The 72,089-nt window shown below is 44.3% G+C and overlaps 3 protein-coding genes and 1 long non-coding RNA gene across 6 annotated transcripts; 2 read left to right on the top strand and 2 right to left on the bottom strand.

Moving 5' to 3' along the window:
• Window positions 1-6,228: 6,228 nt before the first annotated feature.
• On the bottom strand, window positions 6,229-7,449 carry LOC123399574 (geranylgeranyl pyrophosphate synthase, chloroplastic-like). The gene has a single exon (XM_045093977.1). The coding sequence runs from the start codon at window positions 7,423-7,425 to the stop codon at window positions 6,424-6,426; it is 1,002 nt and encodes a 333-aa protein (XP_044949912.1). The 5' UTR covers window positions 7,426-7,449; the 3' UTR covers window positions 6,229-6,423.
• Window positions 7,450-8,865: 1,416 nt separating this feature from the next.
• LOC123395144 (26S proteasome non-ATPase regulatory subunit 12 homolog A-like) lies at window positions 8,866-13,319 on the top strand. 2 transcript variants are annotated; one of them, XM_045090080.1, is made up of 11 exons: window positions 8,866-9,050; window positions 9,181-9,375; window positions 10,726-10,833; window positions 10,914-11,018; window positions 11,140-11,196; window positions 11,284-11,480; window positions 12,045-12,144; window positions 12,230-12,342; window positions 12,431-12,584; window positions 12,674-12,751; window positions 12,868-13,319. In XM_045090080.1, the coding sequence occupies exons 1-11, from the start codon at window positions 9,048-9,050 to the stop codon at window positions 13,084-13,086; spliced, it is 1,329 nt and encodes a 442-aa protein (XP_044946015.1). In that variant the 5' UTR covers window positions 8,866-9,047; the 3' UTR covers window positions 13,087-13,319. The 2 variants fall into 2 exon arrangements, with proteins under 2 accessions (XP_044946015.1, XP_044946014.1); XM_045090079.1 differs by lacking the exon at window positions 8,866-9,050 and having other exon boundaries at window positions 9,175-9,375.
• Window positions 13,320-40,586: 27,267 nt separating this feature from the next.
• Window positions 40,587-49,256, top strand: LOC123399879. Its single transcript, XM_045094263.1, has 2 exons — window positions 40,587-41,243; window positions 49,173-49,256. The coding sequence occupies exons 1-2, from the start codon at window positions 40,822-40,824 to the stop codon at window positions 49,192-49,194; spliced, it is 444 nt and encodes a 147-aa protein (XP_044950198.1). The 5' UTR covers window positions 40,587-40,821; the 3' UTR covers window positions 49,195-49,256.
• Window positions 49,257-60,941: 11,685 nt separating this feature from the next.
• LOC123399573 lies at window positions 60,942-63,404 on the bottom strand. Of its 2 annotated transcripts, none has more exons than XR_006610397.1 (3): window positions 63,128-63,404; window positions 61,714-61,850; window positions 60,942-61,613 (listed from the first exon to the last, which is right to left on the bottom strand). It is a non-coding gene; the product is annotated as an uncharacterized LOC123399573 (long non-coding RNA). The 2 variants fall into 2 exon arrangements; XR_006610396.1 differs by having other exon boundaries at window positions 60,942-61,413.
• Window positions 63,405-72,089: the final 8,685 nt, after the last annotated feature.

Raw genomic sequence — 72,089 nt, 5'->3', positions numbered from 1 at the left:
CACGAAGACCTATCATGGTGATGTCCATCTACGAGAGGGGATGAGTGATCTACGTACCCTTGTAGATCGTACAGCGGAAGCGTTAGTGAACGCGGTTGATGTAGTGGAACGTCCTCACGTCCCTCGATCCGCCCCACGAACAATCCCGCGATCAGTCCCACGATCTAGTACCGAACGGACGGCACCTCCGCGTTCAGCACACGTACAGCTCGATGATGATCTCGGCCTTCTTGATCCAGCAAGAGAGACGGAGAGGTAGAAGAATTCTCCGGCAGCGTGACAGCGCTCCGGAGGTTGGTGATGATCTTGTCTCAGCAGGGCTCCGCCCGAGCTCCGCAGAAACGCGATCTAGAGGAAAAACCGTGGAGGTATGTGGTCGGGCTGCTATGGGAAAGTCGTCTCAAATCAGCCCTAATACCTCCATATATATAGGTGGGAGGGAGGGGAGGCTTGCCTTGGGGCTCAAGGAGCCCCAAGGGCTGCGCCACCAAGGGGGGAGAAGTCCTCCTCCAATCCTAGTCCAACTAGGATTGGAAAGTGGAGTCCTTCTCTCCTTTCCCACCTCCTTTTTTTTTCCTTTTCTCTTTGATTTCTTATCCTTGGCGCATAGGGCCCTTTTGGGCTGTCCCACCAGCCCACTAAGGGCTGGTGCGCCACCCTCATGGCCTATGGGCTTCCCCGGGGTGGGTTGCCCCCCCCGGTGAACTCCCGGAACCCATTCGTCATTCCCGGTACATTCCCGGTAACTCCGAAAACCTTCCGGTAATCAAATGAGGTCATCCTATATATCAATCTTCGTTTCCGGACCATTCCGGAAACTCTCGTGATGTCCGTGATCTCATCCGGGACTCCGAACAACATTCGGTAACCAACCATATAACTCAAATACGCATAAAACAACGTCGAACCTTAAGTGTGCAGACCCTGCGGGTTCGAGAACTATGTAGACATGACCCGAGAGACTCCTCGGTCAATATCCAATTGCGGGACCTGGATGCCCATATTGGATCCTACATATTCTACGAAGATCTTATCGTTTGAACCTCAGTGCCAAGGATTCATATAATCCCGTATGTCATTCCCTTTGTCCTTCGGTATGTTACTTGCCCGAGATTCGATCGTCAGTATCCACATACCTATTTCAATCTCGTTTACCGGCAAGTCTCTTTACTCGTTCCGTAATACAAGATCCCGCAACTTACACTAAGTTACATTGCTTGCAAGGCTTGTGTGTGATGTTGTATTACCGAGTGGGCCCCGAGATACCTCTCCGTCACACAGAGTGACAAATCCCAGTCTTGATCCATACTAACTCAACTAACTCCTTCGGAGATACCTGTAGAGCATCTTTATAGTCACCAGTTACGTTGCGACCTTTGATACACACAAAGCATTCCTCCGGTGTCAGTGAGTTATATGATCTCATGGTCATAGGAATAAATACTTGACACGCAGAAAACAGTAGCAACAAAATGACACGATCAACATGCTACGTCTATTAGTTTGGGTCTAGTCCATCACATGATTCTCCTAATGATGTGATCCCGTTATCAAGTGACAACACTTGCCTATGGCCAGGAAACCTTGACCATCTTTGATCAACGAGCTAGTCAACTAGAGGCTTACTAGGGACAGTGTTTTGTCTATGTATCCACACAAGTATTGTGTTTCCAATCAATACAATTATAGCATGGATAATAAACGATTATCATGAACTAAGAAATATAATAATAACTAATTTATTATTGCCTTTAGGGCATATTTCCAACAGAGTTCTCATTAGGGATCACGTCCCGATCAGCGTTCGGGAGTGGAACAAGCGCAAAGGGGCAGCCGATAGTGACTATGTCGCCGAAAGGTACAAAGATAATCGTTGGAATGATCTCATGTCACATTTCAACCTGCCAGAATGTGAGAACGAAGACGCCGCAAAAAAACTGAGGGCCAAAATCAAGCAGTGGACTCTAAAGAAGATGGCCGAACTATTCCGTAGCTAGAATAAGAAGCTATGGAAAAACTATCGGAAGACAAAGAAAGTGCCAGTATTCGAGGGGTATCTAGCCAAGCAGGCGAATCACTGGAAGGCATTTCAATAGTACAAGGAGTCAGAAGATGACAAGGCATTATCAGAAAAGAACAAAAAAATACCTACAAGAAGAAATATCACCACATGCTGGGGGCAGGGGGCTATGAGACTGTCATCCCACAGTGGGATAAGAAAGAGCAAGATCTGCTAGCTAAAGGCATCATACCTGAACCCATCCGTGATGAGTGGGAATTGAGATCAAGAAATTGGTTCCTTGGGCATGGTGGTTAGTACGACGAAGAAACAGGGGAACCCATCTGCAGTGACGGTCTTAGGATACCCAGGGAGAATTGGAAAAAGATAGTGAAAGAAATTAAGGAGGGGAAAAGACAGTTCACTGCAGATAGAGAGAAAGATTTGTTCACACTGGTCCTCGGCAATGACGAACATGGAGGACAAACGCGAGTCTTTGGTCCTTCTTACCCATGGTGTCTTGGGTTTCCAGAGACCAGGACACTTACAGAAGCCGAGCGAGAGCAAAGAAGCGACAGCAGGATGAGGAGAATGACAAGTTCAACCAGTTGTTTGCCAGGCTTAACGAGCAACAGAAGCAGATTGATGAGCTTAGAGGAGTAGCGCGCCAGGAAGATCCTGCACTCGATATTACCGGCGCCTCATCTAAGCGGAAAAGCAGCGTGGCTGAATCTGAGGCCCCGCTCGACGATGCACGAAGAATGATAGAGGGCGGTTCCGGCTACCCCGTGGATGGAATCAAGGAGTCAACATCATGTGAACTCCATCAGAAATTCAAGAACATATCCATGAAGGTGGCCGTCGGACAAGCTTTACCTTCTGGCCTTGATACACGCTAGCATGGCCGTGAGATTCCAGCTGGCTTTGCTAAAGTCGGGGTGGATGAAATCATGGCGGGGTTTCATGATATGGAGCTCGACATAGCTGGACCCGAAGATGAGAGGACACTCGGAGAAGTACTGGGTGGAGTCATCCTATGGGACAAGAACTACATCAAGCTTCCAGGCTCGGCCCCAAGGACAACACCGCCTCCGAGTCGTCGCAGGTCACCTACACCTCCATCACCTCCAAGCCCTCCACATGACGACGGCCAGCACAACACGAGTCCATCTCGATCACCGTCGCCGGACTTGGGTCGTCCGCCGCCGCCGCCGCCCGCTAAGGATACTAAGCGGAAGCGTGCTAGCAAGAACGCTCCTTCGATGAGTTCTAAGCGACGGAGCTCCCCAAAGCGCAAACTGTCGCCCCTCCCAAAGGTACCTCATGCTAATCTTCCTATCAGACCTTATGATCGTACCGAAGAGGAAAACTCCAGGATAGCAAAGGTACATTATGATGCGTAGATGAAAAAGAAGGAACCCGAGTCCCGCCCGGAATACACCGAGAAGCAAATAGCATATGCAAAATACTTCACGACCCTTCCATTACAGTATGACTTACACCATAAGCCTGATGACTATACACGCACATTGCACAAGGAAGGGAAAAAAAGCAGATCACGTGCAAGTGCAAGTGGGAGCAAATCAAGTTCAACTACAAGCAAAAAAAGATCAGACGTTCCTCAGCTTGGACAACAGACCAAACAGTCGATCCCACCCCTCAGGGTGTTACCCGAGAATGTTCCCTCTCTGGTACAGGGGCAAGATTTGGAATTAGCAAAGAAGTGGGCGGATGAATGGGGTATCCCGGTTGAAGACGTTCTGGCTTCCCAAGACGACAGGTTACCCAAGGCTGTGGTAGCCCCTAAGCCACAGTTTGTCATGGGAGCGCCTTTGCTCAGCAAAGATAAGTTTGATGATCTCCCAACAAATATGCGTTACTTGCATACATGGTACTTAAGTGAACCAAAGAATGGGAGAACGATGATCGTGGCGCGTGTCCCACGGGAGTACTACGGCCGCCCCGAAGAAATCCATATCGACTTTGATGAACTCTTCCAGATGTACAATGCCGACGCCCTCGACAAATCGCTTATGAGTTGCTATTGTCTGTAAGTTTTTCAATTCGTTGTCTACATATAACTTGTTTAGTTATTTCAATTCATTGTCTACATATAACTTGTACTCTATTATGCAGAATGAAGATTCTGGAATGTAAAAGTAGGAACATTCTGAATATTGGGTTTATTGACCCAGATAAAATACATATAGCGACGGTAACTGATAAACCCAAGGAGACGGAGGAAAACCTTCTAAGGTTTCTAACAGATCAAAATTTCTGTGACCACATACTGTTTCCATACAACTTCAAGTGAGGGTCTTTACTCTGTTGTGTCCCTTCACTTATAAGTGTAATTGCTAAGTTACTGACATATATATATATATATATATATATATATATATATATATATATATATATATATATATATATATACATGTGCAGCTACCATTGGATTCTGTTGGACATTTAAATTGATAAGGGAAGAGTTGATGCCTTCGACCCATTATCGAGACCCTTGGAACAGTTCCAAAGCCTGCAGGACATGCTCTAAGGGTAATTTCAATCATTCTTGCGCTCTATCGGTCTCTTTCGATGATTTTCTGATATATCAATTAATGAAAAACTTAGCAAATTATTTTCCTTGTCGGGCAGGATTTGGAAGCGGTTCAAGTACGTGACTCCCGGTATCGAGCATGAGAAGCTGATCTTTAGAGCGTCTCAGGTAAGTAGTAGTATGATATACTTCTATTTTCAATACATTTATGATGCTAGATTATTATTTTGATTATATATATTCTATTCTCGTAAAGTGCGACCAGCAGCCACGGGGGACGCATCTATGCGGATACTATGTTTGCGAGACCATTCGCACGTTTACCTCTGAGTTTAAGGATCACAAATTCGACGTAAGCAATGAACATTCACAGCTCTATTTTTACCCGTCATTCTTTGTTATCATGATTGATATTCATATTCATCTCTTCTTCTTATATAGCACACGGCCATGAGGACGAAGGTCCTACCAGAGCAACGCGCGATTGCTGTTGCAGAGGAGCTTACGGGATTTCTGAGGATGGAAGCTATAGAAGACAAAGGACGATTTAGTGTAGCTAAGGGCCATTACTGATGTTCGTCCATGTAATCGAATAGACGGGCTCTAGTCCCGATAATTCAGATCTTCATATAATTGTATATATATGCTCGCTTGTAAGATAAGTTAATCTTATATATATATGCATAAACATGTATATTTAGAATTATATAAAAACTAATTCCCGAACACCAAACGAGGCATCACGTTAATCTTCCGAACACCTAAACCCTAAAACCCTAAACTAAACAAAATGTACAGAAACTCTTTAGTTCCGGTCCGTGTTAAGATCCGTGACTAAAGGGCCTGCCCCTGAGGACGCTCCGAGGCGCCCACATGGAGCACCTTTGGTCCCGGCTTGGAACAGGGCCGGACTAAAGGTTAGGCCTTTAGTCCCGCCTCTTTGGTCTTGGTTGATGAACCGGGACTAAAGCCCCTTACGTGCCGGGACTATAGGCCCTGTCCTCACTAGTGGGCTTCCCTAATGCATGGCATGTCGCAGCGGATGAGCGACCATGTGTGGACCATCTCCCGAGGCACTGACGATGCTGCCGCCATTAATGGCGCCCTCGGGAGACAGCGAAACGACGGGACACTGACGACGCGGGTCGGTATTAACTGCTCCCCCGAAACTACGGGACGAACTGGCGACGCGGCTGCGCGATTGAAGGCGGCGGCCTCGGGAACCGACGACGCGGCAGGCCTCGGGAACTGACGGACGGACTGGAACCGTCGCGTGACGACGTGGACGTGTCACGTCATGACGGTTGGCGCGCTGACGACACGTCACCCCGGCGCATGTACGTCGCTGACATTTCGAAGGACCATCCTGCCCTTTGTTATGAAGAGGTATCGGTTCATCTCGATCGTCGTTGTGTTAGGGGGTGTACGGAATCAGAAGTGTTCTCTAAAACAAGCAGCGAGAGGTCCTATTCCCAGGTAATGATGATAATTTGCAAGTGGCATTCTGATGATTTCTTTCTCCTCGAGCGCTTTATTTATAAGCGTCTGCGTTGTACATGCCCTCGATGATCCACCTTTTTGTCGTTTCTCTAAAACAAGCACCGAGAGGTCCTATTCCCAGGTAAAAAAAGAAGAAACGAATGAAAAGCACGGGGTGATAGGTAGGCGTGGTGAATGAGAAATGAAATGTGAAGAAAAAATAACATTTATATATAGTCGTCTTTATAGAAGGATACTACTACTTTACATTTGTATTCATCATGTAATACAAATATACGTATGCGACAAATACCGAATTTTGTTCTCCCATTAGTTTTGTTTTTAGAGTTTCTTGAGGGAGTAGTGGTACGTTGTGTGCACCCATCACTTTTCACTTCTGCCTGTAGGCAATGAAGCTCGCGAGATGGTGCAGCGGCACGGCGCGGTTGGCATTGAACCGCTCGAGCTCGCGCTGGGCCTTCACCACGAGCTCCGCCGCGTAAGCCTGCGCTTGGTCAACACCCAGCAGCGTCTGGTACGTGGCCTTGTCGGCTGCCTTCCCGGACCCGGATACGTCGTTGGCCACTTGGAAAAGGACGCCGACAGAGCGCGCGTACCGCCGGACGCTCTCGATCTCGCCCTCCGTACCTCCGCCGACAATGGCGCCGCACACAGCCGCAGCCTCGAATAGCCGCGCGGTCTTGTGTAGGTGGATGTACTCCAGCATGGCGAGGCTCACAGGCGCGCCCTCCGACGCCTTGTCGGCCAACATTCCCGCAGCCACGCCCCCGGCACCCGCAGCGTTCCCGAGCTCAGCCACGGCCCACAGCGCGCGCTCTGCAGGGACAGCACCGAGGTCGGCGCAGCGGACAAGGTGCTCGAACGCAAGCGCGAGGAGCGTGCCGCCGGAGTAGAGTGCGGTGTACTCGCCAAACGCGACGTGGTTAGCAGGCCGGTCGCGGCGAAAGGCGGCGGCGTCGCTCATACACGTCATGTCGCAGCGGATGAGCGACCATGCGTGGACCATCTCCACGGCACAGGCGACGGGGGTGGCCACTGCCCTAGAGCCGCCGACGAGCTCGCACGCAGCGATGGCGAGGACAGGGCGCACCCGCTTCCCGCAACCGCAAGCGAGGACGGAGTAGCGCATGGACTCGCGGAGGCGCTCCGGCTGCCCAACAGGCAGGGCCCGCTCGAGCGCTTCCTGCACGACCTTCACGTTGGCAGACATGTACTGCTCCAAGTCCAAGCTACTGAACCCAGCTCGCAGCTTCGTGTTGCCTCTCTCGGGGATGCGGCGGGTGAAGGAGATGGAACGCCTGCACGGTGGCACTAGCAGTGAGGGCGGTGGCGGTCCTCCATTCTGGAGGCAGCAGCATGCCACTTTGTCCATGCTTGTGAGCACTCGTTTGACCGCTTAAATAGACCCAACTCTACTGTTTTTTTTTCAAGCTACTCCCTTCCATTCCTAAATACTCCCTCCGTCCCAAACTTACTACTTTATACTGAATTGGTACAAAGTTGAGATAGTTATTTTAAAACGAACAAATATAAGTTATTTTAGATATTTTAGTAAAAGACTACATACAAAGCAAAATAAATGAATCTATATTCTAAATTATATAAATTTGTATGTAGTCTTTTAATAAAATCTTTTAAAAAATTTATATTTAAAAACGGAGGGAGTACTTCAAAATTTCAGGTAGAATACAACATTTGGGTACCGAGTGAGTACCCACCACATGGTATGCTCCTCGATCGTGATGAACATAAATAAATATGTAAGGTTCGTGACGAAATCACATATGTAATGCTTCATGTGGAAAAAACAAAAACACTATTTACAAAATAAAAAAAAATTCCCATTTTAGCCATTGATTTTTTCCCCTTCTCATCCGTTCGCCTTTAGATCTGAAAAAACACAGCAGGTAATGGCGGCCGCCCACCATCACCGCATCACGCATCACGACCGCGAGACCCCTCGGTGACCCCGCCCCTCCCTGCCATGGATGAGCTCTCCATGGGCCTTGAAGCACGTGGAGCGGTTGAGAGACGGGATGCAGCTCGCCATGTCGTCGGTTGTAGCAAAATAAAACACGGATTGTACCAAAAAATCACGACGCCATGTGTAATGTAGCAAAATGCGACACCGGTGATAGAAAAATGCGGTGCGAGTTGTAGAAAATTTCGATGTCGGTTGAAGCATGTAGCAAATTACGCTTTCGGCCATGCCCGTTGCAGCTCCGCTCGTCATGAAGCAGTTGAGACAAAGAGAGGGGATGCAGCTCGCCATGTCATCGGTAGTAGCAAAATGAAACGACGACTGTAACAAAAATCGCGACGCCATATACGATGTAGCAAAATGTGACACCGGTAGTAGCAAAATGCGATGCCGGTTGTAACAAATCTCGATGTCGGTTGAAGCATGTAGCAAATTACGCCTTCGTCCATGGTTAGAGAGAGAGGGAGATCTATAGGGGCAATAGGGCCGGTTGTGGAGGCGACCGGTGGTGCGGGTTGGGTGGAGAAGCTGCAACGCCACTGTTGTGCGCGGGTGGCCGGAGCTGGGACAACGTCATGGCGTGCGGCGAGGGGAGGGGGCAGCGCGTGGAGGAGGAAGGAAAGGGATGCACGATGGATGACGATGGATCCCGCGGCCTGCGTGCCTTCGGCTCAAAAGTTTGGCCGGCGGGTAGAAAGTTTTTTGTTTTTTGTTTTTTTGAGAAATACTCTTTGAGACACTCACTTAGCCCAGGTCGTGCAAGAGTAGCGCGAGTTGGGCCTTGCCTCTCCCTGGGCGGGCTGGGCTCCGCTTGAGTCTTCTGGGCTTCATGGTCCTCGCCATCCAAGGCGGCCGGCCCTAGCCCGACCCGGCTCAGCGCCACCACTATACTCCTCTCCCCTCGCTCCATCCCCCCACCAAGCGAGACCTCTCCCCCAAGCAAACCCAAATCGGCCGTCGTCCCCTCTTCTCCTCCGCCGCCGTCGCCGCCGCCTTCTCGCGAGATCCCGACCATGGTGAGCTCCCCATCCCCCCTCCCCTCCCCTCCCGCATCCGGCGTCTCCCCCTCCCCTCCCCCTTTGCTTCCCGGGGTCCCATCCCCACCGGCCTAGGGTTTCCGATCTGATCTGATTCGTGGTGATGCAGGAGGGCAGCAGCGGCCTCGACGCGGCGATCGAGTCGCTCCTCAACACGGAGAAGCAGTGCCGCCTGGCCGGGGATGTGGCCGGCACCAGGAAGGCCGCCGTCGACATCGTCGAGCTCTGCTTCAAGGACGGCGCCTGGAAGACGCTCAACGACCAGATCGTCGTCCTCTCCAAGCGGAGGGGCCAGCTCAAGCAGGTACAGCTCGCTCGCCTCACACCCTCCCTTCTTTGCTTCGTGTTCGATTGTGGCCAACTTGGGCCCGTGGCTGCGATTTAGGGTACTCGACCCTAGATTTATGTCGTGGAAACATGCTCGGAGAAACTGCGCTGAGAGTTGGCTGGATCAACTTGTGAGATTTATTCTCCATGCCTTAAGAATTGAGAAGCTGGATTGTTTGTTTACAGGGACAAACTGGAATTTATGCAGTAGAAATATGTTAGTGGGCTATGTGTGTCAAGGAAGTAGGTCCCAAATAGGTTCTGACCTTGATGCCTTTATGTAATGGGGTGTCTGTTGCATCCATAAAAGGGTCTTGAGGAAGACATGCCATATTGCCTAGTAACGCAACTCTCTTATAGTGTTCATTATTGTTTTATGTGGCAGAAATATGTTCTGAGAAGCTGCTCAGAGAATTGACTGGATTAGCGTGTTCGATTTATTCTCTTATGACGTAGGAATCGGCTGTTCGGAGATGCTAGATTTGTTCGTTTATAGGGAGAAACTGTCTGAAGGAAGTATGGCTCAAATACGTTCTGTTTAGTTTGATGCCATTATGCAATGGGATGTTTGCCGCCCATAAGGGGTCACGAGGACTGACACACTAGCCATATTGCCTAAGAACATTACTCCCTTGCAGTGTTCATTATCGTTGTAAACCTTCATCATGTCTTAATGGGACTCGAGTTATTTACTTATTTCTTCTGTTTCTAATGGACTGTTTTAGTGCCAACTGTTCTGTTCTTTGTTTATTTATACCATATGTAAGAAATCGATCAACAGTCAATGGAGCAAGATCAGCCATGCACCCTAATTATTTTTCTTCTACTGTGAGTGTATAGCAATTGTTTTTATACTGCATAGTTGCAGTCATTGTTTAATGACATTGATGTTAGCATTTACCTGCAGGACCTATTTGTACTTATTGCTGTTTTTATGCCCTTGTCTGCAATATTTTTTTGTTTGAAGCCACTTGCAAACACTCTAGCCACAACTGCGGGTTCAGTAATTATATCATATCACTGCCTTGTTCTGATACTTGCAAAATCACTTCTGGGCTTCTGGCCAATAGTTTATATCACAAAGCACTAAATCAGAATGTGAAGTGATTGCATGGTTTGATTCACTAAATAATTATTTTCCTACATCTCTCTCTCTTTCTATGACAGCAAGACCATCTTTTCCTAGACCCTGTATCTTCCCCTTGATGTTCATCTTTCATCGTATTTGTTTATGTATTGGACAATATGCCATCAGCAGTTAAGCATTCATGTCTTTTGGTTTTGAGTTATGCACATATCTCACCTCCTTGTTCTTTATTATATGCAGGCAATTACTGCTGTGGTGCAGAAAGCGATGGAGTACATTGATGTGGCACCAGACGTGGAGACACGTATTGAGCTTATCAAAACACTGAGCAGTGTCGCTGCTGGAAAAGTGAGAAGAATGGCTGCTTTTTATTGTTTACTTCTGTAATACTTGGCTCTCAGAATCTCATTCTTGAGTATGCACTGTAGATATATGTGGAGATAGAGAGAGCTAGATTGATCAAAAGACTTGCAAAAATCAAAGAGGAGCAGGGAAAGATCGATGAGGCTGCTGAAATCATGCAGGAAGTTGCTGTAAGTTTGTACGCGCACTAGAATTCTGGATAAACTGTTCATCCACTATAATCATGATGTGCTCATTTTGCTGTTGCTCTTTCCGACAACCTTTAATTTTTCTCAACTATTTGATCCTCAGGTTGAAACATTTGGCTCAATGGCGAAGACAGAGAAACTTGCATTCATTCTGGAGCAGGTATGTTGCCAGTTGGCAGTAATAGAACTTTGAAGGGTCACCGAGAAGATTGCATTCATAAGAAACCTTTCAATATCATTGCTGCAGGTTCGGCTGTGCCTGGATCGTCAAGATTATGTGCGCGCACAAATTTTATCCAGGAAAATTAGCCCTAGGGTCTTTGATGCAGATACATCAAAGGATAAAAAGAAACCAAAGGATGGTGATAATATGGTTCAGGAAGCCCCTGCAGATGTACCTTCACTCTTAGAACTGAAGCGCATCTACTATGAACTGATGATTCGGTATGCTGTTCTTCTGCCTAGTGTTACTTAATCATGATAAGTTCAAATATTTTTTCTTGTAATATGTATCAGTTTATTGCAAAAAAATTATTAGACAAAGGAAATATCTTAATGTTTAGTTTACCTGGCCAATAATAACATTAACTACTGAACATAACTTTACTGTATGCCTGGACAATCAAGACAACAGCATTCACAACGACAGATACTTCCAAGTTTTCTACTGACATTTATTTGTCATTGCTGCAACCTATGGTCTGCTTATCGTTGGAAAGCTTGTTCAAGATTTCTATCTTTCCTGTTAGGTGTCCTACATGTATATATTCTATTTGCATGGTCATGTCATTGATACTACTTGAATGCCTACCAGTAGGCTGCAACAATACCTCATTTAGGGCTACAATTGTGAAGTCATGCTATTATTTGCTTTAGTTCCCTATTTAAACTGCTTGATAGGTGAAAAAAGATTCCCAGTTTGAACTGCTTGATAGCTGAATTACTCAAACTGCAAGTCAAGTATTTTACATATCGGTGGTCAATCTTGATTTTACATTCACTTTTCAGATATTACTCACATAACAATGATTACCTGGAAATCTGCCGTTGCTACAAGTCGATCTATGAAATTCCATCAATAAAGGAGGATCCAGCGAAGTGGACACCGGTAATCTCTCAATCACTTCTCTATGACTCTGCACGTGTGCCTTGTGCATGCCTAACTTGATCTAATTTCCTGTCTCCGTTTGTAGATTCTTAGGAAGATCTGTTGGTACTTGGTACTGGCACCTCATGATCCTATGCAGTCAAGCCTTCTCAATGCTACACTCGAGGATAAAAATCTGTCTGAGATCCCAAATTTCAGGTACCATTGCGTGCCTTTTAGGTTAAAAAATTCTGCTTTACGCGAGATGGCCTTTACTTAATTCCCACTTATGTTTGAGTGGAAACAGATTACTACTGAAGCAAGTTGTTACCATGGAGGTGATCCAGTGGACAAAGTTGTGGGAATTCTTCAAGGATGAATATGAGAACGAGAAGAATCTCCTTGGAGGAGCTTTAGGCACAAAAGCTGCGGAGGATTTGAAGCTGAGGATCATTGAACATGTATTGCTTTCTTGGCTTTCACTATATGCTTATTTAGTTGTCCTTTCTTGTTGCTTGTCAATTGATTGTCGGGTTCATGGTCTGTCTAGAATATCTTGGTTGTTTCGAAGTACTATTCGAGGATTTCTCTGAAGAGGCTGGCGGATCTTCTTTGCCTGAGCTTGCAGGTCTGCATTACCTACCTTCAGATAGCACAACTGCATCTTGTTTTCATTAATCCTCAGTTAAGGTATATATGGTGTATGCAGTATCTAATAACTTGTTCCAAGTTGTCCTTGTACAGGAGGCAGAGAAGCATATCTCGGACATGGTGAACTCAAAGGCCCTGATTGCAAAGATTGACAGACCAATGGGGATCGTGTCCTTCCGGACAGCCCAGGACAGCAACGGGGTGCTCAACTCGTGGGCATCTAACCTGGAGAAGCTCCTGGACCTGGTGGAGAAGAGCTGCCACCAAATACACAAGGAGACGATGATCCACAAGGCGGTGTTGAAAGCCTGAAAACCATTTTGAACTGAATGGCCTTGTGTAGGTTGTGTGCGTAGTAGACTCTCTATGGATCTGAATTCACTATCGCTGGATGGGTAAAACAATTCTCCGCTCAAGTGAGAGCATCGCCTGTTTGCTTTGGGAACTCGTGTGTGCGAACCGGTCTTGAGATACTGTAACCACAGGGAATGACGAATACTATTTGCTGTATTTTTCTGAACATTATTTGTATTCTTTGGTATCCACTCTTGCGAACCTGGACTTATCTGCTCATCAGAGCTTAGACCCAGTTTATCGATGATTTGCTTGCTGGGAGACGTGCTTGTTCTGTTTTGATTGGTACCGATTTGTACTGAGCCCTTGGAAATATTTACTTGCTTTGTTCATGTATAATAAAGTTTACACGGCTGGGAGCTGTACAAACTCAAACATGTCTCCTTCCACTCCAGAGTATCAAGAAACAGAACCTATCTATTGCAAAAATAGCTAAGGAGATAACCACTGACATCACCAACGAATTTTGACAGAGTACAAATGAACCGCCGACGAATGGAGTGAAGATCAGGTCTTAAAGGGGACGAAACCACCCACAGAGATGACGACGAGGAGCAGCATGTAGGCGCAGGGCAAGAGGCCCTTGGCGAAGGCGATGAGGCGGCAGTCGTCGCTGCGGCAGGCGGAAGGCGGTGGCCAGCTCCACCGGCACGGCGATGAAGAGGACAAAGGCGAGGATGGTATAATATACTGCCTTGTAGTGGACGAAGACAGGTCCGGCGGCCGGCAGGTGGAGCACGGTGGTGAGGGCTAGGACAAGCGTGAGTGATCCCAGCCCCGACAGCGCGCGCCCGAGTTGCGCTACCGCCGGTGGCGACGCGCATGGTATCATGGACGACATCATGTTGATTATGGTGGATTGACCAGTCTCCAGGTCGGACATGGCGTTGACGTCGACGCCGTTGCCGTCGGATTGGGATGAGGGAGTCCCCATGGATGGATGGATGGATGTGGAGTCTCGCTTAGTCGTCGTGTGTGGGGACGGAGATCTGAGGCAGAAAGAAAGGAGGGGATCTTCATGTTAGCAACAGCAAGCTTATGGAGCACACATACATTTGATAAGTCGTGTGCAATGAAAATAGTTATAGAAACAACCAAGCGGTGAAGCCGGCATCAAACAAGTTCAATCGATAAATTGATATACCTTTTCTAGTTGGGTTTATAAAAACCGTACGTGAACGGTTTTTTTAGGTCCTCAAACATGTACTTACTCTGTACCTAAATAATTTTAATTGAAGAGAAGTAGTTTAGTTTTCTTCAACTACAATTATTTAGATGCAGAAGGGTATGTTTTATTTGATAAGAAGTTCATCTTAGATTCGTTGTCAAGTGTACTTCCTTTGTGTCATAATATAAGGATGATCTTTTACACTGAGAAAACAGCTTCTAACCATATACTAATTGTTATCATATTACAAATGTTTTATATATTATAGTCAAATCAAAGTTGTAAAATATTGGGGAACGTCGCATGGGAAACAAAAAATTTCCTACGCGCACGAAGACCTATCATGGTGATGTCCATCTACGAGAGGGGATGAGTGATCTACGTATCCTTGTAGATTGTACAGCAGAAGCGTTAGTGAACGCGGTTGATGTAGTGGAACGTCCTCACGTCCCTCGATCCGCCCCGCGAACAATCCCGCGATCAGTCCCACGATTTAGTACCGAACGGACGGCACCTCCGCGTTCAGCACACGTACAGCTCGACGATGATCTCGGCCTTCTTGATCCAGCAAGAGAGACGGAGAGGTAGAAGAGTTCTCCGGCAGCGTGACGGAGCTCCGGAGGTTGGTGATGACCTTGTCTCAGCAGGGCTTCGGCCGAGCTCCGCAGAAACGCGATCTAGAGGAAAAACCGTGGAGGTATGTGGTCGGGCTGCCGTGGAAAAAGTCGTCTAAAATCAGCCCTAAAACCTCCGTATATATAGGTGGGAGAGGGGTGGACCTTGCCTTGGGGCTAAAGGAGCCCCAAGGGGGTCGGCCGAGTCCAAGGGGGGAGGACTCCCCCCCCAAACCGAGTTGGACTTGGTTTGGTGGGAGGGAGTCCCCCTTCCTTCCCACCTCCTCCTTTTTTTTTCTTTTCTCTTGATTTTCTCTTCTTGGCGCATAGAGCCCTTTTGGGCTGTCCCACCAGCCCACTAAGGGCTGGTGTGCCACCCTCAAGGCCTATGGGCTTCCCCGGGGTGGGTTGCCCCCCCTGGTGAACTCCCGGAACCCATTCGTCATTCCCGGTACATTCCCGGTAACTCCGAAAACCTTCCGGTAATCAAATGAGGTCATCCTATATATCAATCTTCGTTTCCGGACTATTCCGGAAACCCTCGTGACGTCCGTGATCTCACCCGGGACTCCGAACAACATTCGGTAACCAACCATATAACTCAAATACGCATAAAACAACGTTGAACCTTAAGTGTGCAGACCCTGCGGGTTCGAGAACTATGTAGACATGACCCGAGAGACTCCTCGGTCAATATCCAATAGCGGGACCTGGATGCCCATATTGGATCCTACATATTCTACGAAGATCTTATCGTTTGAACCTCAGTGCCAAGGATTCATATAATCCCGTATGTCATTCCCTTTGTCCTTCGGTATGTTACTTGCCCGAGATTCGATCGTCAGTATCCGTATACCTATTTCAATCTCGTTTACCGGCAAGTCTCTTTACTCGTTCCGTAATACAAGATCCCGCAACTTACACTAAGTTACATTGCTTGCAAGGCTTGTGTGTGATGTTGTATTACCGAGTGGGCCCCGAGATACCTCTCCGTTCACACGGAGTGACAAATCCCAGTCTTGATCCATACTAACTCAACTAACACCTTCGGAGATACCTGTAGAGCATCTTTATAGTCACCCAGTTGCGTTGCGACGTTTGATACACACAAAGCATTCCTCCGGTGTCAGTGAGTTATATGATCTCATGGTCATAGGAATAAATACTTGACACGCAGAAAACAGTAGCAACAAAATGAGACGATCAACATGCTACGTCTATTAGTTTGGGTCTAGTCCATCACGTGATTCTCCTAATGACGTGATCCAGTTATCAAGCAACAACACCTTGTTCATAATCAGAAGACACTGACTATCTTTGATCAACTGGCTAACCAACTAGAGGCTTGCTAGGGACGGTGTTTTGTCTATGTATCCACACATGTAAATGAGTCTTCATTCAATACAATTATAGCATGGATAATAAACGATTATCTTGATACAGGAATTATAATAATAACTATATTTATTATTGCCTCTAGGGCATAATTCCAACAGTCTCCCACTTGCACTAGAGTCAATAATCTAGCCCTCACATCACCATGTGAATTACATTGTAATAAATCTAACACCCATACAGTTCTGGTGTTGATCATGTTTTGGCCGTGGAAGAGGTTTTGTCAGCGGGTCCGCTACATTCAGATCCGTGTGCACTTTGCATATATTCACGTCCTCTCCCTCGACGTAGTCGCGGATGAGGTTGAAGCGTCGTTTGATGTGTCTGATCTTCTTGTGAAACCGTGGTTCCTTTGCTAAGGCAATGGCACCAGTGTTGTCACAGAACAAGGTTATTGGATTCAGTGCGCTTGGCACCACTCCAAGATCCGTCATGAACTGCTTCATCCAGACACCCTCCTTAGCCGCCTCCGAGGCAGCCATGTACTCCGCTTCACATGTAGAATCTGCTACGACGCTTTGCTTGGAACTGCACCAGCTTACTGCACCCCCATTAAGAATAAATACGTATCCGGTTTGCGACTTAGAGTCGTCCGGATCTGTGTCAAAGCTTGCATCGACGTAACCTTTTATGGCGAGCTCTTCATCGCCTCCATACACGAGAAACATCTCCTTAGTCCTTTTCAGGTACTTCAGGATATTCTTGACCGCTGTCCAGTGATCCACTCCTGGATTACTCTGGAACCTACCTGCCATACTTATGGCCAGGCTAACATCCGGTCTAGTGCACAGCATTGCATACATGATAGAACCTATGGCTGAAGCATAGGGGACGGAGCGCATATGCTCTCTATCTTCATCAGTTGCTGGGCACTGAGTCTTACGCAATCTCGTACCTTGTAGAACTGGCAAGAACCCTTTCTTGGACTGTTCCATTTTGAACCTCTTCAAAACTTTATCAAGGTATGTGCTTTGTGAAAGTCCTATCACGCGTTTTGATCTATCCCTATAGATCTTAATGCCTAGAATGTAAGCAGCTTCTCCTAGGTCCTTCATAGAGAAACTTTTATTCAAGTAATCCTTTATGCTCTCTAAAAACTCTACGTTGTTTCCAATCAGTAATATGTCATCCACATATAATATTAGAAACGCCACAGAGCTCCCACTCACTTTCTTGTAAATACAAGATTCTCCAACCACTTGTATAAACCCAAATGCTTTGATCACCTCATCAAAGCGTTTGTTCCAACTCCGAGATGCTTGCACCAGTCCATAAATGGATCGCTGGAGCTTGCACACCTTGTTAGCATTCTTAGGATCGACAAAACCTTCGGGTTGTATCATATACAACTCTTCCTTAAGGAAGCCGTTAAGGAAAGCCGTTTTGACATCCATCTGCCAGATTTCATAATCGAAAAATGCAGCTATTGCTAACATGATTCTGACGGACTTAAGCATCACTACAGGTGAGAAAGTCTCATCGTAGTCAACTCCTTGAACTTGTGAAAAACCCTTTGCCACAAGTCGAGCTTTATAAACGGCCACATTACCGTCAGTGTCAGTCTTCCTCTTAAAGATCCATTTGTTCTGAATGGCCTTGCGGCCCTCAGGCAGTACCTCCAAAGTCCACACTTTGTTCTCATACATGGATCCTATCTCGGACTTCATGGCTTCCAGCCATTTGTTGGAATCTGGGCCCACCATTGCTTCTTCATAATTCGCAGGTTCATTGTTGTCTAACAACATGATTGATAAGACGGGATTACCGTACCACTCTGGAGCAGCACGTGGTCTCGTCGACCTGCGTGGTTCGACAGAAACTTGAACTGGAGTTTCATGATCATCATCATTAACTTCATCCTCAACCGGCGTCGCAATGACAGAGGTTTCCCCTTGCCCTGCGCCACCATCCAGAGGGATGAAAGGTTCGACAACCTCGTCAAGTTCTATCTTCCTCCCACTCAATTCTCTCGAGAGAAACTCCTTCTCGAGAAAAGCTCCGTTTTTAGCAACAAACACTTTGCCCTCGGATTTGAGATAGAAGGTGTACCCAACTGTCTCTTTTGGGTAACCTATGAAGACGCACTTTTCCGCTTTGGGTTCCAGCTTTTCAGGCTGAAGCTTTTTGACATAAGCATCACATCCCCAAACTTTAAGAAATGACAACTTTGGCCTTTTGCCATACCACAGTTCGTATGGTGTCGTCTCAACGGATTTTGATGGTGCCCTATTTAAAGTGAATGCAACTGTTTCTAATGCATAGCCCCAAAATAATAACGGTAAATCTGTAAGAGACATCATAGATCGCACCATCTCTAATAGAGTACGATTACGACGTTCGGACATACATTACGCTGTGGTGTTCCAGGCGGTGTTAACTGTGAAACAATTCCACATTGTCTTAAGTGAGCACCAAACTCAAAACTCAGATATTCACCCCCACGATCAGACCGTAGGAACTTGATCTTCTTGTTACGATGATTTTCCACTTCACTCTGAAATTGCTTGAACTTTTCAAATGTTTCAGACTTGTGCTTCATCAAGTAGACATAACCATATCTACTTAAATCGTCAGTGAAGGTGAGAAAATAACGATATCCGCCGCGTGCCTCCACGCTCATCGGACCACACACATCGGTATGTATGATTTCCAACAAGTCACTTGCACGCTCCATTGTTCCTGAGAACGGAGTCTTAGTCATCTTGCCCATGAGGCATTGTTCACACGTGTCAAGTGAATCAAAGTCAAGTGACTCCAAAAGTCCATCAGTATGGAGTTTCTTCATGCGCTTTACACCAATATGTCCTAAGCGGCAGTGCCACAAAAATATGGCGCTATCATTGTTAACTCTAACTCTTTTGGTCTCAATGTTATGTATATGCGCATCGCTATCAAGATTCAATATGAACAATCCTCTCACATTCGGTGCATGACCATAAAAGATGTTACTCATAGAAATAGAACAACCAATATTCTCTGACTTAAAAGAGTAACCGTCTCGCAATAAACAAGATCCAGATATAATGTTCATGCTCAACGCAGGCACTAAATAACAATGATTTAAGTTCATCACTAATCCTGACGGTAACTGAAGTGACACTGTGCCGACGGCGATTGCATCAACTTTGGAACCATTTCCTACGCGCATCGTCACTTCATCTTTCGCCAGCCTTCGCCTATTCCGCAGTTCCTGTTTCGAGTTGCAAATATGAGCAACAGAACCGGTATCGAATACCCAGGCACTACTACGAGAGCCGGTTAAGTACACATCAATAACATGTATATCAAATATACCTGATTTTTCTTTGGCCGCCTTCTTATCTGCCAGATACTTGGGGCAATTGCGCTTCCAGTGACCCATACCCTTGCAATAGTAACACTCCGTTTCCGGCTTAGGTCCAGCTTTGGGTTTCTTCGTCGGATTGGCAACAGGCTTGCCGCTCTTCTTCGAATTGCCCTTCTTGCCTTTGCCGTTTCTCTTGAAACTAGTGGTCTTATTCACCATCAACACTTGATGCTCTTTACGGAGTTCAGACTCTGCGACTTTCAGCATCGCAAACAACTCGCCGGGAGACTTGTTCATCCCTTGCATGTTGTAGTTCAACACAAAGCCTTTATAGCTTGGCGGCAGTGATTGAAGGATTCTGTCAGTGATAGCTTCTTGCGGGAGTTCAATCCCCAGCTCAGCTAGACGGTTTGAGTACCCAGACATTTTGAGCACATGTTCACTGACAGATGAGTTTTCCTCCATCTTGCAAGCATAGAATTTATCGGAGGTCTCATACCTCTCGATCCGGGCGTTCTTCTGAAAGATAAACTCCAACTCCTGGAACATCTCAAATGCTCCATGACGCTCAAAGCGACGTTGAAGTCCCGGTTCTAAGCCATACAAGACTGCACATTGAACTATTGAGTAGTCCTCCTTACGTGCTAACCAAGCGTTCTTAACATCCTGATCAGCCGTAGCGGGTGGTTCATCTCCTAACGCAGCATTAAGGACATAATCCTTCTTCCCAGCTTGTAAGATTAGCTTAAGATTACGAGCCCAGTCTACAAAGTTGCTTCCATCATCTTTCAACTTAGCTTTCTCTAGGAACGTATTAAAATTCAGGATGACTGTCGCGTGAGCCATGATCTACAACACAAATATATTCAAAGTGGACTTAGACTATGTTCAAGATAATTAGAGTTTAACTTAATCAAATTATACGCTAAACTCCCACTCAAAAAGTACATCTCTCTAGTCATTCGAGTGGTTCATGATCCACTTACACTAGCTCAAGTCCGATCATCACGTGAGTTGAGTATAGTTTCAGTGGTAAGCATCCCTATGCTAATCATATCATCTATATGATTCATGATCGACCTTTCGGTCTCATGTGTTCCGAGGCCATGTCTGCACATGCTAGGCTCGTCAAGCTTAACCCGAGTGTTCCGCGTGCGCAACTGTTTTGCACCCGTTGTATGTGAACGTTGAGTCTATCACACCCGATCATCACGTGGTGTCTCGAAACGACGAACTGTAGCAATGGTGCACAGTCGGGGAGAACACAATTTCATCTTGAAAATTTAGTGAGAGTCACCTCATAATGCTACCGTCGTTCTAAGCAAAATAAGGTGCATAAAAGGATTAACATCACATGCAATTCATAAGTGACATGATATGACCATCATCACGTGCTTCTTGATCTCCATCACCAAAGCACCGGCACGATCTTCTTGTCACCGGCGCCACACCATGATCTCCATCAATGTGTTGCCATCGGGGTTGTCATGCTACTCATGCTATTACTACTAAAGCTACATCCTAGCAAAATAGTAAACGCATCTGCAAGCACACACGTTAGTATAAAGACAACCCTATGGCTCCTGCCGGTTGCCGTACCATCGACGTGCAAGTCGATATTTCTATTACAACATGATCATCTCATACATCCAATATATCACATCACATCATTGGCCATATCACATCACAAGCATACCCTGCAAAAACAAGTTAGACGTCCTCTAATTTTGTTGTTGCATGTTTTACGTGGTGACCAAGGGTATCTAGTAGGATCGCATCTTACTTACGCAAACACCACAACGGAGATATATGAGTTGCTATTTAACCTCATCCAAGGACCTCCTCGGTCAAATCCGATTCAACTAAAGTTGGAGAAACCGACACTTGCCAGTCATCTTTGAGCAACGGAGTTACTCGTAACGATGAAACCAGTCTCTCGTAAGCGTACGAGTAATGTCGGTCCAAGCCGCTTCAATCCAACAATACCGCGGAATCAAGAAAAGACTAAGGAGGGCAGCAAAACGCACATCACCGCCCACAAAAACTTTTGTGTTCTACTCGAGAAGACATCTACGCATGAACCTAGCTCTGATACCACAGTTGGGGAACGTCGCATGGGAAACAAAATTTTTCCTACGCGCACGAAGACCTATCATGGTGATGTCCATCTACGAGAGGGGATGAGTGATCTACGTACCCTTGTAGATCGTACAGCAGAAGCGTTAGTGAACGCGGTTGATGTAGTGGAACGTCCTCATGTCCCTCGATCCGCCCCGCGAACAATCCCGCGATCAGTCCCACGATCTAGTACCGAACGGACGGCACCTCCGCGTTCAGCACACGTACATCTCGACGATGATCTCGGCCTTCTTGATCTAGCAAGAGAGACAGAGAGGTAGAAGAGTTCTCCGGCAGCGTGACGGCGCTCCGGAGGTTGGTGATGACCTTGTCTTAGTAGGGCTCCGCCCGAGCTCCGCAGAAACGCGATCTAGAGGAAAAACCGTGGAGGTATGTGGTCGGGCTGCCGTGGAAAAAGTCGTCTGAAATCAGCCCTAAAACCTCCGTATATATAGGTGGGAGAGGGGGGACCTTGCCTTGGGGCTCAAGGAGCCCCAAGGGGGTCGGCCGAGTCCAAGGGGGGAGGACTCCCCCCCCCAAACCGAGTTGGACTTGGTTTGGTGGGAGGGAGTCCCCCTTCCTTCCCACCTCCTCCTTTTTTTTTCTTTTCTCTTGATTTTCTCTTCTTGGCGCATAGAGCCCTTTTGGGCTGTCCCACCAGCCCACAAAGGGCTGGTGTGCCACCCTCAAGGCCTATGGGCTTCCCCGGGGTGGGTTGCCCCCCCCCCCCCGATGAACTCCCGGAACCCATTCGTCATTCCCGGTACATTCCCGGTAACTCCGAAAACCTTCCGGTAATCAAATGAGGTCATCCTATATATCAATCTTCGTTTCCGGACTATTCCGGAAACCCTCGTAACGTTCGTGATCTCATCCGGGACTCCGAACAACATTCGGTAACCGACCATATAACTCAAATACGCATAAAACAACGTTGAACCTTAAGTGTGCAGACCCTACGGGTTCGAGAACTATGTAGACATGACCCGAGAGACTCCTCGGTCAATATCCAATAGCGGGACCTGGATGCCCATATTGGATCCTACATATTCTACAAAGATCTTATCGTTTGAACCTCAGTGCCAAGGATTCATATAATCCCGTATGTCATTCCCTTTGTCCTTCGGTATGTTACTTGCCCGAGATTCGATCGTCAGTATCCGTATACCTATTTCAATCTCGTTTACCGGCAAGTCTCTTTACTCGTTCCGTAATACAAGATCCCGCAACTTACACTAAGTTACATTGCTTGCAAGGCTTGTGTGTGATGTTGTATTACCGAGTGGGCCCCGAGATACCTCTCCGTTCACACGGAGTGACAAATCCCAGTCTTGATCCATACTAACTCAACTAACACCTTCGGAGATACCTGTAGAGCATCTTTATAGTCACCCAGTTACGTTGCGACGTTTGATACACACAAAGCATTCCTCCGGTGTCAGTGAGTTATATGATCTCATGGTCATAGGAATAAATACTTGACACGCAGAAAACAGTAGCAACAAAATGACACGATCAACATGCTACGTCTATTAGTTTGGGTCTAGTCCATCACGTGATTCTCCTAATGACGTGATCCAGTTATCAAGCAACAACACCTTGTTCATAATCAGAAGACACTGACTATCTTTGATCAACTGGCTAACCAACTAGAGGCTTGCTAGGGACGGTGTTTTGTCTATGTATCCACAAATGTAAATGAGTCTTCATTCAATACAATTATAGCATGGATAATAAACGATTATCTTGATACAGGAATTATAATAATAACTATATTTATTATTGCCTCTAGGGCATAATTTCAACATAAAAAACCCCATACCAACTAATATATATACCGACATGGACCTGGAGGGAGCGGAAACAATGTTACTCTCCCTCGTTCCCAAAATAAAAATATATAAGACGCTTTTCCTATTATTATGATCTAATCAGTATATCACATATATAACGGACGATAATTTTCACTCATCGTATGTCTACAAATTTAGTATAACAATATAAGAAATAAAATAGTTTTGCAAAAAAAATCCGATCCATTATACCTATAACGTCCGTGTGGGCGTGCTCATTGCTGCTCGCCACGGGTGCGACAGACACAATGCGTGATGGAATGTGCTCTTTGTTTTGCGCTGACGGCGTCGGGCCACGTGGCGCTCGCGGATGGCGTCCGTTTTGTTAAGAATAGATTAATTGCTTATTAATTAAGCTGATTAGGATTAAGTTAATTTTTAGATAGGTTACTTAGTACTCAAGCAACCATGCACTTCCTTGACTCTCAAGGAAACTATGTAATAACTTGGACCTTAAGCAACTTCAAGTTACTTGACTCCCAAGCAACATGTGTACTTCCGCTCGGGTATAAATACCCCATTGCTATCATTAATAAAGACTAATGAATCATCTTTCATTCAACTCTCTCGTTCTTTACTTTCTACTTCAAACACGTTATCAACACGCTCTCCAATGAAGCGATTTCACAACAGGTCTGGATGTCTGGTATTCAAGCAACAATGGCCGAAGGCGAACGACTTCTACGCAAGGCGAAGCAGCGGTAGCGACCGCGGCATACTGGTGCGGTACTGCGCGTACTCCGTCGGCTGAATCAAGGCACGGGGCGGATTCATGATTCGCGGAGTGATTGCAGCAAGGCTGGTTGTGGCAGAACGGCATGCATGTATGCATCAGGAAATCAGTTGCAAATGCAAATCTGTTGTCTCCTTGTAATTAAGAGTGGCCGTCCGATCTGGCAAAGCCATGAACGACTTCATCCTGGGCAAGAGCAGCAACAGGCTAACAATGCAGCGACATGCAGCGGCAACCCATGGTCCATGCATGCATTTAATCGCTTCATCAAATCATCCATGAAGAGGCCGACTGCACTTCATCCACATCGCGAAGGCGTTTCTTCTACTTGCAAAAATGATGTCCAACGTGAGGAGGCCTCGATCCATGCGAGACACCCCGACAACGGAAGGTAACACCGGCCTCGACGAAACGGCGGCCTCCATCCCGGAGCGCACGGCGACCCTCGGCCCCGTCGCTATCCTCCGGCGCGCAACCCCGTCATGGCCATCAGCCGGCTCCAACAGACAAGACACGAGTCACGGTGGTGCGTCCTCAGACGCGATCGTAGTCCAACACGATGACCCGACCTCTCGATCACGCTTGACCGCGGCGCCCTCGCGCCAGCCACGAGGCAACATCCTCCCCGGTGGCGACCCAAACGAATCAGTTTGATTCTTATCCACGCAAAGGAAGACAATCCCTTACATATCCCCACTGAGCCCTCAGGCTTAGAATACTTTGCAGATTAATCGTTATACTCTTTGTGAATGAAATTACATAAATATGTAAATTATTAAGGTTTGCATCCATATGTATTACCACAGTAATACTAAATGCAAAAGAATATTTTGCGTGCCTTTATTCCTTCGGAATTTAAGAGAATATATATGTCTTTGCCACAAACATTTTCTAAGACATGCGTTTTACAAAAACAACTTTTTTTACAATTAATTTTAATTTTTGCAAATCTTATTGTAATTCAAAACAAGGATCACATATTCTCATACTTAATATGATGGCATCCAAGTTTATTTGTGAATTACAAGGTATTTGATGGCATCTACTGCATATTTTTGTAGATATCCATCACTACTGTAATATCTACATTTTGGCATTTTGGCAAGATGACTATCTTCAACGTGCTCTTCTAAATATTAATGTGTACATAGCCCAAATTTTTATTTGTGAATCACAAGGTATTGATGACATCTACTGCACAGTTCGCAGATTATTCATCACTACTATGAGGTCTACATCTTGTCTGTGTTTACAAGATGATTACCTTCAAAGTGTTCTTCCAAAAATTAATATTTGACTACCTCAAGATATCATAAGGTAATACTGATATCTACTGCAAAATCTTGCAGATTATCCAATATTACTATAAGGTCTACATCATGTCATTCTGACATACGACTATCTTCATACCGATTTTCTTAAAAATAACATAACATAAGGTAATAGAATTATGAACATCTACTGACAAAAGTTAGACTATGTTTTCTATTACTGCGAGATCTACACCATATTGGTGATTATCTTCAAAGTGTTATTCTATATCAATTGAGGTTTACACATATAAGACATCAGCCAAACAAGAACTTGCTCCTCTAAAACATTTATTGTTGTTGTTCACTAAAATATTTTACTCTCATAGTAAATATTGTTCTTGCACATTTTGCTTGAATATGTCATAGGAAACTATGAAAATATGTGCATATACCTGTGATTACCTTCTACTACATTCGTAAAATGCATGGCAATGGAGCCTACGTCACTATTTCTAATTATAGTGTCATCCAAGACGGATGCCATAATTTATAGCGAGTGTCTCAAACACTATTGGAAGATCCACATCACATTGTGGTTGTTATTTTCATAGTGACAAAGCAATGTTAAAATTGCAAAGTCTATGTTTTTGGCCCTGACTCTAAAGTCACACTTTTTTTATCACAAATAAAGCCCAAAACATTAGCAACGATTTCATCGCATGTACTATATTGAAGGTTTACACCCCATGTTCACCAAGGATCACCTTGACGGATTGTGCTCAACAAGATCATTTCATCCATATATTTTGTTTTACTCTAAGAAGTAATTTAAACAATGGATGATCATTTCATGTAACACATGGATATTCTATTGATGCACATATGCATTTTATATGTCACCAACTTCACTTGGTTATCAAACTAAGTATATAATGGACGAATATTTATTCACCTTGAATATTTACATTAAAAGAAACATGCTGCCATGAGCACATCGTGAATAATCATTCATTCGTTTCTCAAGACCTCAAGTCTATCGCAGCTCACATTTCTGTCACTCAATCAACTTTATGTTGAGATCTCATGATCAAACATTTTCATCCGATGATCTACTTGAAAAGCTCTCAATACACTTTACATCTTCTTATGATAGTCCTACCATTTTCATGATGAAGAAACATGGAATTTCATAAAATCATCAGATTCACCCAACGAGTGCTATTCCATTATTTTAAATTCTTGCTAGTATTATGAATAATAATCAAGTCATTGGTAAAAAAATAGAACCATGATGTATTCAAAGTAAAGTGGAGGCTAAAATACAACCAAAGATGGAATTATTTCTAAATAGGGAATATATCGTTTTCAAACGATCAACGACAACTCTCAAGTTTGTCAAATGTGTGGTTATTTAAACATCGTACCTATGATTACCAAACCCTCAAACATATGGTCAAAACACACCACAAATTTATTAAAAAGGCAAAGAAGTCAGTAGGATAAATTTGAAAAACTGCAAACTTATAACTGGAAACAATTCTGGTAAATGGTTGTTCTCAAATCTTCCTCAGAAGGAGAACCAAAAATTTAATGCAAGAAAAGGTTGGTCAATTCCTTTGCACCCAAGATATGTTTGCATATATGAAAAAAAATCACTAATATTGGACACTTCATGTAATCTCCTGATTATTCCCAAAATAACATTAGCTTATACTTGTGCTACTACATGTAGTGTGATAGATGTCCAATATCCTATTTCTTAGACATTATATTTGATAAATTTTGAAAGAATGAATCAATTCATACTAAATATTCTTGCGTACATAACGATTTTCTAAGTATTAATAAATTAAATATTAAGCTTAATAGCCTTAGCCATCCTGGTTTGGGGATGATTAGAAAATTATTGACAATTCTATTGGTCACAACTTAACAAGTTGCTAAATTTTTCAAATCATCAAATTTTATGTGCACCACATGTGACATAGGGGAAATTAATTTAAGGCACTCTCACCTTACAATTCTAAATGAGCCACTAATTCTTCCTTGAACACATTCAGAAGATATGTGGATTACTCAACCATTATGTGGTATTATATATATACTTCATGGTACTCATGGAAACATTTATAAAATGATTTCAAGTGTGTCTCTTATCACACAAAATCATGAATTATATAACTAAATTAATTTCTCAAATTCTCAAAGCAAGAGAAAGTTATCCTAAACAAGGGATAAATCCATTCGAATGGACAACTGCGTTGAACTCATTTCACAAGCAATGTCTGATTATACATAATACTTTATGTACATACCTAGAATGGTTTAGTTCAATATCTTATCAAAGATAGTGAAATTAATAAGATGACCAAACTTATAGAATCATAATTTACTAGCCTCATGCTAGACAAATACGGCATTACACACCGTAAGTATGATATAAATCATACCAACTTCATAGCATACTACTTTCCCTTGTAGTAATTACGTGGAAATCAACAAAGTATTTCCTATCTGCGATATTCTGGTTACATACCAATATCACCACTCCAGCATACATCAATGGGCTCTCATAAAAAAATATATTTATTATTAGGGATCTATGTGAGGAATAAAATTTTTATCCGTCAATCAAAATTATTCATAGCCCGTATGCTGATTGCATCAGCAATAAGTACCATAGAGAATGCCAAGAAATAAATTAGAAATGTTATTCACATTCAGTCCTTATATCCACGTACTCAAAGAATCTAAACAAGAAGTTTAGAATCACATATTTGCAACACATTGCAAATCTGCCACATACATTTACTGATGACAAAGGTGTCACTCAAATTTATATTCCTGCAGTAAAGTGTCAGAAAGAGTGGAGGTACCTGATAAACCACTCTTCTCCCCAAATGAGAGCAAGAGGGGGAGAAATCTGACCACATGAGATATAATCTCGCATATGCATCCGCGGAAACAGAGGAAATCAAATCCTCAACCAGTAAATGTAATTCAACATCAAGTTGAAAGACACCTCATTTCTTCTAAAGATTGCTAAAACCTTTTGGACCCTGAACCAAAATCCATGGTAGAGTGCCTCTTGTGCTCATATTGGTTCACATAAAAGGAAGCAAATAATGAAGAATAGCACTCGACAATCAAAGAGTGGTATTTACCACAGTAATACCTACTCCTCATAAGTATCTTCCATATGAAATACTAAAATCTTCTCATTCATAGACAAAGTCAATGAGGTGGTGAAAAAGTGAGGCTTGTAGCAAAAGGGTTCACGCAGAGACCCAACATCGATTACGATGTAACATACCTTCTTGGTATGAGTGGAACTATGTTTCGATAATAAATACCGTTGGCAGTACAAATAATATTATCCATGCAGTTAATGGATGCAGTGACTACATACTCATATGAGTCACTCATTTCGGAAATCTATATTAAAGTCTCTGAAGGGCTTCATTTTCGAATCCAAAAACAAATCGCAACATGTATTGTGTAAAACTCCATAAGTCACTCTATGACTAGAAAGTCGTGAATCATATGGTACTACCGACTACACGAGTTACTTCTTGAGAGGATTACTCAAAGGATGATGATTATTCATGTGTTAATAAAGGAATCCCAAAATTTTATTTCCTTACATCACCTGAGTGTATATCGATGATTTCATCATCAATGTCTCTACAAGACATAAACATACACAAAATCATCTCAAGACGGAAAATTTGGATTTAACCAAATTTAGCTTAAGTTTACAACTTGGGCATTGTATCAAGAATACGTATCAGTCTACATATATCCAAAACATATACGAGAAGTTCAGTGTGGATATAACATAACAACAAAATACATGTATGGTCATACTACCTTTGATAATGTACAAATCCATCCATACCTAGAGGTGATAATGAAGTGATATTAGGACCTGAAGTTCTATATCTCACTAATGCCAAAGCACTCATATACTTGCAAACAACGTCAAGCCTGACACTATATTTGCTATCTTTATTCGTAGTGCAACCTCAAATAAAAGGTATATGGTTGATATAAGTACTACCATCTTATATCTGAAGATTACAGTAAATCTTGAATATTTCCATCAAGAAATAGAAGACATGACCATGATATGATGTAATGATATTGGCTTTTTATTTGATCCCAATGACGCCATATCAATGACTGAATTTGCTGGAACAGCCTTCACATGGAAGTCATATAAATGGATTTTAATGGTTCCAATTATCATTCTAACATAATTGCTTTATCTAAAGGCATTGAAAAATATGCATAACTTAGTAGAATGGTTAACCACACTCCAAATCATGTGGTTGAGATTCATCAGAATCACATAACTTGATTTATCAAGATACTTCCACTTGTGTTACTCAATACCTATAGGTTATATGAAGAGCAATATCATAATTCATATTGCTCAGAAATTACTTATCCTCATGGATTATAGAAAGTTGAGGAAATAATTTGCAAACAAAATATTGTGATAATCCAACAGATTATACACAATCTCATGTTCATGTCAATGGCATTGGTATGAGACATCCTCCATATTTGCAAAGTTCAGGGGGAGTAATCTCCCAGACTATAACCTATTAACAATCATCAGATTGCATATATTGTACTCTTTTTCCCTTGATGAGTTTTTCCCTAATGGTTTCTCATAAAAGGTTTTTAACGAGACAATATAATCACAAGTGTTTGTATATGCCATATCATTTTCTCCTTATATTTTTCCTACTGGGTTTTAAAGGAGTTTTCAATGGCATATCAAATGCACTCTTTTCCCTTATGAGTTTTTCTCTCAAAAGTTTATCATAATGGTTTTTAATGAGGCAATATCTTATCAAAGATCATATTTCATACTTTCTATTTTCCCTATTGGGTTTTTTAAAGGAAGTACTCAAGACATATCAATTGTTCTCTAAACTCACCAATGAGTTTTCTCCTTCTTCAAAGGTTTTTCTCATATGAGTTTCAAGAGACAATAATCATTATATGTTGCATTATTTTCTCCTTATTATTTTTCCCACTGGGTTCAAAGGAGTTTTAGCAACATATCTGCACAATTCTCCTCATATTTTTCCCACAAGGTTTTTGGAGGAGACTTTCAAGAATATTCAAAGAATTTATGAAGATGATGCATATACTCAAGAAGAGGCGTTGTACAAGGGGGAGTGTTAAGAATAGATTAATTGCTTATTAATTAAGCTGAATAGGATTAAGTTAATTCTTTGATAGGTTAGTCCTCAAGCAACCATGCACTTCCTTGACTCTCAAGGAAACTATGTAATAACTTGGACCTTAAGCAACTTCAAGTTACTTGACTCCCAAGCAACATGTGTACTTCCGCTTGGGTATAAATACCCCATTGCTATCATCAATAAACACTAATGAATCATCTTTCATTCAAATCTCTCGTTCTTTACTTTCTACTTCAAACACGTTTCAGCGGGAGATGGAAGAGGGCGGACACTTTATTCAAAAAGAAGAGGGCGGCTGAACCCCGTCTGCTGCTCGCTTCGGCGGCGGCGGCGGCTAATCGGCCCGTTGCCGTCGGATTGGGATAAGGCAGTCCCCATGGATGGATGGATGGATGGATGTGGAGTATCGCTTAGTCGTCGTGTGTGGGGAGGGAGATCTGAGGCAGGAAGACAGCAGGGGATCTCCATGTCAGCAACAACAAGACAAGTCGTGTGCAATCAAAATAGGTACTCCAACATCCATCCGACGTGTCAGCAATAGGAGTGCATCATGTTGATTATGGTGGAGTGATGTATCTCCAGGTCGGGCATGGCGTTGACTTCGACGCCGTTGCCGTCGGATTGGGATAAGGCAGTCCCCATGGATGGATGGATGGATGGATGTGGAGTCTCGCTTAGTCGTCGTGTGTGGGGAGGGAGATCTGAGGCAGGAAGACAGCAGGGGATCTCCATGTAAGCAACAGCAAGACAAGTCGTGTGCAATCAAAATAGGTACTCCAGCATCCATTCGACGTGTCAGCAATAGGAGTGCATCATGTTGATTATGGTGGAGTGATGTATCTCCAGGTCAGGCATGGCGTTGACCTCGATGCCGTTGTCGTCGGATTGGGATAAGGGAGTCGTCATGGATGGATGGGTGTGGAGTCTCGCTTAGTCGTCGTGTGTGGGGAGGGAGATCTGAGGCTGGACGACAGCAGGGGATCTCCATGTCAGCAACAGCAAGACGAGTCGCGTGCAACCAAAAAACAACCAAGCGGTCAAGTTAGCAACAAAAAGTTGCAATCAATAAATAGATATACTTCCTTCAGTTCGGTTTATAAGTCGTGCACGGATTTTTAGGTCATCATATATGTTTATTTCATTTCATAAAGAGTTCATTTTTAGATTCGTTGTCAAACATAGTTTTCAACCATATATGTTTTTAGCATATTACATACAATACATGTTTTATTAGCCAAATCAAAGACCTAAAAAACACGTGACCAACTAATATACACCCAAATGGATTATTAGCCAAATCAAAGACCTAAAAAACACGTGACCAACTAATATATACCCAAATGGACCCGAAGGGATCAGAAACAATGTTACTTTCTCCTTTCCAAAATATAAGATCCTTGACTTTTTATGTTTTCAACCATATATGTTACATACAGTATGTATATGTTTTCAACCATATATGCTTTTTAGCATATTACTTTCTCTAAATCCACTTTTGAAATAAGAAATTTGTACCGCTAGTACTAATTTTCTGTAGATCTAACAACTGTACACGACTGCAAGAATGGATCCGGACGCAACAGTCCAACATATACATACATACTGCCACAGAAGTTGAACTGCACAGAGGGTTAACATTTGGGAAAGCATAGGCTTCGACACACCTTCTTATCTAGCCATCCATTTCTGCATCGCGATTTGTGCAATTTATTTTATCTTTTTTGTTTCTTTCAAATAAAAGAACAGATAAACTTTAAACTTTGCAAGATGAGAAAACATTCTAACTAGAGTATTGGTTAGTACCAACTATCATCAACTCCATTGTCCCTTTCGCGTGCCCCATCAAGATTGATCATGTTTCCCTCGTAAGTGTGGACTACTCCGCCGTCCTTGTCTCTATCAAGTCTTGAAGCCTAACCGATGTGCCTCATACCATTCCTATCCATGGCTTCTCTGGCCTCGGCGCTATCGCCTCTGTCCTCGCAGTTCACTTTCAAGAGCTCCCACCTGATCCTGCTTTCACGGACATGGATACGGATGACAACAGCAATGGCCGTGATGGCGGGGATGGTGGTGACGGGGGTAGCGCTGACTTCCCCAGTGACATGGACACCAACTTCTCGGCTCCACCTCGTCCACCAACCGATGAGGGCCATGACGAGCGAGTGGTGTAGCTGCCCGGCGGCCTCACCATGATGGCTATCCACAAACCATTGGTTTGCATGCTGACGCTCATGGCTCACCCTCAATCAATGCAGGTCAAGCTTTTCAAGGGCTTCTACAACGTGCGTGTCTCGGGCGTGACAGCGAACGGGGGTTCTGCCGCATCCCCATGAGCTTGACGGGATCACCCAAGCTTGTCGTCGCTGTTAACAATCGTATATTGTTATTTAGAGATAGCAACCAATCTGGTACTTATCGGTGTATAGGCTTATCCTCTAGTTAGGATGTTGTATTCAGTTGTAACTACAGATGCGTTCACGCATTGCCTAATACTCCCTCCGTCCCAAAATTCTTGTCTTAGATTTGTTTAGATATGAATGTATCTAGTCACGTTTTAGTATTTAGATACATCCATTTCTAGATAAACTCAAGACAAGAATTTTGGGATGGAGGGAGTATAAATACACGACCAAACTACGGGAAGCTCACGACAAAACAATCTTTTGACTTGGTATACAAACAAAAGATCCGATCTCGCTTCCTGCACCATGACCGGCACCAACCGCGCTTCCCACTCCAGCACCGCCGGGCGCCGGCACACCATCCGTCGGCTCCTCCACTTCTGCTTCGATCTTGGTCACCTCGCTCATTATCGTAATCACTTTGCGCCTTCCGAGCGATAACTTCCTCCTATGGAAGACTCAAGCCATTCCGGCTCTCGGCACCGCCACAACGCCACTTCACACTATCAAGGAAGGAACTGATGATGCGGCCGTTGATGTGGCCAATCCAAACTACCTTCGATGGTACCAGCAGGAAGCCAGGAACAACTCATCATGATCGCACTCCTCGGGTCCATGACCGAGGACATTCTCAGCCAGATGACCTAGCTGACGACCTCCACCGCCGTTTGGATTGCATTGCACGACATGTTCACCTCACATAATCGCGCTCGCATCATGCAACTCAGGTATCATATTTCCAATCTGAAGAAGAAGGACCTCTCTACCTCCGACTACTACCGCAAGATGAAGGGTTTCGCTGATGGCTGATGCGCTCGCTTCCATCGGCAAGCCCCAGTGGTGATGAAGTGCTCGACTACATGCTCTTCGTGCTAGGCTCAGAGCTCGAGCCCCTCGCCGCATCGATCACGGCACGTGATGATCCAGTAAGTCTCAACAGTTTCTATGCGTACCTTCTTAGCGCTGAACTTCTCCTGGAGCAGCAGAACTCGTCAGTTGAAATCCAACCTTCCGCCAACGCTTCTACTCGTGGCAACGACCGCGGCGGCAATGATTGATACTTGTGATTTGCATTGGGTTTTCCATTAAAAGGAACTGGTAATTGCAGCACAATACGGCTAAGTGTTTTCCTGAGTTAAGAAACCAATGTTTACCGAATCAATAGGAATGTCAATCCCCAACCGTCTTCAGTGGATGCATACAAAAGAGAAAACAACTTGGATCCAACACGGACAACAGGGTTGTCAATCCCCTTGATCTCGTTATTTGCAAACAAATGAGTTGTGTAGATAATTATAGAGAACTGTTAATTGCAAAATAAAATAAAAGACAAATAAGAATAGCGAGAAAATTTTATGTTTTGTGAATATAAGTGAATAGACCAGGAGCCATAATGTTCTCTCATGAAAGCAACATATGGTGGATAAACAAATTATTGTTGGACAATTGACAGAAAACGGATAGTTATGTGATTTTCATGGCAATGATCGTGTGTATGTGGGCATCACGTTCGTAAGAAAATAGGTTGACTCCTTCCTGCGCCCACTACTATTACTGCATTTCCAGAGCGCTTCTATGCTTGCCTATTTACGTAGTGAGTTCATGATATGTTTGGAGAACAACGACATTAGTAGACAAAGTAAACTCAACAAATATTAATAAAGCCCATCGTTTTATCCATAGTGGCAACAACACAAAGACGCAACTTATCCCGTTCTCTCACTTGGATATAGAAACTAACCCACTACAAAACAGTCCTCTCACTCAAGAAATACCAAACTACTTGGCAAAGCAATTGAATAGATCGGAGAGAATTATTAAGCTATGATGATCATGCAAATAAGAATCATAATAATTTTAGAGAAGACTCAAGTACTTTTCATGAATAATCTAAAGATAAACCCACAATTTAACGGACCCAACAAACACACCATATAAAAGAATTACGTCAAATAGATAAAAAAAATGCGATGATCGTTGTATTGAAGATCAAGAGAGAGAGAGAGAGATAGCCATCTAGATACTAAGTATGGACCCGTAGGTCTGTGGTGAACGACTCACACATCATCACGAGGACAACAAGGTTGATGAACATGTCCTCCATGATCGATCCTCCCTATGAGAGGATGGCAGAACGGAGCTCTAGATGGGATTGCTGTGGAATCTAGATACTAAGTGTGACAGCCCGATGCCGACGTTCCAGAAGATTACCCTTTATTTCCGTTTCCGTCGTGTGATTAGTTTTATTGGTTGCATCATCATGCAGTTTGCATCATGGCATCATGCATGGCATCATGTCAACTGTGTTATTTGTCGGTGTTGCTTGTTGCTCCTTGTTGTGGGTGTTAGTGCCTTGTGAGTGGCGTTGTTTTGTTGAAGTGATGAGAGTGGGTGCAACAGAGCCATTTCAAAAAAAACCTGTTGCACCGAGGACGTAAAACCCTTCTCCCCTCTCTATTCTATTTTGTGGTTGCGTAAAAGATTCCAGTTTTAACCCCGTTTTAAACAAGTTCGTCTTCTTTTAAAATCCTTTGTTAAATATGGGGGCAACCCTTGGGTTTCCTTTATTTTTTTCCTATTGTTTATTTTCAAAACTAGAGTCTCATTTTATTTATAAATGGGGTTTTATTTTATTCTTTTGTAAAAGGGTTTTATTTTATTCTTCAAAAAGGTTTTATTTTTATTCGTTTAAAAAAATGCTCAATCTATTTTATAGTTGGGGTTTGTTTTAAAAGAGTCAAAAGTATTTTTTTTAAATTTTATTTAATTCTTTTCTTTTCTTTTCTTTGCGTGAGTCTTCTGTTTAAAAAAAAGAAAAGTGCAATAGGAGAGGGAGTGAAAGGGCCAGCCGGCCCAAGTCCCCCCTACCCTAGCACAGCCCGATCCCCTCTCGTCCTTCCCCCGTGCGCCGTCGTCTTCCTCTGCAACCCCCGATCCCCTCTCGTTCCCCCTCGCCCGATCCCCTCACTGCTCCCCTCGCCCTCGGCCTCGCCCCCGCCATGGCCCGCCGCCGCCTGCCGTAAGGAGCGCTCCCTCCCCACCGCCAGCAGCCCCACACCGGCTTCAGCTGCGCGTCTCCCCCGCGCTGCGCATGCCCGCGTGCTCTGCCCCGCGCCCGCCGTGTTGTTGTGCCCCGTCGCCGGCCACAGCCCCTGCCGCCTGTTGTCGCCGTTCCCGGCAGGGACCCGGAGGTCCCCCCTTGCCTCGAGCCGCCGGAGCCCTCCTCCCGCGCCATGGCTTCCCTTGGCTTCGCCTCGCTGCTCGCCGGTGTCGCCCCGCCGCTGTGCCCTCGTCCTCGCCGTCCTAGGTCGCCGCCAGCCCCGAGCCGCAGCAGCTCCCCCCGCGCTGCGCCCCGCCAGCCGCCTCACCATTCTCCCTCAGCCGCCGCCAAGCTCCGTCCAGGACCCCGGCCTCCTCCTGCCGTATGCTAGCCCGATTTGTTGCTGCTGCCTGTAGCTTGCTGCTAGCTGAATCAGCTTGCTGTTGCTGCGCGTGTTGCTGTTGCCGCGTCTTGCTGCCGGATGAAGCTGGTTGCTTAGCTGCTAACTGCTGCATGCTGTTGCTGTTAGTGCATGCTGTAGCTTGCTGCTGCCGCTAGTTGCTAGGTTGCTAGCTGATGCTTGCTGTGCCCGCCGATGCCTGGCTGCTGCTTGCCGTTTGCCTGCTAAGCCGATGCGTTTGCTGATAGTTGCTTGCTGCTAGCTAGTAGCTGCTGATGCATGCTAGTGCTAGTTGCTGTAGGTAGCTTGCTGCGTTGCTAGTTGCTGTAGATGTTGCTTGCTGTTGTGTTGCCTCGCCTATCGCCTTTCGGGACCGTCGCCGAAGACCGTGTGTACCATCCACGCCTCTGTGGCCCGTCGACAAGTTCGCCGAGTCCAAGACGTCCTCGACGACCCCCGGACATCTTCGGAAACGTGTTCGACTACCGAAGCCGAAGACCCGTGTACCGACGCCAAGAGTACGACTACCGTCGACGAGACCAGAGTACCACGACTTCCACTACTTCCACGACTACCACGACGACCTAAGTTCATAACGCAACGATCCGATCCGCCCGAACGCACGCTTCGAAGGTATACCGATGAGACGTGGCCGTGAACCGTATACATGTGATGTATGAGATGTATCGTATGTTTGCGCCATATGTTTGCCCGTTGCACGTTGTCTTCCTTTTTGTCGTGTCCTTGACACATGGGAACCTGGTAACGGGATCACCCCATCTTTATTTAGCGTTCCCGCACGTGCTCCCTATTCGTTGGCATCGATAACTCGTTGAGTATCGGGATAGGAACGTTGTCGTGGCATCGTTTCCGTTTTGCCGCTTTGGTTCCCTCTCGCTCGCCGTGGCGACATATGCTTCTTTCTCTTCTTGCCCGTGTTGTTGTAACTCGCATGCATGACACATTCATGGCATAATTTTCTTGTGTTGCATGCTTCTTGTGACATAGCCCCGATTTATGCTCCGCATGTTAACCGACTAGGATGGCATGTAAAATCACCGCTCCACCCCTTGCCATGTTAACAACAATTTAATATTGCCGCGTAAATAAACGGGAGTGAACTAATAAATAAATGTGGAGTTTCGTCGATATGCAACTCGTTGCATACCGAGCTTCACTTAATGTGTAGAGTTTGCGTGAGGTGAATTGCCATGCCATGCCTTGCATCATTGAACTGATCATGCATCATAGTAGGGTGTGCATCATGTTGTGCATCGTGTGGTGAATATCTGTGTTGATGCTTGTTTTAGGTTTGCTCCGTCTCGATAGAGTTCCGCAAGCGTGTCGGAATGTGAGGACCTGTTCGACTACGTTGGTTCACCGACTTCATGGAGTTGTTCTTCTTCCAAGCGAGATCTCAGGCAAGATGACCATTTCCCCAGATACCATTACTATCATTGCCATGCTAGTTTTTATCGCTTCTCTCGTTTACGTCTCGTTGCCTACCACATTTAAATATCAGCCTCTCAACAATGCCATGAAACCTTTAACTGTTCAACCTAGCAAACCACTGATTGGCTATGTTACCGCTTGCTTAACCATGTTGTTAGCGTTGCTAGTTGCAGGTGCAGTTGCTTCCATGTGATAACATGGGTCCCTTGTCTTATCACCATATTAATTTCTATTTAATTTCATGCACCTATATACTTGGTAAAAGGTGGAAGGCTCGACCTTTCTAGCCTGGTGTTTTGTTCCACCTTTGTCCCCTTAGTTTCGGCTACCGGTGTTATGTTCCATAAATGAGCGCTCCTAACACGGTCGGGGTTGTTATGGGGACCCCCTTGATAATTCGTTTTAGATTAAAGCTGGTCTGGCAAGGCCCAACTTTGGTACTACATTTGCCTAACAACTAATCAACTTTGGTACTTGATGGGATTGCCGTGGAATCTAGATCCCGACACTGGAGGCTAGTTCGGGGGCTACTGTGGGAGTCTGGGACTAAGGGGTCCTCGGGCCACCGGTTTATCTCTTATGGGCCGAATAGGTGGGCCACTGCGTGAATATTACTGCAAGGTCGAGCTATAAGGCGACTCCATGTTCAGGAAGGAAACCTCCGGTGCCTTGGTGTGTCCTCCAAGTCAATATGATAGAATCACCATGTTTATTCCCTGATGGCAACCGACCATGTATAACCCTAGGTTCCTTTGGTGTCTATATAAACCAGAGGGTTTAGTACATAGAGAGGAGGACCATTATCCTACTCATCTAGGGTTTAGTTCATCTAATCTTGTGGTAGATCGACTCTGTAATTGTCATGCACACACCAATATAATCAAGTATGACGTATGGTTTTATCTCTTTGAGAGAGCCCGAATCTAGGTAAGTACCATCTCTGTGTTTCCTATTCCCCATTTATCCAAGATCCACAACTCGGGATCACACCTACCCGAGATCCGCTGGTTTTGTCACCGACACTTTCATCTTAAGATTAATGAGGGGAGACCTGTCCAAATAACCATTTCCAAGAAAAGACGTCACAAAAGAGCAATCAGTTTCAAAAATGAATGATGTATGAAGGATAATAGCTATATAAAGGCCGGCAAGTGTTGCTCTCGGTTTTGCTTCATGCATACTATTGCAAACCCCAATATTGTCCGAAGAAGAATTGATGACTTCACGAGTATGATTCCTGGCAACCACTCCCACACTGACAACACTAATGGCCTCGACAAAACTTGCGTCAACATTGATATTAATGAAATCTGGATCGGGGGCTGCCAGATCACACATTTTCCATCCACCTCATTGGTATAACTTACGCCGTCCACCCTCTCCTTACCCATGTTGGTGATCTTCATCTTCATGTTGGTATGATGGGACGAGAAGGAGTCCCAATTGATTTAAATAAAACTCACATAGGTAGAGATAGTTTACTAAAGATCAAATCATTCCTCAAGCATCATGCACTCCAAAACACGAATATAATTTGCTCAAGCATATGCGGCCTTAATTGATTGTAAGATAAGTAACCAATCCGGTCCAGAGAATTTGAAAACCTCGTCATCCGGTAGATTCCAAACTTCCCCTAACGTCATACAAGGCATATGGGCTTTGGGGCTGTTCACCCGGTCATTATAAAGACATTCATGTTCCACACCGCGGGTCGAGCACAATCCAATGATAGTCAAAATGTATACCATTTTGATTAAGGTGTCTTGAAGATGCTCACGAGGATAAAATGTGTAGGTGTGTGCATATACTTTGCTAAAATAATACTCGTGCGGGTAAAGTATTACCACCGGCAAGTGACACGATGCTCACCGCGATTCCTCCTCTCCCGCACACACTTATACCCACTTCGCTAAAATAAGTGTGTGCATGTCACCGACTTTTTTGGTGATGGAATAAACAATTCAAACGGAGAAAAATAAAGAATTCTTGCCGACTCGACCAAACGGCCTGGCAGGATAGATGGAACTAAAGAAACGGCGTTGCCGAACCGTCTGACCACTCTATAGGAGTATTTTTATTAACCAACGAAGGAATGAGGTGTGTTCGTCGTTGCCGCGCCCATGTAAACAACTCTTGGCGATTGATCTGCCGATCTGTGCCGTGTCATAAATGCAGAGGAATTAGTTACTACCTCGGAAAGAAGTCGCACACTTTGGACCTCTCCTGATCCCATCTGCCTATAATACAGCACCCCGGGCCCCCATATCCTTGTCAGGCGCTCCTCGATCTTGTCAACTCTCACTGCTGTGCCGCGGGGAAGAACAGCCCGCCCTGCTACCTCCCGCGTGGTAAGCCATATGCCTCATCGCTCATCGGTGCAGTTGATCTTATGTTGCAGTATATATATATATGCTGGAATGTTGTGTCCGGAATGGATCCTGTCTTTCCGTAGCATACGCCTCTTAGATCTGTAAAAACCTTCCTTAACTATTTCAGAAACCAATTTACAGATTATGGCAGAACTTAGCCAACAAAGAGAGTTAGACTAGAATTCAGTTCTAGCAGCATTATTTCTGTATCTATTTGGACTGCGTTGCAGACAAAACTTGCCCAATGTGTGTTGTGGTAAGCTTGTCTTGGCTGCTGCGGCTGCTGGTGCTGACATGAACATCCCCTAATCTTACTCTCCTTCATTTCCTGCCTCAGATCTCCCTCCCCACAGACGACGACTCAGCGAGACTCCACATCCATCCATCCATGGGGTCCGTCTTGTCCTCCCAGCCCAAAGTCAACGGCGTCCAGGACAACACTATGCCCCCCGACCTGGAGATGGGTCAATCCACCATGGAGATCGATCAATGCAACATAATCAACATACTGCATTACATGCTACCCTGTGCATCGCCGCTGGGGCGCGTGCTGTGGGGGTTGGGCTCCCTCACCCTTGTCCTGGCCCTTACCACCGCGCTCCACCTGCCGGCCGCGGGACCTGTCTTCGCCCACTACAAGGCAGCATATTATACGATCCTTGCATTTGTTCTCTTTGTTGCAGTGCCGGTGGAGCTGGGGACCGCCTTCTACCTCTTGCGCTGCAGCGGTGGGTGCTGCCTCCTCGCCTTTGCCAGGGGCCTCCTGCCCTGCGCCTACGTGTTGCTCCTCGTCGTCATAGCTGTGGGTGGGTTTTGTTTGAAGTAAAAAGTAAAGAACGAGAGAGATGAATGAAAGATAATTCATTAGTCTTTATTGACGATAGCAATGGGATATTTATACCCGGGCGGAAGTACACATGTTGTTTGGGAAGTAAACTTGAAGTTACTTAAGGGCCAAGTTATTACATAGTTTCCTTGAGAGTCAAGGAAGTGCATGGTTGCTTGAGGACTAAGTAACCTATCTAAGAATTAACTTAATCTATTCTTAACACTCCCCCTTGTACAACGCCTCTTCTTGAGTATATGCATCATCTTGATAAATTCTTTGAATATTCTTGAAAGTCTCCTCCAAAAATCCTGTGGGAAAAATATGAGAAGAATTGTGCAGAATATGTTGCTAAAACTTCCTTAAACCCACTGGGAAAAATAATAAAGAGAAAATGATGCAACATATAATAATTATTGTCTCTTGATAACTCATAGGAGAAAAACCTTTGAAGAACGAGAAAACTCATTGGTGAGTTTAGAGAACAATTAATATGTCTTGAGTACTTCCTTTAAAAACTCGAGTAGGGAAAATATAAAGTATGACATATGATCTTTGATAAGACATTGCCTCATTAAAAACCATTATGAGAAACTACGGGAGAAAACTCATAAGGGAAAAGAGTGCATCTGACGTGCCATTGAAAACTCCTTTAAAACCCAGTGGGAAAAATAATAAGGAGAAAATGATGCAACATATAATGATTATTGTCTCTTGATAACTCATAGGAGAAAAACCTTTGAAGAAGGAGAAAACTCATTGGTGAGTTTAGAGAATAATTAATATGTCTTGAGTACTTCCTTTAAAAACTCGAGTAGGGAAAATATAAAGTATGACACATGATCTTTGATAAGACATTGCCTCATTAAAAACCATTATGAGAAACTACGGGAGAAAACTCATAAGGGAAAAGAGTGCATCTGACATGCCATTGAAAACTCCTTTAAAACCCAGTGGGAAAAATATAAGGAGAAAATGATATGACATACACAAACATTTGTTTTATATTGTCTCGTTAAAAACCTTTTATGAGAAACCATTAGGAAAAAACTCATCAAGGGGAAAAGAGTACAATATATGCAATCTGATGATTGTTAATAGGTTATAGTTTGGGAGATTACTCCCCCTGAACTTAGAAATATGGAGGATGTCTCATACCAATTTCATTGATATGAACATAAGATTGTGTATAATCTGTTGGATTTTCACATGATTTTGTTTGCAAATTATTTTCTCACTTTTCTATAATCCATGAGGATAAGTAGTTTCCGAGCAATGTGATTTATGATATTGCTCTTCATATAACCTGTAGGTATTGAGTAACACAAGTGGAAGTATCTTGATAAATCAAGTTATGTGATTCTGATGAATCTCAACCACATGATTTTGAGTGTGGTTTATCATTTTGCCAAGCCATGCATATTTTGCAATGCTTTTAGATAAAGCAATTATGTCAGAATGATAAGTGGGAATAACCATTAAAGTCCATTTAGATGACTTCCATACGGAGGCTATTCCAACAAATTCAGTCATTGATATGACGTCATTGGGATCAAATAAAGAGCCAATATCATCATATCACATCATGGTCATATCTTGTATTTCCTGATGGAATTGTCCAATATTTATTGTGAGCTTAAGATATAAGATGATATTCCATATATCAAGCATGTAACTTTTGTTGGGGGTTGCACTCTGAACAAACATAGCAAATATGATGTCAGGCCTGACATAGTTTGCAATCATATGAGTGCTTTGACATTAGTGAGATATAGAACTTCAGGTCTTTATGTCACGTCATTATCAACCCTAGGTATGTACCTTATCAAAGGTAGTATGACCATACATGTCTTATATTGTTATGATATATCCACACTGAACTTCTCGTATATGTTTTGGATATATGTAGACTGATATGTATTCTTGAGAGAATGCTCAAGTTGTAAGCTTAAGCTAAATTTGGTTGAATCCAAATTTTCCGTCTTGAGATGATTTTGTGTATGTTTATTTCTTGCAGAGACATTGATGATAAAATCATCGATATACATTGAGGTGATGTAAGGGAATCAAATTTTGGGATTCCTTTATTAACACATGAACAATCATCATCCTTTGAGTAATCCTCTGAAGAAGGAACTCGTCTAGTCGGTAGTACCATATGATTCACGACTATTTCTAGTCATAGAGTGACTTAGGAAGTTTTACACAATACATGTTGCGATTTGTTTTTGGATTCGAAAATGAAGCCCTTCAGAGACTTTAATATAGATTTCTGAAATGAGTGACTCATATGAGTATGTAGTCACTGCATCCTTTAACTGCATGAATAATATTATTTGTACTGCCAACAGTATTTATTATCGAAACATAGTTCCACTCATACCAAGAAGGTATGTTACATCGTAATGGATGTTGGGTCTCTGCGTGAACCCGTTTGCTACAAGCCTCGCTTTTTCACCACCTCATTGACTTTGTCTATGAATGAGAAGTTTTTAGTATTCCATATGAAACATAATTATGAGGAGTAGGTATTACTGTGGTAAATACCACTCTTTGATTGGCGAGTGCTATTCTTCATTACTTGCTTCCTTTTATGTGAACCAATATGAGTACAAGAGGCACTCTACCATGGATTTTGGTTTAGGGCCCAAAAGGTTTTAGCAATCTTTAGAAGAAATATATGTCGACAAATGTAGACTTATGTTATATGATTCTAGAGGAATCGATGAAATTTGTGGAAATGTATTTATTCCTTTTAACTCCTTGTGATTTCCTACAACAATGGAGTCAAGGTGTTTCGATGTCCCGACACCAAAACATTTGTGCACATTTATGTCGGGCTTTGGATGATGACCATCCAGTGAGGTGTCTCTCAACTTGATGAATTATATTTACTAGTTAAGGATTTGATTTCCTCTGTTTCCGCGGAATTATGTGAGATTATATCTCGTGTGGTCATATTTCTCCCCCTATTGCTCTCATTTGGGGACAAGAGTGGTTTATCAGGTACCTCCACTCTTTCTGACACTTTACTGCAGGAATATAAAATTGAGTGACACCTTTGTCATCAGTAAATGTATGTGGTAGATTTGCAATGAGTTGCAAATATGTGATTCTAAACTTCTTGTTCAGATTCTTTGAGTACGTAGATATAAGGACTGAATGTCAATAACATGTCTAATTTATTTCTCGGCATTCTTTGTGGTACTAATCTCCCCCTAATGCTGGAAATGTCCTTATTGCTGATGCAATCAGCATACGGGCTGTGAATAATTTTGATTGAAGGATAAATTGTTATTCCTGACATAGTTCCCTAAATTTCTGTGAGAGCCCATTGATGTATGCTGGAGTGGTGATATCGGTATGTAACCGAATTATCGCAGATAGGAAATACTTTGTTGATTTTCACGTAATTACTACAAGGGGAAAGTAGTATGCTATACAGTTGGTATGATTTAGATCATACTTACGGTGTGGAATGCCGTATTTGTCTAGCATGAGGCTAGTAAATTACGATTCTATAAGTTTGGTCATATTATTAATTTCACTATCTTTGATAAGATATTGAAGTAAACCATTATGTGTATGTACATAAAGTATTAGGTATAATCAGACATTGCTTGTGAAATGAGTTCAACGAAGTTGTCCATTCGAATGGATTTATCCCTTGTTTAGGATAACTAGCTTGCTCTTAATTTGAGAATTTGAGCAATTAATTTAGTTATATCATTCATGATTTGTGTGACAAGAGACACACTGGAAATCATTTTATAAATGTTTCCATGAGTACCATGAAGTATCTATATAATACCACACAATGGTTGAGTAATGCACATATCTTCTGAATGTGTTAAAGGAAGAATGAGTTGACTCATATAGAATTGTAAGGTGAGAGTTCCTTAAATTAATTTCCCCTATGGCACATGTGGTGCACATAAAATCTGATGATTTGGGAAATTTTGCAACTTGTTAAGTTGTGACCAATAGAATTGTCAATAATTTTCTAATCATCCCCAAACTAGGATGGCTAAGGCTATTAAGCTTAATATTTAATTTATTAATACTTAGAAAATTATTGTGTACGCAACAATATTGAGTATGAATTGATTCATACATTCAAAATTTATCAACTATAATGTCCAATAAATGTGATATTGGACATTACACTACATGTAGTAGCACAAGTATAGGCTAATGTTATTTTGGGAATAATTAGGATATTCCATGAGGTCACCCATATTACTGAAAAATTAATTATGCAAACATATCATAGGCATAAAGGAATTGATCATTCTTTTATTACACTATATTTTTGGTTCTCCTTCTGATGAAGATTTGGAAACAATCATTTACGAGGATATTTCCTCATTGTATGTTTGCAAATTTTCAACTGTCCCAATGAACTTATTTGCCTTCTTAATAAATTTATGGTGTGGTTTGATCATATGTTTGACGGTTTGGTATTCATATGTATTATATTTATGTTACCACACATTTGACAAACTTGAGAGTTGTCTTTGTGACCATTTGAAAATGATCAATTACTAATTAAAAGGTAATTATTTCATTGGTTGTCTTTAGCCTCCACTTTACTTTGAATTCCTCATGGTTCTATTTTGTAACCACTGACTTGCATAGTATTCTCAATGCTAGCAAATATTTGAAGCACTCGTTGGGTGAATATGATGACTTTAGGAAATAATATGTTTCTTTACCATGAAAATGGTAATACCATCATAAGAGGATGTAAAAGTGTATTATGGGCTTTTCAATCGGATTCAAATACGAAAAATATCTGATCATAAAATCTCAACTTAAAGTTGATTTTATAACTGCCAAAATTGTAAGTTGAAATAGACTTGAGGCCTTGAAAAATTATTGGGTGATCATTCCAAATGTGCTCATGGCAGCATGTTTCTCTTAAAGGAAATATTCAAGGTGAATAAATATTCATCCATTATGTACTTAGTTTGAGAACTAAGTGAACTTGGTGACACATGAAATACATATGAATATACTTAGCTATTAAGAGAATAGCCATGACACATATTCCGAAGGTGGAGTTATAGTGGCAATAATACCATGGGTGGATACAACGACTGATGTTGTAAATCATCTTACAATAAATAATGTCACCTAAAATGTACTTACTGTATTTGGAAATGTCAGGCATGTGTTACTTGAAAATGCTAATGCATTTATTTAATTTACTTCTAGGAGTAAGTGACGTCTATGAATAAATGATTTGTTTGAGAACAATCATGGCCAAGGTGATCCTTGGTGAACCCGGGTGTATCCTTCAATATAACACATGTGATTAAATTATTGCTAATGTTTTGGACTACATTCTTGAGGAAGTGTGTGACTTTAGATTCACTGCCAAAACGTATAGACTTGCATGCTTAACACTGGTTAGTCACTATGAAATTATAACCATGATGTCAGTGGAACTTGCGAAATGTTGAGACACTTAATCATTGCCATAAATTATGGGATCCATCTTGATGGATGGCTGACACTATAATTAGAAATAGTGACGTAGGCTCCACTGTCATCTATTTTTTCAATGTAATAGAAGATAATCATACGTATATGCAAATATTTCTGTAGTTTCCTATTACATATTCAAGCAAAGTGTGCAAGAACAATATTTACTATGAGAGTAAAATATTTTAGTAAACAACAACAATAAATGCTTCGGAGGAGCAAATTCTAGTATGGCTGATGCCATATAGCCATATGTGTTGACCTCAATTTATATAGGATAACACTTTGAAGATAATCACCAATATGGTGTCGATATCGGAGTAATAGAAAACATAGTCTGACTATTGTCAGGAGATGTTTATAGTTCTATTACCTTATGTTATTCTATTTTTAAGAAAATCACTTGGAAGGTAGTCATTTGTCAGAATGACATGATGTAGACCTCACAGTAATAGTGGATAATCTGCAAAATTATGCAGTAGATGCCAGTATTACCTTATGATATCTTGAGGTAGTCACATCTAATATTAATATTTGGAAGAGCACTTTGAAGGTAATCATCTCGTTAAAATGACAAGATGTAGACCTCACACTAATGATGAATAATCTATGAATTCTGTAGTAGATGTCATCAGTACCTTGTGATTCACAAATAAATTTTGCGCAAGTCATATTAAGTATGACACTTTATAACTCTTATTTTAGTTTGTATCAATGTTTGGAAGAGAATTTAATTTCCATCACAAAGTTATAATTGTTGTCCCAAACACGCATGTCTTAAATTCCGAAGGAATAAATGTACACAAAACATTCTTTTGCATTAGTATCACCGTGGTAATACATATAGATGCAATTTAATAATTTGTATTTTATGTAATATATGAAGACATGAGGCTTCAAATGATATTTCACGATGTAGATGATACATAATTATATTTCATGCAATTTAGGAAGACATAAGAGTCTAGCCTGAGGGCTGGGTATTTCTGTTAATAATAAACTAGGAAATCCCAAACTGCAAACTCTACCGAAGGGATAAGGTTTCCCCAAATGCTTATCTTCTGTGTGAGTGTGTGATGGCGTTGTATGCTTGTTGTGTTTTTGTGCAGCCGCTCCGCGGGAGGGTGCGTTGGGGAAGAGCGCTTCGGGTACGACTCGGAGAACATCGCGCGTCGGGCTACTAGGTGCGCACCGCTATGTCGTGGCCGAGGGCCGCCGCGTGGGCTGGGTGCCACCTCTATGCCAGTGGGCTGAAGAGAAGAGCGTCGCCATGTCCGAGCGTGTGAGACGCGCTGTGCCGTCTTCCTGTGGCTCGACGGGCTGAGCACCTGATGGCGCCTTGCCTTCAGACGGATCATCAGGGACTTGTTATGCCGAGCTACCGGGAACCGTGTATCCCTTTTCTAGTATGCCTTCTTTGACTTTTTTTTCATGATAGGGATTCCTGCAGAGTATCATCATGGACGGTGTCGTGTGTCGTCAAAGAAGAACTACGTCATGGCTGTTCATGCGTTCCCGACGATGTCACCGCCGGGTTGATGTCGCCCAGCACCGGAGCGACGTAGTGGCCGTAGTAGTTGGCTTGTTCTCAATAAATGCATGCGGAAACCACCACAAAATTGATTAGCTTATTTATTTATTTTTAAATTAAAACGAGAACAAACGAACAATACATCTGCATTGATCGATCAAGATCTATCTAGGATGGTTAGCCCTTGCTTCCTCACAGAATAATAAAACTATGTCAAAGTAATAATCCATGTTGCATGCATGCCGATGCATGCCCGACGTTCTGTCGCAGCCAACCTTGCAGCCGTGCACAGCCTGCCGTCGTCGCGCTTACTACGTCCAGTCGTCTCCCCCGACGGCATGCGGAGAGGCCGGTCGGGGCTGGTGCCGCAGTGGTGGCCGTTGTTTCGCCTCCTGCGAAAGTGCTTGTCTATGCCTTCGATTTGCTTATGGACGACTATCTCTTACCGTACTACCATGTCGTAGAAACGTTGTTCTGTCGCCTAGCCACTGGATCACGTTGATTGACGGCCCCATAGAAACGCATCCAGCGACGTCATCAAGGCGCCGCCACGAGCGCTAGATGGAGACGCCACATCCAGTGGTGCCACCAACGCATGCATGGAGACTTCTCACATGCGATTTCTTTCAGGTAGAGTCTATGTGCTGATAACGTGTTTAAAGTAAAAAGTAAAGAACGAGAGAGATGAATGAAAGATGATTCATTAGTCTTTATTAATAATAGCAATGGGGTATTTATATCCGGGCGGAAGTATACATGTTGCTTGGGAGTCAACTAAACTTGAAGTTACTTAAGGACCAAGTTATTACATAGTTTCCTTGAGAGTCAAGGAAGTGAATGGTTGCTTGAGGACTAAGTAACCTATCTAAGAATTAACTTAATCGATTCTTAACAGGTTTGTCCCCTTTAAGCTCTGATCTCACGTGCTACGGTGTTAGTCGATTGGTCTGGCCGATTGATACTTCATTTTGATTCTGGCAAAAAAAAAAGTTGTTGGTGCTGTCAGTGGTTGTCTGCTTACTTATTTGTTTTGAGTGCACTAGATAGGTTCTGCTCCTTGATACTCTGGAAGATATTGTTGTGTTAGTGAATGTGAGTCTGTATGTCATGGTGATGTCCCTTATGTACAAGCAAGTATTTGTTATTTTGTTTGTCCATGTGTGTGATATATGCACTGTTCTTCCTCGCATATGAGGATATGTTCGTCGAGATGAATTTCATGTCTGGCTCACCTTGGATTGGGTGTAATTTTTCTGTGAACTGAACTAAGTACCGTGGATCACACAAAAAAATCCGCAATTCAAGCAGGCTTTAGTCTTCACAAACATGTTTGTTAATGTTTGAATGAGATGTACTCCCTTCATTCCCAAATACAAGTTTTTTTAAAGGTTCCACTAAAAGACTACATACGAATGTATATAGATATATTTTAGAGTGTAGATTCCTTCATTTTGCTTCATATGTAGTTCCTTAGTGAAATGTCTGAAAAGACTTATATTTAAAAACAGAGGGAGTAGATAATTGGCGCCTCACTCTGGAGGCTCCAACTAAACCGTAGCCAAGTCTCCCCCAGCCTGATTCCCCTTAGTGCCATGGCGTACGACGGCACGAGCTACCATGGCGTACGGCGGGGGCAGCAGGCCCGTCCTGGGCCTGATTTGGGCCGATGGGCTACGGCCACGGGCGGAGGGTTGTCGATAAGTCAGGGAGCTTCAGCTGCGCGATGCGGCACAACCGCGCTCAGGAGGCGTTGGCGCTGGCCCTTTTTGGATCTGATTTGGGTCCAGCTGGCGGCGGCTGCCACCCGTGCAGTGTCGAATGACCAGCGCCGTTAGCGCGTTCGTCTTCTCCTCTGCGAACGGCCGGTGGTGTGGGGGCTGCTGGCTATGCAGGAATAAATGTGGTTTAGCCTTGCTGATCTTCGAGCGCCAAGTCTTCGATCTGCGTCATGCTGGTCTTCGATCTGTACGTCGACGAGTTCCGATCTTTCTCTCGAAGATTTCCGATGTTTGATGCATGGCGTCGCTGTATATCTTGATCGAAATCGATCCGGCCGTGAGCTCCGTTATCTTCGGCCAGAGAGGCTTCATGAGGGTGTGACGCGAAGCTTTGCTATATTGCCCATGTCATGGGACATGTCTAAGCATAGATTTCTATGCATTGACAATAGTGAAGAAAGTCATGGCGACTACAATCAAAAACTTGTAATGACGGAGATGAGTTTTGGTTATGATGAAGACTTGTGCATAGGTTTTGGTTACAATGAATACTTGCAGCAGTGGACTTGGCAAGAGAGGACGGCAACACATGTGGAAATCATTTCTGGTGGTGCTCTCGAGTACCGAGCCGTGATAACCAGAGTGAAAACTCGATGTCTAGCCTTCATTGTTTGTACCTCACAATGGCCTTGTTGAAGACATTGTTTTGGGATCTCGTTCTTTCTTTGGGTGAAAACTTAAGATTTTTCTTGGAGGCGACGTTTTTGAAGAACCGCTTTCGCGGTCCGAGTGTTTTCTTTGGTGGTGTCGAGTGTTGTTGTTGCAAGTGTTTCATCACTGCGACGTGTCTTTGTTTGTTTCTCTTTTTTATTTTATTCCTGGCTGTGTGCATCCTGGATGTCATTCAGTATCTGGTTAGTGCAGAGGCTAGGTGTAATTGGTATCTCCGTGATATTAATATATTCTCCTTTAAAAAAAGATAATTGTCAAAAGGTATTCAGTCCGCTTCGTTTTGAGTACATAAGTTTAGATCTGGTATTGGTTTCATGTGGTTTGAGTACAACTTAATTAGCCTAATAATTAGGTCAAGATCTCAGGTGTATGTGTTGACAAATACTACTTATCTAAGGGATAATTGAACGACCAACTCTTGCTCTTTTGTTTGTGAATTTTGACCTATGCTATCATCAATAACTAGAAGGGTTGTGCGCCCTATGCTGCGTGATTGAATTTGTTAGGATTCTTAAATTTCTTTACCCACTGTATTTCAAAATATATGATGTATTATTTTTTTTAAAAGTCAAACCTTTTTAAGTTTGATCAAATTTGTAGACAAATATATTAAAATTCATAATATCAAATACGTGTTATTAGATTCATCATGAAATGATTTTTTATATTTTTTGTTTAATATTGTGGATGTTGATATGTTTAGCTCTAAACTTGGTCAAAATTAAAAAAAAATGGCTTTCCAAAAAACTAATAACCCTTATATTTTTAAATTGATGGAGTATTTAGTTTGACCGGTGTGGAACATGATGGTGTGTGTTTTATGTTTGTTTATACCGCAGTTATTTGGTGTGTCTCTCACGGTGTGATTCTGTGTTGTCTGCTAATCAACCCATGTTTATGTGGAGATATTTTTTCATCATTGGTTGCGTATACTATATTCGTGCTATAGTATCACATGGTGACGCTTTTGTATGTGTGATAGGAGTCTGCAAGGGGTTGATATGTTTATATAGGTCAGTTGTTGTTGATTGATTTGGAAAATTGTTGGCCCGATCAAAATCGTATACCAAATGCCAAATTGAATACCTCAATCGAATGAAAAGCTTTAAAGTTACGGAGCATAGAGAATTAAAATACAAATAGGAGAGATCTTTGAGAAATTGTTGATCCGGTCAAAATCAGGTGATCAAAGTCTAAATTGAAGGGTCAATTAATTGTGAAGATTTAAAAATTAAAAAGCATAGTATATTGTATAAAAAAAGAAGGGTTTGAGAAATTATTGACCCGGTCAAAATCGGATGACCAAATTCCAGTTGGAGACCTCAATTGATTGTGAGGCCTCGAGTCCTAGGAAGATTAGTCATATAGTATGTATAGCTCATACAGATAATAGTTTCTTTGTATTTTTCCTTGTTCTTTTATTTTCGATTCCTGCGAGGATTTTGTTGAAAGCGTGTTACCTTTTAAGTAATAAAGCGCCACTTTTCGAATAAAAAAAGCTCATGCATACTTTTTGTTTCTCTTACTCTTGCATGACAGTTGATTTATTGTCAGAGCATTTTTCATGGAATTGATGTGATTTCACTGTTTACCAATTCAGGAATGTTATTCTCGGAAGTCCGTCTTGTAGCATTCTTACTTCAAGGAAATGAAGCCCGTGGTTATGCTATCTTTGGCACTCAGTCTTACTTTATTGCTACCTTTGAAGCTGTAGCCAATTTTTTTTTTTAAAAAAAAGGAGGATGACCCCCGGCCTCTGCATCTGGAAGATGCATGCGGCCATTTTATTGATTATTCTCGAGGACCTTATAAAGCAGTACAACAATATGCCTGAATCCACCATCTTGGCAACATCTGCCGCTACTCCTATCCATATGATGAAGGGGTGCAAGCTGGACCAAATACCCAGGCCTCTCACCTAAGCCTAACATCTAAAGCTGGAGACCCTAACCGAGCCACATACTGGGTCCGGGGTACAAACCGGTCCGACGCACTCACATGTGTCGTCGCCGCCATCTTCCACTGGTCCATCTTCATATCAGATTGAGGTACCAGCCTTGGCAGGTGTCTCCGCCATCGACGCCATCATGACGCCAAACGACGACCTCCACCTACGCGAGTCCATCTCCAAGCAGGACGGAGATCCATGGTAGGATAGGGTCGCACCACCGCCGTCACCCACCACCCACAAGCGCCACCCAACCCCAAGGTTCCAAAGCGGTGCCGACACCTCCAAGGAGGGGAACGGCGCCCCAGGCGTCGCCGTCGACGCGGCCGACCATGGCCGACCAGGGATTTCGCCCGAGCTAGGTCCCCACCACTAGCAGCACCTCCTGTATAAAACCGGCAATCCAAGGATGCGCGGCCCGACCAGGCTGGCCCGCACGCCGCAGGGAAGGAGGGGAGACGCTAGATCGTGCGCACCGGCCACTGCAAAAGCCGTTGTCGAACGCCAGCGACCACCGGTTCCCGCCGCCCGCGCGGCCGAGACGCCGGATCCACCTCCCGCACGGCTGCTAGCCTGCCGTGCCTCGCCAATGGAGCCGCCGCTCCAGATCCGGGACTCCGCATGCAGAGGCAGGGCAGCCTAGGCCCCGCCGCCACCATCCTTGGCGCCCCGGGCTTGCCCGGCGGCTGCCTCAGGCGGCGGCGAGGAAGGGAGGGGGAGGGGGAGGCGGCTAGAGTTGGGAGGGAGGGAGAGAGGGAGGAAGGGAGAGAGGGAGGAAGGGAGACGTGCGTCAGTGGACTGCAGTCTATGGGAAGCTGTAGACAATGATGATGTATTGCTCAAGGTACGTTAATGCCCAGTCTTTATCTATAGCATAGGTCCAAATTCCCCAATCCAAGCAGGCCATAGTCTTAAGAAACAGTGTTGCTTCGATATGCTTGTTAATGTTTGAATGGGAAGTAGATAATTCTCAATAGGTAAATTTTGACCTGGTATTGGATTCAGATGGTTTGCGTACACACTAATTGGCCTAATAAATTCCAGATCTCAAGTGTATCTGTTGAGTAACACTACCGATGTTAGGGATAATTTAATGAGCAACTCCTGCTCTTATGAGTGTGAATTTTGACCCATGCTATCATCAGTAATGTAGCTCGTGTGTTTTGCTGTAGCATACTGTCTGTTTCTCTTACTCTCGTCTGACAGTTAATTTATTGCTTTAATGGAATCTAGTGGTAGAGGATTCTTATGGAATTGATGTGCTTCCACTATTTACCAATTCAGGAATGATATTCTTGGTAGTCAGTCTTGTAGCATTTCTACTTCAAGGAATGAAGCCCGTGGTCATGATTTCTTTCCCACCCAACCTTAATTTGTTACTAGCTCTGGAGCTGTGGCCAGTGCTGATCCATTGCCCAAGGTATGTTACTGCCCAGTTTTTATGTATGGTGGTATCCAGATGTTTCACCATTGTATGATAAGTCTTTTGTGAATCGGATGTATATAGGCAAGTTTTAATGTGTCTGTTCACTTATTTCAGTTCATATGTAAACCATATTAAAATATTGAAAACATCTTATATTTGTGAAGGGAGGGAGTATATGCTTGGTAATAAATGACTAGTTATCCGATTCATCATGTGTTTTTGTTAGAAGAAAATAGTATACTTGCAAATGTTCCATATTCTGATGACGCTAGATCTTGCAGAATCTTGTCTCTTGAAGTTGCAAAATGAGTTTTGGGCTGAGATAGAAGGAGGAATAATCGTGTTTGTCTAACAAATCTCTGAATTATACCCAAGCCTAATTGTAGGGGCCACCTTTTGTCACCAAGCACCACATGTTACATTCTAAGTGAACTTCGTGCCTCTATCTAAGCTACCGGGCACGCACGCCCTTTACATTTTGTTGTATTGCTGATGCTTCATCAGGAAAAATGCTAATACATTGAGTGAAGCAGGATAAACGGAGTCACGTGTAGGTATGAGCTCGGCTCATACCCGCAACCCGTGTCGCGTCGCGTCCTGACGAGGCGGGCGGCGGAGGAGGAGCGCGCGAGGACCTCTTCTCTTCTCATTCTCCAATAGCATGTAAAAGAGAGACCATTATAAAGGGGTCCAACTTCCTCTCCACTAGCAAGGTGAGACTAAACTTTCCACCATCCCTTGTCGTTCCACCACCTACATGGACCCTAGGAGATTTCTGAAATTGTCTCATGGGCCTAAGGCCCACCACAGATTTCAACAATTCTCCACCATATCTCAAGTGCACATTGTATTCTTTCGTTCCAATCAGTGTTTTGATATACCAGCATTTCAGTGAAGACCTGTTAAGGTTGAGCTTCACCTAGAGCAAGCAGCTACAGTCCTTTACAACTGAACAATGTACTATGCCTTGAATTATCAATTTGGCGTAAAGAAGTTTCACCACAACTCTTACTAGTACTAGGCTGCCAAAGGATGCCCCTCAGGTCGAGCATATTAGTCACACTCCTGGCCTATTCGTGAGTTTACTAGAGATCACCCCAATCTCATAGACTATGAACAACAGTTGGGCTCATATAGGTGTGTTCCTCCAAAGATCGCTCTGTTGAACAACATCTTGTTTACACATACGCTTTAGAACACATTAAGACAATAATCATCCTACCATACAGTATCTGAGAGTAGTGCATCTCCGACGAAGTGGGTTTAGTAAAGTCACTTTCCTCAGTTCACCAATGGCTTGTTTTCCCAGGTCCTACTTCATGGAATCTCCGATCATATAGGTTGAATTACTGCCATGGCAACTCATGTGGGTCTGATACCCATCTCCCTCGATGCACTATCTATCACAACATGTGATAGCCCTTTAGTAAAGGGATCTGCTAGATTCTTAGTTGTTTGGATGTAATCCAACGCTATCACTCTGTAGTTTCTTAAATGTCCGACAAACTTCAATCTCATTATCATATGTTTGTTGGACTTCATGTTGTCCATTGAAGTCCTCACTTTGACAATAACTGTTTGATTATCGCAGTTCATAAGGATAGCCGGAACCGGCTTCTCAACCACAGGCAAGTCCATTAAAAGATCTCGAAGAAATTCTGCTTCGACACCAGATGTGTCTAATGCCGTTAGTTCTGCTTTCATTGTCGATCTCGTTAAGATCGTTTTCTTGCAAGACTTCCAGGAAACAACACCACCTCCAAGAGTAAACATATACCCGGTAGTGGCCTTCATCTCATCAGCATGAGAGATCCAATTCGCAACACTATATCCTTCAAGTACCGACGAATATCCCGTATAGTGAAGTCCGTGGTTGATAGTACCTTTTAGATAGCGCATAATTCTTTCAACAACACGCCAATGAACATCACCCGGATTGGTAACAAACCGGCTCAGTTTGCTCACAACAAACGCGATGTCAGGCCTCGTTGTGCTAGCTAGATACATAAGTGAACCAATAATTTAAGAGAATTTCAATTGATCTATAGTTGAGCCTTTGAACTTTCGAATTAGCACACCAGGATCATATGATGTTTGAGAAATTTTGCAGTCTGAATATCCAAAGCGACTCAAAATCTTCTCAACATAGTGGGATTGCAGAAGTCTAATCCCACCCTCATCATCTCTCAAAAGCTTGATGTTTAAGATAACATCATCAACCCCTACACGACCCCACGCTGGCGTTGCCCCTCCAAGAATGTACCATGCCATACCAAAAAGGCATTCGCCCCGCTTTATAGATAAAGCAAACCACCGAGCCACAACATCCAACAATAGTCACAACAATACACACATGCCGCATTGGAGGTAGCACTAGACCACAAGGTACCAAGGTTACACTGTGGGCACAACACAACAAGCCCAAACAAAGGAAAAAACAACATGACGGCGGGGCATAAAACAGAGGGCCCTCTAATACGGCTCCGGAAGTGGTGGAGGGAGCGGTGGCGCCAAGCGGAGAGCCATTGCACGAAGACGAGAGATGATGGAGTTGATGGAGTCTCGGTCCCACGAGCGGCTAAGTGGCCGCCAGAGCTGCAGGTATCCACACAATTTGAACACCGCATCAGAAGCACGATGAAGAGGAACACGTTGAATAACAAGCTTATTCCGGACAGTCCACAGCTAGCGTCCAGGCGAGGACCCCCACCGTAGACCAGCTAGTGTGGCGGACAGATGGGGGCGTAGCCTGAAGTTTGACGAGCAGGTCAGGTAAGTTTGTGGGGCACCAGGTGCCACCGACTACTTTGCGGAAACAACTCCATAGGAATTGCGCGGACGCGCAAGAAAAGAAGATGTGGTTAGAATCCTCTTTCATCGCACAAAGCGGACAAATACCATCCCCTGGTCCATTCCGCTTAAGGACCTTGACACGAGAGGGAAGGCGTTCATGAAGCCACTGCCAGAGGAATATCGGGATCTTCAGGGGGAGGCGAGTTTCCCAGAGGGCCGTGAAAGGCTCGATGCTCTGGGATGGCGCAATGGCATGGTATAAGGATTTCATAGAGAAGCATCTCGATGGCTCCAATCGCCAGGAGATGCAGTCGTCGGGCCTATCCAAGTCTGGCGCATGAAGGGAGATAGACGCCAGGAGGTCCCGCCAGGCGAGCGTGTCCATCGGCCCGAAAGGACGTCTAAATGCGAGGCGCCCTAGGTCGATGAGGGCCTCCTCCACCGAGATCCGTGGGACGACCGCTATAGAGAATATGGCGGGAACTGAGCATCAAAGGGGGACTCGCCGGTCCAGCGGTCAAAACATAATAGGGTGGATGCACCAGAGCCAACGTCGATAGACGTCCCAGTGCGAAGAACCGGGAGCATCTGGATGAGGGACTGCCAGAACTATGATCCCCTAGACCGCTGGCAGAAGGCCAGAGGTTGGACACACATGTACTTATTCTGAATAATGCGGAGCCAAAGGCCTCCCTCCCCCTTGAAATCCGCCAGAGCCAACGAGTGAGCAGGGCAATATTCATACGCTTGGAGGACATGATCCCCAGGCCACCCTGGTCACGTGGTTTGCATATCTCCGACCACCGAACCATGTGGTACTTCTCCTTATCCCCGTCGCCGGCCCAGGAGAAACGTGCCTGGACCGTGGCGATCTCGTGGTGGAGGGTCTGTGGGAAGCTATAAAAACTCATCAATAAGAGCAACAAGCTGGACAAGGAGGAGTTGATGAGGACTGTCCTAGCAGCCTTCGAAAGCCACCGTCCCTGCCACGGTTCAATACGGTGCTCCAACTTGGCGACTGTAGGTCGCAGCTTTGCCACCGAGAGGCAGGAGTCACATATAGGGATCACCACGTATGCCGTGGGGAAGGATCCCAGCTGGCAATTAAGACGGTCAGCGATGATATGGGCCGTGACACGAGACTAGCCCAGGACCATGACTGCCCTCTTATTGAAGTTTATTTTGAGACCAGACATCTGCTGGAAGCGGAGGAGAAGGAATTTCAGGTTCGAGATGTCATCGTCCGAGCCCTCAACCATGATGATCGTGTCATCCGCATACTGTAGAAGAGATACGCCAAGGTCACCCACCAAGTGTGGGACGATGTCGTGTATGTGCTAGGCCTCCTTGGCCTTGTCAGGGCTGGAGGCAAGCGCAACGACCATCATGTTGAATAAGAATGGGGAAAAAGGATCACCTCGGCGAACGCCACACATGGTGGGGAAGTAGGGTCCGATCTCCCCATTGATGTTAACTGCGGTACGGCCAGAGGATACCATCTGCATCACCCGCGTCACCCACATGTCGTCGAATCCCTTGCGTAGTAGAACTTCCCAAAGGAAATCCCAGCTAACAGTGTCGTAAGCCTTATGAAAGTCCGACTTCAGGAAGACTGCCTTGAGGTTCCTAGAGCAGACCTCGTGGATGGTCTCATGGAGGACGAGCATACCATCGAGGATGAATCGACCGTGAATGAAGGCCGATTGATCAGGATGGGTGATCCTATCAGCGAGAAGGGTCACCCTATTGGCGTACCCCTTTGTGAGGATGTGGAAGATGACGTTGATCACTGTGATCGGCCAGAATTGACTGATCTTAGTTGCACCTGGAACTTTGATAATGAGCGTGATAAACCCAAAGTTTAGGCGAGCGAGGTCAATGGAGCCAACAAAGAACTCGTCAAAGATGGCCATGACCTCCGGTTTAATGGTGTTCCAGAAAGACTAGAAGAACTTCACCGGCAAGCCATCAGGGCCCCGAGCGGAGGTCGGGTTCATGCCCTTGATGGCTAACCAAACCTCATCCTCCAAGAACGGAGCCGTCAGGGCTAGGTTCTCCTCCGCAGTTACTCACCGATCGGCCGGCCAGATGTCGGGGCAAGGGGCACCCCTCCCCGACGGGAGGGGGAAACGAGGCTTTATAAAAGCCATCTACGTGAGTGTGGACGTTCGCAGGCCGCTGCAGCAGAGTATCCCCATCCCAGAGCCAAGGAATGGAGTTCCAGCGTCGGCGGCCATTAGCGATGGCGTGGGAGCCAAGGAATGGAGTTCTAGCGTCGGCGGCCATTAGCGATGGCGTGGAAGTCGGCCGTATTGGCGTCATCCTTGAGGACCCACTTTTGGGTGCCTCTCATCCGCCAATACGCCTCCTCGTGAGCATATATGACGGACAACTGGTCTTCAAGATTGTAAAGCAAGAGCCATTCGTCGGCAGACAATCCCGAGGCATCTGCCCGAAGGTCAAGAAGCTGGATGGAGGACCGGAGAGTCTGCTTCCGTATCCAGAGATCCCGCCCGAGGTTCGCGCCCCATCCCTTCATGAATTGGCACGAGCGCTTGGCGCAAAGCTGCCAGGCATCTACGGCGGAGGGAGCGCGAAGGGGGGGGGGGTAGACGGGCCTCCCTCCATTTATCGCCCACCGCCTCAACAAACCCATTCTGGTTGAGCCAGAATACCTTGAACCGGAACCGGGCTGGCTACGGCGGCCGATCGTCATCGGAAGAGAGGAGGAGGGGAACATGATCCGACCCAATGCGAGTAATCGCCTTCAGGGAGGCAAGGGGCAGTGCAGCTCCCACTCTGGGGAGACGAGGACCCTGTCGAGGACGGAGTGGGTCGGATCGGCATGTCGGTTGCTCCAGGTAAACCTGGCCCCTACCCTATAAAGTTCCCGAAGTCCCAGGTCCGTGATGCAGTCGTTGAACAGCGGCATCCGCGGAAAGTTGACCAAGTTATTGCTTTTATCCGCGTCCGAATAAATGAGGTTAAAGTCACCCCCAACGACCACCGAAAGCTTGGCCGCATCCACTTTCCTCTTTAATTCTGCGAGGAAAGCCACCGAGCGGCGGTGGTCAGCCAAACCGTAGACGACGATCACTTCCCACTTGAAGTTCAGAGCCCGTTCAAAGAGTTCATGCTAACATAGAACTCTCCACGATCCATACTACCTATTTCAAAGATGGTGCTTCACTCCAAGAAGGATGCTGCCTGAGTGGCCAATGGTCCCACTAGATGGGAGACAGTGCCAAGCAAACAAATGGGAACTCAGGGGTTCGAGCTCCGAGAGCGAGAACTCAGTTCGCATTGTCTCTGGATGACAACTGTCAATCCGTTCTCGATCAGCTACAGGCGGCGGCCGTCCTGACCGAAGCCGCGGATGTTCCACAGGAGCGTCCGCATCACAGACCCATCCGGTGTGAGAGCGGGTGCGGCCCCGGGCCTCGACCGGCGCGGTCGGGTTGCGCGAGCCCCGCACCGGCATGAGGGAAGCAGGGGTTTCGCTCCGCTCGGGGGCTGCAGGCGAGATCGAGCTTCAGCGAGTCGGCCGGCAAGCATTTCTCTAGCGTGGATCGCCTCGATTTGGACTAAGGTCGGGGGACTTTGTCTCGAAACACGATTGCAGAATCAATCGCAATTTTCGCGAGATGTCCGAGCGAAATCGATTCGAGAGCCGAGAATGAACAGGGCTCTCGGAGATGTCCGAGAGAATGAACAGGGCAATTCGAGAGCCGAGATGTCCGAGAGAATGAACAGGGCAATTTTGCGGAGGGAGCACGGGAGGTAGTCGTCGAAGCACAGGGCGAGGCCGGGTGGATGGTGAAGCACTGCGAGGACGCATCCCCGCCGGGGAGATCCAGTGCAGAAGATCGTGCCGCCCGCGCAGGCGACATGAGCAAACTATATGCAGAAACATCTACACAGACATGGAGTTCCCACATGCCAAATCTACCATTATCATTCTCAAGTGAACATATATATATATACACACACACACACACACACACACACATATATATATATATGTGTGTGTATATATATATATGTATATATATATATGTCAGTTTATTGAACGAATTTCTATGGACTGATGCTACACAAAACAGGTCTCTCACATAACAGACTCATATTCCAATACCATGCGCCTCTACTGCCTGTAACAGAGGGTTTCAAAGTCCTCAACCGAAATTACGAGAGAAGGAAAGACAGAGAGTGTATATATATGTACCAACGGTGATGTCACAACCGTTGAAGAACTGGCTGTCGATGTAGAGCCACGGGAGTGTGGTTGCAGCTGGAGTACTGCTTGAGCCCCTGCTGGAGCGCTTCGTTGGCGAGCATGTCGAGCATCTCGAAGGGCACACCCAGCGACGAAGGATCAGCAACACAGTGTGGGAGAAGCCGCGCAGCAGGAGGCCGATCGGATACATTGAGAGCTGCTTTGGAAAGACGTCGATGCAGACCACGTAGAAACTGTAGCCGCGGTGAGCAAGAAACCAAAGCACATCTTGGAGCTCGCATTCTGTGAGAAACCTCCAGAGGATGCACCGACAATTCAGAATATATGGTTTGTGTAATGAGACGTCAAGTGCAAATGACGATTCAAAATGTAATCATCAGATTTATCGACAGGGGTGGCACCAGTTTAATTTTAGGGACAATGAGCAGGTGCCTCTTTCTAAAAAAAATACCAAACCATCCTTGACATCCTGATGCCTCTTTCTACAAATTGACAATATATCTTAAGAATGAAGCATGCAAGGATATGACAAGTTTATGAAGAACTGGCTACGTCATAAATACTGAGCAGTAACATATATACCTTGAGCTGTACATGAACACTGGTTACAACTCCAGAGATGACAAATTAAGTTGCGCGCCAAAGAGATCATAACCACTGGCTTCATTTCCTTGAAGTTGAAATGTTGCAAGACTAGCTAACTTCCAAGAAAACCATTCCTGAATTGGTAAAAAGTGAAAGCACATTAATTCCATGAAAATGCCCTATGAGGCATAGCTCGCCACACCTGCCATTTAAGCACTAAAATAGCTGTCATACAAGAGTAAGACAACCAGAAAATAGACTACAGCGTAACACATGAGGACTATTACTAACGATGTCATAGGTCAAAATTGGCATGCATAAGAGCAGGGGTTGCTCGTTCAGTCATCCGTTGGATCCGTAACTTTAGTGCATTACTCAACACATATATGCATGACATCTGAATATAATTACGAGGCCAATTAATGTGTACCCAAACAATCTGAATTCAATACCATGCCAATTGTTGTCTACTCAACAAATATGAAGCCAATACCAGGCCAATTAAAGTACCCAAAACAATATGAATCCAATACCGGGCCAATACTCAAAACAATCTGAATCCAATACCAGGTCAATTTTGATGGACTTAAAACGATGTGAATCTAATAACATAACAATCTGAATCGAAGCAGAGCCAGACATAAAATTCATATTTGACAAACCCCTCCTCGTATGCGAGGAAGAAGAGTCCATATATGGGACACATGGGACATGGACAAACAACATGACAAGGACTTATTCTTTTGCAGAGGACAACACCGTGACATAGAGACTGACATTCGTTAACACAACATATCTTCCAATTCCAGACTACCAAGAAACAGAACCTATCTAGTGACATGCATGTAACCCAGAAATAACTAAGCAGATAACCACTGAAAGCACCAACGAATTTTAACAGAATACAAATGAAGGGCTGATCAGCCAGACCAATCGACTAACAGTAGGTAAGATCAGAACTTAAAGGGACGAACCCACCCAAGGAGATGACGACGAGAAGCAGCACATAAGCAAAGGGCGGGAGGCTACACAATACTTAGCTCAGTTCACACAAAAATTACACTCAATGCAAGCAGAGCCAGACATGAAATTCATTTTGACGAACATATCCTCGTGGGCAATGAAAAAGAGTGCATACATGGAACACATAGACAAACAACATGACAAGAACCTATTGACTTGTTTGCAGATCGAGGACAGCACAGAGACACAGTCACATTCAACATATCCTCCGGAGTATCAAGAAACATAAACTATGTACTGAAGATGTATCCAAAAATAACTAAGCAGATAACCACTAACAACACCAACGAATTTTGACAGAATGTAAATGAACTGCCATCGGCCAGACCAATCGACTAACCCTGCAGCTGCAGTAGGTAAGATCAGAGCTTAAAGGGGACGAACCCACCCACGGAGATGACGACGAGGAGCAGCACGTAAGCGCAGGGCAGGAGGCCCCTGGCGAAGCCAAGGAGGCGGCACCCGTCGCTGCAGCGCGGCAGACAGAAAGCGGTGGCCAGCTCCACCGGAACGGCGATGAAGAGGACAAAGGCGAGGATGGTATAATATGCTGCCTTGTAGTGGGCGAAGACAGGTCCGGCGGCCGGCAGGTGGAGCACGGTGGTGAGGGCAAGGACAAGGGTGAGGGAGCCCAGCCCCCACAGCGCGCGGCCCAGCTGCGCTACCGCCGGTGGGGACGCACATGGTACCATGGACATGGAGTGCAGCATGTTGATTATGGTGGAGTGATGGATCTCCAGGTCGGGCATGGCGTTGACTTCGACGCCGTTGCCGTCGGATTGGAATAAGGCAGTCCCATGGATGGATGGATGTGGAGTCTCTCTTAGTCGTCGTGTGTGGGGAGGGAGATCTGAGGCAGGAAGAGAGCAGGGGATCGGAGCGAGGTGCAGACAGCTGTGGCGAGTTGGATACGGGAGCCGAAACATTTATACGTGCGCATGGCGTTGGCCCGGCCGTCAGCAAGTATGGCGCCTTGTGAGCCGCCCGCGGCACCGGTCAAGGTGGCCGCCGCCGATGGCGTCAGCCGCCCGTTTCAGCGGGGAACGGAAAGCGGCAATGTTTGCGGACGCGACGCCAACAGCGTGACATTTCGGGTGCGTGGCAACGAGTGAACAGTAATCTTATTACTGATGATGATAACAGTGTACTCCCTCCGTTCCTAAATATAAGTCTTTTAAGAGATTTCACTAGAAGTCTACATACAAAGCAAAATGAGTGAATCTACACTCTAAAGTATGTCTACATACATCCGTATGTAGTCTACTAGTGAAACCTTTGGAAAGAATTATATTTAGGAACGGAGGGAGTACATGGGAAAAATACAAAGGAGAACCTGGATGCCAGCGCACCCTATATGTAAAAAAGAAATTCAAAATATTTTAAATCTTTTTTGTTATTAAGGGCCTGTCTGGGACTGCTCTAATCCAGAAAATTCAGCTCCGCTCTAGAAAACGTAAGCCAAACGGTGTAGCTTCACGATATACAACTCCACAAAAAAACTAAAATCTAGGGTCCAACTTCCTGTTTTTTATGAAGCTCTCTAGGAGGTCCTCCATCAAATTGTAGAAGCTGGAGTTGGAGCGAAATTACCCACCACTGCCACCCGTAAGTGGATACCCCTTCGTTTCTCCCCTCTCATCCAATCAAATAGATCCTTTTCACCAAATTTTCCATTCGTGAAGCTGGAGTTGGATAAAAGCCAAACATTCTCTTTAAAAGAGCTACAACTTCCGTATGAAACTGCTTCAAAGTGGATTTGATGGAACGGAGCTGCTTTTAATGGAGCAGAGCGGTCCCAAACAGGGCCTAAACATGATCAAGTATTATAGCCGTATAAAAAGATTCGTCAGAGAATGACTTCCGTTACATCGTGGATCGAAGATTCGACAGAAAATCGCTATATACCTATATTATCGTCATAAACTTATCTTTTTTGTCCCGGAGTCATTGGAAGTCATTTCTTGTCCAAACTTTTTATATGAGTATAATACTTGATCATGTTTAATTTAAAAAAAAAATAGAATTTTTTTAGAAAAAAATTTGGATTACTAAATATTTTAAAGCATATAGGATGCGCGCGTACCTAAAAGCACCGAATCCCCGGCTCTCTTCCAAGAGACACGAGCCAAGGATGCCACGGTTAGCATGTCCGTCAGTTGCAGAGGTGTTTATCTTTCTTTAATAATAAAGCAAATATAGTTTTTGGTCGTCCGTCGTGGTAGTTTTGCAAAAACGTCCCTCAGTTTTTTTGAATCAACCCGCGGTCCTTCATTAAGTGGAAAAAAGTTTCTTTTTTTCAAAAAAGCCCCTGCATCTGTATAATTTCCAGTCGCGGGGCGGGCCAAGGCAGCAGACAACCACCGACTCCTCCCGAGCCCCTGTTCTGCTCACCGCGCCGCCGCCCCGCTCCTCCCGCTGGCCACCAGCCCCGATCCATGCCGGATCCAGCCGCCGGCGAGCTGCCGAAGTCGTCGCCCCCAGCCCTGCCTCCTCTGGAGCTCCGCCCCCGCGAGCAGCCGCGCCGCCCTGCCTCCTGCGCCTCCCCGCGCTCCCTGCCTCTCCTTGCGCCGCCGCCTCGCACCGCCGCAGCTCGCGCTGGCAGCCGCCCCTGCCGCGCGCCTCGCCTGCCAGTCCCTCCGGACACCGCAGCCGCCTGCTCGTCGAGCGCCTCCGCCCCGTCGTGCCCTGGATCGGATCCAGATCGACCCGCCGTTGCCCTGATGTTGACCGCACCACCTTGGGCCGCCACCTCCCACGTGGGTCGTGCCAGCAATTTTTTCAGACATAAAATTATCATTTATGTCCTTATATTTTTAAAGCAGGGCATATATTAGCTAATAAATTAACCACATATAATCAAATTTACCTTTTGTGTTGTACAAGCATGGGCATATATAAAATTCATTATTTAGGTTTTGAACAATAATATAGAAGGTCATGTAGCATATTTTTTATAATTATTCAAATGACTGACACGAGGTTTAGCAAGAATATTTATGATGACCTAGATGTGCATCTTTCCATAGTGGTTGTCGTGGTTTGCTGGTTAGAGGCATGTGATATTTTTTTCTTTTCCGTTGCAATGCACGGGCAATTTTCCTAGCAATAATAAATTACACTTAATTAGTTCGGAACACTTGCCATAATCTCTTCTTTGACCACGTACAACCATCATCTTGAAACATACTCTCCTAAAAGAACGATATATAAAACGAGGATATGTAGACAATATGCCATCAGAAACTCGTTAAGAAAGTCCAGTGAAAAAAAAAGACATATCAAAACGCTTGTATTACTATTGTCTCACTAAAATCCCTCAATAAAAAAATCATAAAAAAAGAATGCAATATCAAAAACTAAAAGATCTCGAACGGGTTAGGGGAACTCCAATGCCAACCGCAAACGGACATAGGTTTTGTCCGGTTTATGTCCATTTGCGTCAGCAAAATGGACACGAGCGTCCATTTGCGGTTGTCCGGCTGTCAGTGTATTCAAGTGTCCGCCGCATTTAATATAGTGTCAAATTTGATTCAAACAAGACATATAAAATAATTAAAAACATAACTTATATATTACATTAACTTAAAAAGTCCAAAAAACACGGCTGAACATTGAAATTAAACTTGAAATTTACAAAAAATAAAACTAAGAAAACCCTAGATCGGGTTGTCGCTGTCGTGCTGGTCGTCTTCAATCATCGTCTTCCTCATCGTCTTTGTCCGTGACGAGGTCGATATATGGCGGTGGCTGCCAAAGTGGGGTGGGCGGCGCCTGTTGTGTTTCTGGCGGGGACGGTGACCACGATTTGCTGCCCACCCACGAGGCCGGCGGGGAAGGTGGGCTACATGGCACCGTCCATGTTCACATCCAGGAATACTCCACCAATGCCGGATCCCACGACGCGACTGGTGGCTCGACGACCTCCTCTTTCACCTCCAGCATCGGTATGGCGACGTCGCCGACGGCCAACAATGCCATCTGCACGTCGACGTCGTCCCATTGGTTGCGTAGGAAATCCCTCTCTGAGTCCTCGAACACCTTCCTCACCAGCTTCTCCTCCTCTTCGACAACCATGATGGGAGGTGATGGTGGTGGGGACGACGAGGGAAAGGCGTGGTCGTACGCACGTGCACCCGTGCACGACAGCGCGATCTGGGCTAGATGGGAGGATGCACACGTGGCGGGCTTGGAGCATGACCGACCAAGAATGTCTGTCGCCCCAGGTCATACTTGTCACAGAACCACGTGTTCGATAAGGGTGAATCGAAAGTGTACCTTGTGTTGTTGAGGAGATCCGGAAGGAGGCGGGAGTGCCTGAAATGTCTCCAACGTATCTATAAATTTTGGTTGTTCCATGCTGATATATTATCATTCTAGAGTACTTTTGGGGTATTTATTTACCATTTTATATTATTTTGAGCACTAACTTATTGACCTAGTGCCAGTGCTAGTTGCTATTTTCTGCGTGTTTTTTACTTTTCAGGTTTTCCATACCAAATGAAGGCCAATCGCCCTTAAACTTTCTGGTGATTATTTGTGGACCACAAAAAGACCAACGAGCATCGAAAGAAGGCTGGAGGCCTCATGAGAGGCCTACAAGCCAATAAGCGCGGCCTGGGGGGCGCCCTCATAGCTTGTGCCTCCCTCATGGCCCTCCCGACTCCATTCTTTGGCTTATAAATTATCATCTACACTAAAAACACTAGAGGGAGTCCCGGAGCACTTTTTATGCCGTCACAAGTCTCTGTTCCAACGGGAGGCCATCTGGAGCTCCATTTCGGCACCCTGCCAGAGGGGGAATAGATCACGGAGGGTCTCTTCATCAACCTTGTTGTCCTCACAATGAAGTGTGAGTAGTTCACCACAAACCTACATCTCCATAGTCAGTACCTAGATGACAATCTCTCTCTTTGATCTTAAGTATAATGATCATTGCATCTTCGCTTTGATCCATATGATGTAATCCTTTGGTGTGGTGCGTTTGTTGGGATCTGATGAATTGTGGGTTTATTTTCAGATTATTCATGATAAATATTTGAGTCTCCTCTGAATATTTATATGATTCTTATGTGCATGATTATGATAGCTTCGTAATTCTCTCTGATCTCATGAAATAGTTTGGCCAACTAGATCGATATTTCTTCGATGAGAGAGGTGTGTTGTGGTAGGTTCAACCTGGTGAATTTCTATGTCCGAGTGACAGAAGGGAACAAGATGCTTCTTTGTGTTGCTTCTACTAAGGATAAAACTATGGGGTTTATTCATATTTTTTGAGTTTACTTTGTCTACACCATGTCATCGTTCTCCATGTATTACTCTGTTTTACTTAATACTCTAGATGCATGCTGGATAGCGGTCGATGAGTGGAGTAATAGTAATAGGTGCAGGCAGGACTCGGCCTATTTGTTTATGGACATGATGCATATATATACATGATCATTACCATGAATTCCGCATAACTATCTGCTTTTCTATCAATTGTCCAACAGTAATTTGTTTACCCGCCGTATGCTATTTTTGTGTGAAGTCGCTGAAGATTGACAACCCTCTTGCCCGCATTGGGTGTAAGTTGTTTGTTCTTTTGTGTGAAGTCGCTGAAGACGGTTGTGGTTGATATTTCTACTGGTTCGATAAATCTTGGTTTCATAACTGACGGAAATACTTACCCATATTGTGTTGTGATAATCCGTTTTTTCTTCACGGAAAACCCAACGCAAATCACAAGTATCAAGAAGGATTTCTGGCGCCGTTGCGGGGGAATATCATCACCAACTACCAAGTAACTCGACACAAAATTTCATTCACTTGTTCCTATTTTTATTTGCTGGTATATTTAATTTGTCTCATAAGAAATAGAAATACAAAAATACTTATCTTTGCTTGCTTAGCTTCTCACTAGATTGCATCTTCGCTCTCTAGTTTGCTTGTCTCGCTTGTTACTTTGCTTGCTCGGTTCTCATGTCTCAAGATACTACTAAGTTGTGTGAATTCTCAAATACTAATAACAACGATTTTATTAGTACTCATATACCACCCGCCACTAGTGCGTATGCTTTTGATATTAATGTTGCATTACTTAATCTTGTCATGAAAGAGCAATTTTTGGGAAGTCCTAATGAGGATTCGGCTTCACATCTCAATACCTTTGTTGAACTTTATGATATGCAAAACAAAAAGGACATGGATAATGATATTCTGAAATTAAAATTGCTTCCTTTTTCACTAGGAGAGAAAGCTAAAGCTTGATTTTTATCTTTGCCACATAATAGTATTGGAACATGGGATAAGTGTAAAGATTCTTTTATTGCCAAGTATTGTTGGAAATATGCCCAAGAGGCAATAATAAAATGGTTATTATTATATTTCCTGTTTCAAGATAATCGTTTATTTTCCATGCTATAATTGTATTGAATGGAAACATAAATGCATGTGTGGATATATAGACAAAACAAAGTCCCTAGTGAGCCTCTAGTTGACTATCTCGTTGATCAAGGATGGTTAAGGTTTCCTAGCCATACACAAGTGTGGTCACTTGATGACGGGATCGCATCATTAGGAGAATGATGTGATGGACAAGACCCAAAGTACAAATGTAGCATATGATCGTGTCATTTTGTTGCTACTGTTTTCTGCATGTCAAGTATACATTCCTATGACCATGAGATCATGTAACTCACTGACACCAAAGGAATGACTTGTGTGTATCAAAGGTCGCAACAATACTGGGTGACTATAAAGGTGCTCTACAGGTATCTTCGAAGGTGTCCGTTGAGTTAGCATGGATCAAGACTGGGATTTGTCACTCCGTGTGACGGAGAGGAATCTCGGGGCCCACTCGGTAATACAACATCATAAACAAGCCTTGCAAGCAATGTGACTAAAGAGTTAGCCACAGGATCTTGTATTACGGAACGAGTAAAGAGACTTGCCGGCAACGAGATTGAAATAGGTATCATTGCATATCCGCTACACTGGCAGAGGCATACATTTGCATATATCATGATAGTTTTCACTTGTCTTTATGTTGAGTACTTCTTAAGAGAGGAAAATATCCCAAAGAGGACAAATAAAATATCCCAATGAGGACAAATGAGAGACAAAAATAAAGAGCCAGAGAGGCCACAAAATAAAAAAAATAAAAAAGAAAAAGAAATAAAAAAGAGAGAAGGGGGCAACACTACTATTCCTTTTGAAAGATCCACACTCTTACTCCATTGCTATATTGGTACTACATAGAGATTATCATTCATGCATAACTATGTGGGGACCCTTACACTATAGAACTTGGTTTGCATATTCCAACGACGAACCTTCTCAAATGAGCTCTAGGTCTTCATGAGCAAACAAGTTGGATGCACCCCCACTAGTTCCATTGAAGAGCTTACCTTAGCTCATATGTGCATCCTTTACATGGCAATCCCTATTCCTCTCATCATATCTATCATTTGGCTTTCTCTCGCCTATGATTGTCCTCAGTGATGTGAGCCTTTCACACCTTTTGTCTTCCTTCCTCATCATTATTCTATTTGCCATCCTAAGTGCCAACATATCTTGCTTACGCTCATCCATTGCATGAGTGCTCAAAATCGAAAGGGAGAGGATCATTTTGACTTGTGCCTGACTAGTGGTGTGGGGACGAGTCAAAATAAGATTATGAAGGGGACTAAGTGTGAGGTTTAGTAGATTGAGTTCTCAATTAAAAAAATATTTTATGATCTCAACCCATCTCCCACTTCTTGCACCCAAACATCATTTGGAGACATTCGAGTCACGGACAGCGAGAGCTCTTGCACCTTTAGGTTCTTACTTTGCTAAATTCAATACTAGATATAGACTCTTGCTTGTTATTTTCTTGAATTGAATTACATATCTTACTTGCTTTACTTTGAAGTTCTTATATGTGTGTTAGCATGTCACCACAAAAATTATTGTGTTATCATTTATCTACTCAAGGACAAGCAGAAATTAAGCTTGGGGATGTTGATATGTCCCAAACGCATATATAATTTCTACTTGTACCATGATCTTTTGGGTGACATAGTTATATGTTTTGCTACACTTTTATATCATTTTACACATATTTAGACTAACCTACTAACTCAGTGCACCCAGTGCCAGATTCTGTGTGCTGATGTCTATTTTGCAGGGGCTTTTACCCAATTTTCCGAAGCCTGGAAAAATTCAGAAAAATTATATAGAAAATCAGAGAAACGGAAGCTTCTGGTTCATCGGAGGAGGGCTAGAGGGGGGCCAGGGGCCTCCGAGGCGGCCTGCTGACGTGGTGAGGCCCTAGGCCGCGTCACGAGGTCGCCTTGGTGGGTCCCACCTCCTTCGGTGCCCTCCTTTGGCCTATATTTAGAGTCCCAAGAGGAAACCCTCGCACACTTTCTGGAATCACGAATTTCTCCATCGTTCCGAGGCCGCAGCGCTTCCAAGATCAGGATCGTCAGGAGACCTCTTCCCAACACTCTTCCGGAGGGAGGATTGACCTTCGGGAGCTTCTGCACCACCATGGACGCCTCCCGGACGTGTCGTGAGTAGTCCTCCTTGGACCACGAGTCCATGACTAGTAGCTATATGATGTCTTATCTCCAATCTTGTGCTTCAATGGTTAGTACTTGTGAGCTGCCCTACATGATCAAGGCATCTATGTAATTATCTTGCTATTGCTATGCTCGGTTTGTTGGGATCCAATGAATTATGAGATTATGTTTAGATTGTTATGAGTTATATATTTGATTATACTTTTATATTATGTTCCTTAGTGATTCATGCATGTTTTCGGTTGCTTTTTATTGCTTTGGCCAAGTAGTAGATTGTAACTCCAAGAGGGAGTGTTATGCATGATTGTGGGTTCAGGCCCCTCGATGTCAAGCTTGAGTGAAAGAAACATGAGACTAGGGGATGTGCTTGTTGCCACCAGGGAGAAAACAACGGTGCTTGTGACCACGGTCGCAAGGATTGTTTACCTTACGCATAGTTTGTTAATGCAGTTGCCCGTTGCTTTGAGTATACACTTTGGGTGTGGCTCGCAATTAATACCGGAGAGATGTTCTGGATAGATATCTCAAGGTGGATGATTAGTAAGTAGATGTTGATGAATAAACGGTCTACTTGTCTTGGCGTATTGCCCATTACTATTGAACCTCTAACTATCAAGGAGCATAATTAGCATTGCGGTGCGATCATAATTCTGCCAATTACCCACCTGCGATTTGTTTACCCAAGCATAGTTGTTTATCGTCTTTTGCGAGAGAGATATCACTGGTGAACATCATGTGACTCCGGTCCATATCACCATCATTGTTTACACCTTCATCATTTACCGTTTTCATTTTCTTTTGCTTTGC

Source organism: Hordeum vulgare, chromosome 5H (assembly GCF_904849725.1).
Source record: "Hordeum vulgare subsp. vulgare chromosome 5H, MorexV3_pseudomolecules_assembly, whole genome shotgun sequence".
Lineage (NCBI taxonomy): Eukaryota > Viridiplantae > Streptophyta > Magnoliopsida > Poales > Poaceae > Hordeum > Hordeum vulgare.
Note: the sequence above shows the minus strand (reverse complement) of the source record. Positions and strands in the feature narration are given on the sequence as shown.

Bases quoted from the DNA above. Each gene is read 5' to 3' on its own strand.
- LOC123399574 (XM_045093977.1), bottom strand. From the start codon at position 7,425: ATGGACAAAGTGGCATGCTGCTGCCTCCAGAATGGAGGACCGCCACCG.
- LOC123399879 (XM_045094263.1), top strand. From the start codon at position 40,822: ATGGGGTCCGTCTTGTCCTCCCAGCCCAAAGTCAACGGCGTCCAGGAC. The intron at 41,244-49,172 runs GTTTTGTTTGAA...GATTCTTAACAG, and splicing joins GTCGTCATAGCTGTGGGTGG to GTTTGTCCCCTTTAAGCTCT.
- LOC123395144 (XM_045090079.1), top strand. From the start codon at position 9,175: ATGCAGGAGGGCAGCAGCGGCCTCGACGCGGCGATCGAGTCGCTCCTC. The intron at 11,481-12,044 runs GTATGCTGTTCT...TTCACTTTTCAG, and splicing joins TACTATGAACTGATGATTCG to ATATTACTCACATAACAATG. The intron at 12,752-12,867 runs GTCTGCATTACC...GTCCTTGTACAG, and splicing joins TTCTTTGCCTGAGCTTGCAG to GAGGCAGAGAAGCATATCTC.